Source organism: Tasmannia lanceolata, unplaced genomic scaffold (genome assembly GCF_043159265.1).
Source record: "Tasmannia lanceolata isolate RefF3 unplaced genomic scaffold, GAP_Taslan_0.1 ptg000018l, whole genome shotgun sequence".
NCBI classification, from domain to species: Eukaryota; Viridiplantae; Streptophyta; class Magnoliopsida; order Canellales; family Winteraceae; genus Tasmannia; species Tasmannia lanceolata.
This window is the reverse complement of record NW_027518695.1, coordinates 28,393,794-28,465,882: the sequence shown is the minus strand read 5'-3', so window position 1 is coordinate 28,465,882 and position 72,089 is coordinate 28,393,794. Positions and strand designations below refer to the sequence as shown.

General features: G+C 37.1%; 1 protein-coding gene and 1 long non-coding RNA gene across 5 annotated transcripts; both read right to left on the bottom strand.

The window, feature by feature from the left end:
- Window positions 1–23,466: 23,466 nt before the first annotated feature.
- On the bottom strand, window positions 23,467–35,405 carry LOC143851775 (uncharacterized). Its single transcript, XM_077361259.1, has 4 exons — window positions 35,133–35,405; window positions 25,381–25,445; window positions 25,236–25,291; window positions 23,467–25,147 (listed from the first exon to the last, which is right to left on the bottom strand). The coding sequence occupies exons 1-4, from the start codon at window positions 35,299–35,301 to the stop codon at window positions 23,764–23,766; spliced, it is 1,674 nt and encodes a 557-aa protein (XP_077217374.1). The 5' UTR covers window positions 35,302–35,405; the 3' UTR covers window positions 23,467–23,763.
- Window positions 35,406–59,347: 23,942 nt separating this feature from the next.
- On the bottom strand, window positions 59,348–62,416 carry LOC143851083 (uncharacterized). 4 transcript variants are annotated; one of them, XR_013236210.1, is made up of 6 exons: window positions 61,376–62,416; window positions 60,909–61,296; window positions 60,604–60,702; window positions 60,224–60,504; window positions 59,791–59,957; window positions 59,348–59,574 (listed from the first exon to the last, which is right to left on the bottom strand). It is a non-coding gene; the product is annotated as an uncharacterized LOC143851083 (long non-coding RNA). The 4 variants fall into 4 exon arrangements; XR_013236209.1 differs by having other exon boundaries at window positions 60,896–62,416; XR_013236208.1 differs by having other exon boundaries at window positions 60,224–60,518; window positions 60,909–62,416.
- Window positions 62,417–72,089: the final 9,673 nt, after the last annotated feature.

Genomic DNA, 72,089 nt, shown 5'->3' with positions numbered 1-72,089 from the left:
TGAATCTGATATGTCTACTCCCAGAGACCTAAGTTTAGATCCCACGTTTATCATTCGTAAGATGTGCTCGCTCACACTTTCGTTTCCATCACATTTCATGTTAATCACGGTATTCATTAAAATTCCAGTCTATGCTTTCTCATATTCAACAAAGTTTTGCACCACCACATCCAAGAAATCCTTGGCTCATACTCAGGAATACCACCCCTGATTACCTCAGACATATACCTACACATGATTAGAATACATATTCGATCGGCCATCACCCATCTTTCATACTTGGTACTCGCTTTACGAGAGCAATATTCTCATTGTTTGGGCGGATCATCTTCTCTAAGATCCAAGTCAAAATCCATGATCCCTAGAACAATCGCTTAGTGTCACTATCGATGGTAGTTGACTAGGTATAGATGAAGCGTTGATTACTATAAACTCAAATTGAAACTATGTCACCGACGCTTTTATCTAGTTTCTTTTAAGAATCCCCTCGAAGTCCTACCCACATCCATGTAATCTCTCCTTTGGGATAAGATCATAATGTGCAACGGTCCTGTCTAGAATTTTACAACAATTTCTTTAATCAATTCACTAGAAGTCCAAACTATATCTAAGTAATCAACTACATCTAAGTAATCTCTCTTTTGGGATAAGAACACAACATGCAATAGTCCTTTCCAGAACTTATCGCAATGCCAACCGATGCAAAATACAATAGCTTTCGAAAATTCAATACCTTTGGGTTGAAGAGATCTTCTAGGCTATTAGACTTTCTTCGATTGCATGTGCCGTCTTGAATTGAGCCAAGTAGGGCTTTCCTTTGGGCCAACCACTACCTATTATAATTCAAAATGCAATTTCCTAAAATGATTTGGAAAGTCATTTAGTTTCCGTGAATGGAACACTTTGGTGGTTAACCACTCACTTCAACTCTTTCCAGATCATGTGAATAGGACAATTATATCAATGCTTCCACTTTTTTAATGATAATTCATCATATAGAGTTTAATTATTGTTATTCACATGCTATAATTCATAGAAGATTTATTTTAGCAATAGTAAACCTAATAAAGCAATATTCCATGAATATCCTTGATACTCAACTCAACTCAACTAAGCCTTTGCCCCAAACTAGTTGGGGTCGGCTGATGAATCCTTTAGAAAAATTTCATGAAGAAGGTGAAAGGATCTACCCGGCTCAAATTGACTAAGTCTAATCCTGACACTAGTTGGGTTCGTCTACACGGATCATTTTCTTCCATTCTATCCTATCCAAGGTTATGTTACCTGTTATGTCTAGCCCTGAAGTCTTTCTTAACTGTTTCTACCCAAGTTGTTTTCGGTCTGCCCCTACCTCTTTTTACTCCATCAACTTGGCACAAGTCACTTCTTCTCACTGGAGCATCCAAACGCCCACGTTGGATATGTCCAAACCATCTTAAGCGGTACTCCATCCTTGATGATTCTTCAAAAATTATCTATCTATCTTTGATAAATAATTATGGGACAATTTATTGTACTATCTATAAACAAAATAATTACAACACCCCCCCTGAAATTTTTTAATAATTACTAAAATGCTCATGGACTAATCATCATGATTAATAAATCACCTTTGGGAAATTATAATAATAACTAAACTTATCTAGAGCACTTTATCATAATTATTAAAATTAGATAAATTTATAATACCAAATTATTTTCAACCTACTTAAATAATTTCTCAAAATCAATCAAAGCATAAAATCAAGGGTATTATTTCCAAAGGAACACCTTAATTATCAAAACCGAACCTTACACAAATTATAAAACATGTAAGAGTGACGAAATCAATAAATGTGTCTGTGTGTGTTCATGGCAAAACTTCCAGGTGCCATTAGCCATACTGAAAAAGACTTATACCGTACACAAAGATCCGTTTAGAATCTCTTCCTAGAGACTCAAAAGTCAGAAGACCTTTCTCCTCAAGGAGAAATATGATAAAGATGACGAATTCCCAAAAGGAAGGAATTCTCCTCCGGGACAAAGATGATACAGTTCCCCAAAAGGAAGGAAAAGAGGATTCCTTTAGAATCACTTCTTCGAGCCTCGAAAGGGAGAAGACCTTTCTCCTCTGGGAGAATAATGATAAAGATCATGGTTCATCAAAAGGAAGCAAAAGAAGATCCCTTCAGAATCTCTTCGTAGAAACTCAAGAGGGAAAAGACATTTCTTCTCTGGGAGAAAGATGATAAAGATGACGGTTCCCTAAAATGAAAGAAAAGACGATCACTTTAGCATCTCTTCCTGGAGACTCAAAAGGGAGAAGACCTTTCTCCTCAGGGAGAAATATAAAGGTCCTTTTAGAATTTCTTTCCGGAGACTTAAAATGGAGAAAACCTTTCTCCTCCGGGGAAAGATGATAAAAGATCACTGTTCCCGAAAACAAAGGAAAGGAAGATCCCTTCACAATCTCTTCCTAGACCCTAAAAAGGGAGAAGACCTTTCCCCTCCATGAGAAATAATAAAGATGACGGTTCCCCAAAAGGAAGGAAAAGAAGATCACTTTTAAATCTCTTCCTGGATCATCAAAAGGAAAACCATTTTCCTCCGGAAGAAAGATGATAAAGATCACGGTTCCCCAGAAGCAAGGAAAAGAAGATACTTTTAGAATCTATTCCTGGATCCCCAGAAAGAAAAGACCTATATCCTTAGGGAGAAAGATGATAAAGATCATGGTTCCCCAAAAGGAAGGAAAAGAAGATCCCATTCGATTCACTTCTTAGAGCCTCAAAAGAGGAAAAACATTTTGCGTCCGGAAGAATAATGATAAAGATGACGGTTCCACAAACGAAGGAAAAGAAGATCCCTTTAGAATCTCTTCCTGGAGACTCAAGAGGGAGACGATCTTTCTGCTCTGGGAGAATGATGATAGAGATGACGGTTTCCTAAAAAGAAGGAAAAGAAGATTCCTTTAGAATCTCTTCTTGGAGACTTAGAAAACCTTTTTCCTCAGGGAGAACGATGGTAAAGACGAAGATTTCTTCAAAAGGAAGGAAAAGAAGATCCCTTTAGAATCTCTACTTAGAGATTCAAAAGAGAGAAGACCTTTCTCCTCTGGGAAAAAAGATGATAAAGATGACGGTTCTCTAATGGAAGGAAAAGAAGATCCCTTTAGAATCATTTATTAGAGTCTCAAAAGGGAGAAACCATTTCTCCTATAAGAGAAAGATAATAAAGCTGACGGTTGTTCAAAAGAAAAAAAAACAAAATCCCTTTAGAATCTCTTTCTAGAGACTTAACAGGGTGAAGACTTTTCTCCTCCATGAGAAAGATGATAAAAATGATGATTCTAGAAGGAAAAGAAGATACCGTTAGAATCTCTTATTAAAGACTCAAGAGGGAGAAAGATGATAAAGATTACTGTTCCCCAAAAGGAAGGAAAAGAAGATCCCTTTAAAATCTGTAATTAGAGACTCAAGAAGGAGAATACCTTTCTCCTTTAAGAGAAAGATAATAAAGATGATGGTTCCCCAAAATGACGGAAAAGAAGAACCCTTTAGAATCTCTTCTTGGAGACTCAAAAGGTAAAAGACCTTTCGCCTCTTTTAGAAAGATGTTAAAGATGATTGAGAAGACCTTTCGCCTCCTTTATAAAGATGTTAAAGATGATGGTTCCTCAAAAAGAAGGAAAAGAAAATCCCTTCAGAATCTCTTCTCGGAGCCTCAAAAGGGAAAAGACATTTCTCCTCCGGGAGTAAGATGATAAAGATGATTGTTCCCGAAAAGGAAGGAAAACAACACCCCTTCAGAATCTCTTCCTAGAGACTCAAGAGGGAGAAGACCTTTATACTCCGAGAGAAACAGGATAAAGATGACAGTTCCTTAAAAGGAAGGAAAAGAAAATCACTTAAAAATCTCTTCTTATACGCTTAAAAGGGAGAAGATCTTTCTCCTGCAGCTCCTGCAGGAGAAAGATAATAAAAATGGCGTTGCCCCAAAAGGAAGGAAAAAATATCCCGTTATAATCTCTTCCTAGAGACTCAAGAGGGAGAAAACCTTTATTTTCCGTGAGAAAGAAGATAAAGATGATTGCTCCTTAAAAGTAAGGAAAAGAAGATCCCTTAAAAATATCTTCTAAAAGACTAAAAAGGGAGAGGACCATTCTCCTCCAGGAGAAAGATGATAAGGTTCCACAAAAGGAAGCAAGAGAGGATCCCTTTAGAATATCTTCCTACAGCCTCAAAAGGGAGAAGACCTTTCTCCTCTATAAGAAAAATGATAAAGATGACGGTTCCCCAAAAGGATGGAAAAGAAGATCTCTTTAGAATCTCTGCCCGAAGACTCAAAAGGGATGTTTTTCTCCTCAGGGAGAAAGATGATAAAGATGACGGTTCTCCAAAAGGAATGAAAATATCCCTTTAAACTCTCTTATTTGAAACTTAAGAGGGAGAAGACAGTTCTCCTCCGGGAGAAAGATGAAAATGATGACGGTTCCTTAAAAGGAAGAATAAGAAGATCCCTTGAAAATATCTTTCTTGAGACTCAAAAGGGAGAAGACCTTTCTCCTTAAGCAGAAAGGTAATAAAGATGATGGTTCCCCAAAAGGAAGGAAACGAAGATCCCTTTTGAATCTCTTCATAGAGATTTAAAAGGGTGTAGACCTCTCTCCTTCGGGAGAAAGATAATAGAGATGACGGTTCCCCAAAAGGCAGGAAAAGGACTTTCTCCTCCGGGAAAATAATGATAACGATGATGGTTTCGGAAAAGAAGATCCATTTAGAATCTCTTCTTGAAGACTCAAGAGCGAGAAGACGTTTCTCCTCTGGGAGAAAGATGATAAATATGACGGTTCCTTAAAAGAAAGGAAAAGAAGATCCCTAGGGAATCTCTTCCTAGAGACTTAGAAAATGTTTCTCCTCCAGGAGAACGATGATAAAGATGACGATTTCTTCAAAAGGAAGGAAAAGAAGATCCCTTTAGAATCTCTTTGTAGAGACATAAAAGGAAGAAGACCATTCTCCTACGGGAGAAAGATCCTAAAGATGATTGTTCCCCAAAAGGAATGAAATGAAGATCTCTTTAGAATCTCTTTCTAGAGGCGGAAAAGAAAGAAGACCTTTCTCCTCTAGGAGAAAGATGATAAAGATGACGGTTCTAAAAGAGGAATGAAATGAAGATCCCCTTAGAATCTCTTCCTTGAGCTTCGAAAGGGAGAAGACCCTTCTCCTTCGAGAGAACGGTGATAAAGATGGTTTCCCAAAATGAAGGAAAAGAACCCTTTGAAATCTCTTCATGGAGACTCAAAAGGGAGAAGGCCTTTCTTCTCCTACAGATAGATGATAAAGATGACGGTTACCAAAAGAAAGGAAAAGAATATACCTTCAGAATCTCTTCATGGAGATTCAAGAGGGAGTAGGACTTTCTCTTCAAGGAGAAAGATGATAAGCATGACGGTTTTCCAAAAGGGAAAGAAGATCCCTTTAGAATCTCTTATACGAAACTGAAAACGGAGAAGATCTTTCTCCTAATGGAGAAAGTTGATAAAGATGACGGTTGCCTAAAAGGAAGTTAAAGAAGTTCCCTTTAGAGTCTCTTCCTGCAGAAGACGTTCTCCTCAAGGAGATGATAAAGATTATAGTTCACTAAGAGGAAAGAAAAGAGGATCCCTTTTGAATATCTTCTTACAGACTTAGAAGGGAAAATACCTTTCTCCTCCGGGAGAGAGATGATATATAGTTCCCCAAAAGGAAGGAAAGAGGACCCCTTAGAATATCTTCCTTGAGCCTCAAGACCTTTCTCCCAAAGGAGAAAGATGATAAATATGACGGTTCTCTAAAAGGAAGGAAAAGAAGATCCCTTTAGAATCTCTTCAAAGAGACTTAAAAGGGATAAGACCATTCTCCTTCGGGAGAACGATGATAAAGATGACGATTTCTTCAAAAGGAAGGAGAAAAATATACCTTTAGAGTCTCTTCGTAGAGACTTATAAGGGAGAAGACCATTCTCCTACGGGAGAAAGATCACAAAGAAGACGGTTACCCAAAAGGAATGAAATGAAGACTCCTTTGGGAATCTATTCGTAGAGCCTGAAAAGGAAGAAGGCCTTTCTCCTCCGGGAGAAAGATTATAAAGACGACGGTTCCTCAAAAGGAAAGAAAAAAAGATCCCCTTATAATCTCATCGGAGAAGACATTTCTCCTCTAAGAAAACGATGATAAAGACGGTTTCCCAAAAGGAACGAAAAGAAGATTCCTTCAGAATCTCTTCATAGAGACTCAAATGGGAGAAAGCCTTTCTGCTCCAGGAAATAGATGATAAAGCTAACGGTTCCCAAAAAGGAAGGAAAAGAAGATCCCTTAAGAATCCCTTTCCTAAATAATCTAATGGAAGAAGACCTTTCTCCTTCGGGAGAAAGATGATAAAGATGACGACTCCCCAAAAGAAAGGAGAAAGAAGATAACTTCATAATCTCTTAATGGAGACTCAAGAGAGAGAAGGCCATTCTCCTCAAGGAGAAAGATGATAAGCGTGACGGTTTCTCAAAAGGAAGGGAAAGAAGATCCCTTTAGAATCTGTTATTTGAGACTCAAAAAGGAGAAGATATTTCTCCTTACGGAGAAAGCTGATAAAGATGACGGTTCCCTAAAAGAAGTAAAATAAGTTCCCTTTAGAGTCTGTTCCTACATAAGACCTTTCTCCTCAAGGAGAAGATAAAGATGATGGTTCACTAAGAAGAAGGAAAAGAAGATTCCTTTAGAATCTTTTCATAGAGACTGAAAAGGGAGAAAGATGATAAAGAAGATGGTTCCCTAAAAGAAAGGAAAAGAAGATTCCTTTAGAATCTTTTAATTGAGACTCAAGATGAAGAAGGCCTTTCTCCTCAGGGAGAAAGATAATAAGCATGATGGTTTCTCAAAAGGATGGGAAGGAAGATCATTTAGAATCTCTTATTTGAGACTCAAAAAGGAGAAGACCATTTTCTCCTAACGGAGAAAGCTGATAAAGATGACGGTTACCTAAAAGGAAGTAAAAGAAGTTCCCTTTAGAGTGTCTTCCTACAGGTGACCTTTCTCCTAAAGATGATGGTTCACTAAGAGGAAGGAAAAGAAGATCACTTTAGAATCTCTTCATAGAGACTTAAAGGGAGAAGACCATTCTTCTACAGGAGAGAGATCATAAAGAAGACAGTTTCCCAAAAAGAAGGAAAACAGGATCCCTATAGAATCTATTCCCCGAGCCACAAAAGGTAAAAGACGTTTCTCTTTCAGTAAAAAATTGATAAGAATGACGGTTTCCCAAAAGGAAGGGAAAGAAGATCCCATTAGAATCTCTTATTTGAGACTAAAAAAGGAGAAGACCTTTCTCCTAACAGAGAAAGCTGGTAAAGATGACGGGTCCTCAAAAGGAAGTAAAAGAAGTTCCCTTTAGAGTGTCTTCCTACAGAAGACCTTTCTCCTCAAGGAGAAGATAAAGATGATGGTTCGCTAAGAGGAAGGAAAAGAAGATCCTTTTAGAATCTCTTCATAGGGACTTAAAAGCGAGAAGTCCATTCGCCTACGGGAGAAAGATCATAAAGATGACAGTTACCCAAAAAGAAAGAAAAGATGATCCCTATTTATTCTCTTCCCCGAGCCTCAAAAGGTAAATGACGTTTCTCCTTCAGTAAAAAAAATGATAAAAATCATGGTTCCCCAAAAGGAAGGAAAAGAAGATCCCTTTAGAATCTCATATTTGAGACTAAAAAAGGAGAAGAACTTTCTCCTAACGAAGAAAGCTGATAAAGATGACGATTCTCTAAAAGAAAGTAAATGAAGTTCCATTTAGAGTGTCTTCCTACAGAAGACTTTTCTCCTCAAGGAGAAGATAAAGATGATGGTCCGCTAAGAGGAAGGAAAAGAGGATCCCTTTAGAATCTCTTCATAGAGACTTAAAAGGGAGAAGACCAGTCTCTTACAGGAGAAAGATCGTAAAGATGACGGTTCCCCAAAAAGAAGAAAAAGAGGATCCCTATAGAATCTCTTTCCCGAGCCTCAAAATGTAAAAGACGTTTCTCCTTCAGTAAAAAAAAGATAAAAATGATGGTTCCCCAAAAGGAAGGAAAAGCAGATCTCTTCATAATCATATCTTGTAGTCTCAAAAGGAAGGAAAGACGTTTCTCCGGGAGAGTAATGATAAAGATGACGGTTATACAAATGGGAGGAAAAGAAGATCCCTTTAGAACCTCTTCCTAGAGATTCAAGATGGAGAAGACCTTTCCTCCACGAGAAAGATGACAAAGAAGACGGTTCCCTAAAAGAAAGGAAAAGAAGATCCTTTCAGAATCTCTAAATGGAGATCCAAGAGGGAGAAGGCCTTTCTCCTCAGGGAGAAAGATGATAAGCATGACGGTTTCCCAAAAGGAAGTAAAAGAAGTTCCCTTAGAGTATCTTCCAACAGAAGACCTTTCTCCTCAAGAAGAAGATAAAGATTCCTTTAGAATCACTTCTTAGAGAATTAAAAGGGAGAAGACCATTCTCCTACGGGAGAAAGATAACAAAGATGATGGTTCTCCAAAAAGAAGGAAAAGATGATCCTTATAGAATCTCTTCCCCAAGCCTCAAAAGGTCAAAGTCGTTTCTCCTTCACTAAAAAATGATAAAAATGATGGTTTTCCAAAAGGAAGGAAAAGAAGATCCCTTTAGAATCTCTTATTTGAGACTAAAAAAGGAGAAGACATTTCTCCTAACGGAGAAAGCTGAGAAAGATGACGGTTCCCTAAAAGGAAGTAAAATAAATCCCCTTTACAATGTCTTCCTACAGAAGACCTTTTTCCTCTAGGAGAAGATAAAGATGATGGTTCGCTGAGAGGAAGGAAAAGAAGATCCCTTTAGAATCTCTTCATAGAGACTTAAAAGGGAGAAGACCATTCTCCTACGGGAGAAAGATCATAAAGATGACGGTTCGCCAAAAAGAAGGAAAAGAGGATCCCTATAGAATCTCTTCCCCGAGCCTCAGCAGGTAAAAGACCTTTCTCGTTCAGTAGAAAAATGATAAAAATGGTGGTTACCCAAAAGGAAAGAAAAAAATATCCCTTTAGAATCTCTTATTTGAGACTAAAAAAGGAGATGACCTTTCTTCTAACGGAGAAAGCTGATAAAAATAACGGTACCCAAAGAGGAAGTAAAAGAAGTTCCCTTTAGAGTGTCTTCCTAGAGAAAACCTTTCTCCTCCGGGAGAAAGATGATAAAGATGATGGTTCTACAAAAGGAAAGAAAAGAAGATCCCTTTAGAATCTCTTCCTGTATACTCAAGTGGGTGAATACATTTTCCTCTTGGAGAAACATGATAAAGATGATGGTTCCCAAAATGGAAGGAAAAGAAAATCCCTTTAGAATCTCTTCTTAGAGACTAAAGAGGGAGAAAAATTTTCTCCTCTAAGAGAAAGATGATAAAGATGGAAATTCCCCATAAGGAAGGAAAAATAAGGAAATGATAAAGATGATAAAGATGACGGTTCCACAAAAAGAATGAAATAAATATCCCCTTAGAATCTCTTCCTTGAGCTTCGAAAGGGGGAAGACCTTTCTGCGTCGAGAGAACGGTGATAAAGACGGTTTCCCAAAAGGAAGGAAAAAACCCTTTAGAATCTCTTCAAGGAGACTCAAAAGGGAGACGGCCTTTCTTCTCCTAGAGATAGATGATAAAGATGACGTTCCCCGAAATGAAGGAAAAGATGATCCCTTAAGAATCCCTTCCTAGAGACTCAAATGGGAAAGTAAGGAAAAGAAGATCCCTTAAGAATCCCTTCCTAAAGACTCAAATGGGAGAAGACCTTTCTCCTTCAGGAGAAAGATGATAAAGATGACGGTTACCCAAAAGAAAGGAAAAGAAGATCCCTTCATAATCTCTTCATGGAGATTCAAGAGGAAGAAGGCCTTTCTCCTTAGGGAGAAAGATAATAATCATGACGGTTTTCCAAAAGGGAAAGAACATGCCTTTAGAATCTCTTATATGAGACTCAGAAAGGAGAAACCTTTTTCTGTTAACTCCTTAGAATCTCTTCATGGTGACTCAAAAGGGAGATGGCATTTCTCGTCCAGAAGGAAGGAAAAGAATATCCCTTCAAAATCTCTTCCAAGAGACACAAGAGGGAGCATACATTTATCCTCCGTGAGAAAGAGGATAAAGATGGCGGTTCATCAAAAGGAAGGAAAAGAAGATCCCTTAAAAATCTCTCCTTAGATAGCTTAAAGGGACAAGACCTTTCTCCTCCGAGAGAAAAATGATAACGATAGCGTTACCCCAAAGGAAAAGAATATCCCTTCAGAATCTCTTCCTAGAGACTTAAGAGGGAGAACACATTTCTCCACCGGGAGAAAGATGATGAAGATGACGGTTCCCTAAAAAGAATGAGAAGATCTCTTTAGAACCTGTTCCTGTTCCTGGAGACTCAAGAGGGAGAAGACATTTCTCCTCCAGGAGAAAGACGACCAGGACGATGGTTCCCAAAAAGGAACAAAAAGATCCCTTTATAATCTCTTCCTAAAGACTCAAGAGGGAGCATACCTTTTTCCTTCAGGAAAAAGATGATAAAGATGAGGGTTCCCTGAAAGGAAGGAAAAGTAAATCCTTTTATAATCTCTTCTTGGAGACTCGAGAGGGAGAAGACCTTTATCCTGCTGGAGAACGATGATAAAGATCGTAGTTCCCCAAAAGGAAGGAAAAGAAGATTCCTTTAGAATCTCTTCCTGGATACTCAAAAGAGAGAAGACCTTTCTCCTCCATGAGAAAAACAATAAAGATGATGGTTCTAGTTAACTTACTAACTTCTCAAAAAGCTTAAGCTGTTGGAGAAAGGCGTTAACACTCCCCCGCACGTGTGGCCCACTTGGCAAACACGTGGCACACGTGGTCCCACTTTGGGCTGACCATCGCATGTGGATTTTTACTGTCCCGAAGGTTTTAACTCGAGACCTTTGGTTCTTATACCATGTTAACTTACCAACTTCTCCAAAAGCTTAAGCTGTTTGAGAAAGGCGTAATTTATCTTTTATACTTTAAAAGGTCCAAATGGGAAGGAAAAGAAGATCCATTTATAATCTCTACATCGAGACATAAGAGGGAGAAGACCTTTATCTTCTAGGAGAAAAGATAATAGAGATGACGGATTCCTAAAAGGAATCTCAGGAAGATCCTTTAGAATCTCTTCCTAGAGACTCAAAAGGGAGAATGCTTTTCTGCTCCGGCAGAAAGATGACAAAGATAATGGTTCCCCACAAGGAAGGAAAAGAAGATCCCTTTAGAATCTGTTATTAGAGACTCAAGAAGGAGAATACCTTTCTCCTTTGAGAGAAAGATAAGAATATCCCGCAAGAATCTCTTCATAGAGACTCAAGAGGGAGACGACCTTTATCCTCCGTGCTAAAGAGGATAAAGATGACGGTTCCTCGAAAGGAAGGACAAGAAGATCCCTTAAAAATCTCTTCTTAAAGACTTTAAGGGAGAAGACCATTCTCCTCCGTGAAAAAGATGATATGATTCCACAGAAGTAAGCAAAAGAGCATCCCTTTAGAATATCTTCCTAGAGCTTCAATAGGGAGAATACCTTTCTCCTCAATAAGTAAAATGATAAAGATGATGATTCCCCAAAAGGAGGAAAAGAAGATCCCTTTAGAATCTATTCCTGAAGACTCAAAAGGGATGTCTTTCTCTTCAGGGAGATAGATGATAAGGATGACGGTTTCCCAAAAGTAACGAAAGTATCCCTTTAAACTCTCTTATTAGAGACTCAAGAGGGAGAAGACCTTTCACCTCTTGGAGAAAGATGAAAACGATGACGGTTTCTTAAAAGGAAGGATAAGAAGATCCCTTTAGAATATCTTCCTTGAGAATCAAAAGGCAAAAGACCTTTCTCCTTAGGGAGAAAGTTAATAAAGATGATGGTTCCCCAAAAGGAAAGAAAAGATGATCCCTTTTGAATCTCTTTCCAGAGACTTAATAGGGTGAAGACCTTCCTCCTCCGGGAGAACGATAATAAAGATGACGGGTCCCCAAAAGAAAGGAAATGAAGATTTGTTTAGAATCACTTTCTAGAGCCACAAAAGGGAGAACTTTCTCCTTCGGGAGAATAATGATAATGATGATGGTACCCCACAAGGAAAGAAAAGAAGATCCATTTAGAAACTCTTTCAGAAGACAGAAGAGGGAGAAAGGTCTTTTGGGAGAAAGATGATAAATACGACGATTCTCTAAAAGGAAAGAAAAGAAGATCCCTTTCGAATCTCTTCATAGAGACTTAAAAGGGATAAGACCATTCTCCTCCGAGATAACAATGATAAAGATAACGATTTCTTCAGAAGGAAGGAAAAAAAGATACCTTAAAGGGAGAAGATCATTCTCCTACGGGAGAAAGATCATAAAGATGACGGTTACCCAAAAGGAATGAAATGAAGATCCCTTTAGAAGCTATTCCTAGAGCCTGAAAAGGAAGAAGACCATTCTCTACTGGGAGAAAGATTATAAAGAAGATCCCTTGAGAATCTCTTCAGAATCTCTTCATGGAGAGTCAAAAGGGAGAAGGCCTTTCTTCTCCAGGAAATAGATGATAAAGATGACGGTTCCCAAAAAGGAAGGAAAAGAAGATCCCTTAAGAATCCCTTTCCTAGAGACTCAAATGGGAGAAGACCTTCCCCCTTCGGGAGAAAGATGATAAAGATGATGACTCCCCAAAAGAAATGAAAAAGAAGATCCCTTCAGAAGCTCTTAATGGGGACTCAAAAGAGAGAAGGCCTTTCTCCTCAGGGAGAAAGATGATAAGCATGACAGTTTCCCAAAAGGAAGCGAAAGAACATCCCTTTAGAATCTCTTATTTGAGACTCAAAAAGGAGAAGACATTTCTCCTAACGGAGAAACCTGATAAAGAGAACCGTTCTCTAAAGGAAGTAAAAGAAGTTCCATTTAGAGTCTATTCCTACAGAAGATCTTTCTCCTTAAGGAGATAAAGATGATGGTTCACTAAGAGGAAGGAAAACAAGATCCCTTTAGAATCTCTTCATAGAGACTAAAAAGGGACAAGACAATTCTCCAATGGGAGAAAGATCATAAAGATGACGGTTCCCCAAAAAGAAGTAAAAGATGATCCCTATAGAATCTCTTCCACAAGCCTCAAAAGGTAAAAGACGTTTCTCCTTCAGTAAAAAATGATAAAAATGATGGTTTCCCAAAAGGAAGGAAAAGAAGATCACTTTAGAATCTCTTATTTGAGACTAAAAAATGACAAGATATTTCTCCTAACGGAGAAAGCTGATAAAGATGACGCTTCCCTAAAAGGAAGTAAAAGAAGTTCCTTTAAGAGTGTCTTTCTACAGAAGACCTTTCTCCTCAAGTAGAAGATAAAGATGATGGTTCACTAAGAGGAAGGAAAAGAAGATCCCTTTAGAATCTCTTCATAGAGAGTTAAAAGGGAGAAGACCATTCTCCTACGGGAGAAAGATCATAAAGATGACGGTTCCCCAAAAAGAAGGAAAAGAGGATCCCTATAGAATCTCTTCCCCGAGCCTCAAAAGGTAAAACACCTTCTTCAGTAGAAAAATGATAAAAACGATGGTTCCAAAAGGAAGGAAATGAAGATCCCTTAGAATCATTTCTTGCACTCTCAAAAGGGAGAGGACCTTTCTCCTCCGGGAGAGTAATGATAAAGATGACGGTTTCCTAAAAGAAAGGAAAAAAAGATCCCTTCAGAATCTCTTAATGGAGACTCAAGAGGGAGAAGGCCTTTCTGCTTAGGAAGAAAGATTGATAAGCATGACGGTTTCCCAAAAGAAAGGCAAAGAAGATCTCTTAAGAATCTCTTATTTAAGACTAAAAAAGGAGAAGACCTTTTTCCCTTGGGAGAAAGATAGATGATAACGATAATAGTTCCGTAAAATGAAGTAAAAGAAGATTACTTTAGAATCTATTCCTTAAGACTCAAATGGGAGAAGACCTTTCTCCTCAGGGAGAAAGACGATGGTTCTCCAAAAGGAACGAAAAAGAAGATCTCTTTGAATCTCTTCTTAGAGACTTAAAAGGGAGATGACCTTTGTCCTCCAGGAGAAATATGATAAAGATGATGATTCCTCAAAAAAAGGAAGAAGATCCATTTAGAATTTCTTCCTAGAGTGTTAAAACAGAGAAGACCTTTCTCCTCCGGGGAAAGATGAAAAAGATCACTGTTTCCCAAAACGAAGGAAAAGAAGATCCCTTCATAACTTCTTCCTGGACCCTCAAAAGGGAGAAGACCTTTTTCCTCTAGGAGAAAGACGATACAGATCACGATTCCTCCGAAGGAAGGAAAAGAAGATCCCCTTAGAATTTCTTCCTGGATCTTCAAAAGGGAGAAGACCTTTTTTCCTCCGGGAGAAAGATAATAAAGATCACGGTTCCCCAAAAAGAAGGAAAAGAAGATCCCTTTAGAATCTCTTCATGGAGCCTCAAAAGGGAGAAGACCCATCTCCTCCAGGAGAAATATGATAAAGGCGACGATTCCCTGAAAGGAACGAAAAAAAGATCCTTTAGAATCTCTTCCTCGACACAAAAGAGGGAGAAGACCTTTGTCCTCCGGAAGAAAGATGATAAAGATGGCAGTTCCCAAAAGGAAAGAAAAGAAGATCCCTTTAGAATCACTTCCTGGAGCCTCAAAAGGGAGAAGACGTCTCTCCTCCGGTTCCCCAGAAGGAAAGAAAAGAAGATCTCTTTAGAATATCTTCCTGGATCCTCAAAAGGAAGAAGACCTTTGTCCTCCGGGAGAAAGATGATAAAGATCACGGTTCCCCAGAAGGAAGGAAAGAAGATCCCTTTAGAATCTCTTCCTAGATCCTCAAAAGGGAGAAGAATAAGATCACGTCTCTCCAGAAGGAAGGAAAAGAAGATCCCTTTAGAATCTTTTCCTGGATCCTCAAAAGGGAGAACACCTTTGTCCTCCGGGAGAAGGATGATAAAGATCATGATTCCCCGGAAAGAAGGAAATGAAGATCCCTTTAGAATCTCTTCACGGAGCCTCAAAAGGGATAAGACCTATCTCCTCCGTGAGAAAGATGATAAAGACGACGGTTCCCGAGAATAAAGGAAACGAAGATCCAGTTAGAATCTCTTCCTCGATACACAAGAGGGAGAAGATCTTTGTCCTCGAGAAGAAAGATGATAAAGATGGCAGTTCCCAAAAAGAAAGAAAAGAAGATCCCTTTAGAATCACTTCTTGGAGCCTCAAAAGGGAGAAGACCTTTCTCTTCCGGGAGAATAATGATAAAGATGATGGTTCATCAAAAGGAAGGAAAGGAAGATCCCTTTAGAATCTCTTCCTAGAAACTCAAAAGCAAAAAGACCTTTCTCCTTTGGGAGACAAATGATAAAGATGGTGGTTCCTTAAAATGAAGGAAAAGAAGATCCGTTTAGGATCTCTTCCCGCAGACTCATAAGAGAGAAGACCTTTCTCCTAAGGGAGAAAGATGATGGTTCTCCAAAAGGAATGAAAAGAAGATGTCTTTTGAATCTCTTCTTAGAAACTTAAAAAGGAGAAGCCCTGTGTCCTCCGGGAGAAATATGATAAATTTGACAGTTCCCCAAAAGAAAGGAAAAGAAGAACCCTTTAGAATTTCTTCCTGGAGACTTAAAACAGAGAAGATCTTTCTCTTCCCGGGGAAAGATGATAAAGATTATTGTTCCCCAAAAGGAAGAAAAAGAAGATCCCTGTAGAATCGCATCCTGGACCTTCAAAAGGGAGAAGCCCTTTCTCCTCCAGGAGTAAAATATTAAAGATGACGGTTCCCAAGAAGGAAGGAAAGAATCCCTTCCTAAATCCTCAAGTCCTCAAAAGGGAGAAGACCTTTTTTCCTCCAGGAGAAAGATGATAAAAATCACGGTTCCCAGAAGGAAGAAAAAGATGATCACTTTATAATCTCTTCTTGGATCCTCAAAAGGGAGAAGACCTTTTTCTTTCGGGTGAAACTTAATAAAGATCATGGTTCCCCGGAAGGAATGAAAACAAGATCCCTTTAGAATCACTTGCTAGAGCCTCATAAAGGGGAAGACATTTTGCCTCCCGGAGAATAATGATAAAGATGACAGTTCCCCAAAAGGAAGGAAAGAAGATCCCTTTAGAATCTCTTCCTGAAGACTCAGGAGGGAGATGACCTTTCTGCTCTGGGAGAACGATGATAGAGATGACAGTTTCAAAAAAGAAGGAAAAGAAGATTCATTTAGAATCTCATCCTGGAGACTTAGAAAACCTTTCTCCTCCGGGAGAACAATAGTAAAGATGACTGTTTCTTCAAAAAGAAGGGAAAGAAGATCCCTTGAGAATCTTTTCTTAGAGACTCAAAAGAGAGAAAATCTTCCTCCTCTAGGAGAATGATGATAAATATGACGGTTCTCCACTGGAAGGAAACGAAGATCCATTTAGAATCTCTTATTAGAGGTTCAAATGGAAGAATCGCTTTCTCCTAGAGGAGAAAGATGATAAAGATGACAGTTGTTCAATGGAAATGAAAAGAAAATCCCTTTAGAATCTCTTCCTAGAGACTCAAGAGGGTAAAGACATTTCTCCTTCTGGAGAAAGATGATAAAGATTATAATTCTCTAGATGGAAGGAAAAGAAGAAACCTTTAGAATCTCTTATTAAAGACTCAAGAGAGAGAAAGATGATAAAGATAACGGTTCCCCAAAAGGGAGAAAAATAAGATCCCTTCATAATCTCTTCCTAGGTCTTCAAAAGGGAGAAGAGCTTACTCCATCAGAAGAAAAGGGATAAAGATGACGGTTCCCCAAAAGGAAGGAAAAGAATATCCTTTAGAATCTCCACCTGGAGGCTTAAGAGTAGGAGTGCAACTCAGGTCGGCTTGAGGCCAACCCGAACCCGACCTGACTTCCAACCCAATGAGGTTCAACCCGACCCGAGGAACCCTTTTTTCCAACCCGAACTCGAACCGACTTCAACCCGATCCAACCCGAGATTTTAAGCTTAGAAAATAAAAAATTATTAAAAATGTCAGGTTTCACTCAGGTCGGGTTGCCCATGCCCTCAACCCGAACCTGACTTGGACTCAACCCGGGTTGAGAAAACTAAACCCGAACGCGAAACCCGAACCTGACGCGAACTCAACCCAACCCGGCTTTTTTTCGGGATGAACCCGACCCGAGTTGCACCCCTACTCAAGAGGAAGAAGACGTTTATTCTCCGGGAGAATCAGGATAAAGATGATGATTCCCCAAAAGGAAAGGAAAGAAGATCCCTTAAGAGTCTCTTCTCAGATTCTTAAATGGGAGAAGACCTTTCTCGTCCCAGAGATAGATGATAAAGATTACGGTTCCCCAAGAGGAAGGAAAAGAAGATCTCTTAAAAATCTCTTTGTAGAGACTTAAAAGGGAGAACACCATTCTCCTCCGGGTGAAAGAACATAAAGATGACAGTTTCCTAAAAGGAAGGAAAAGAAGGTCCCTTCTCCTCTGGGAGAAAGAACATAAAGATGACGGTTTCCTAAAAGGAAGGAAAAGAAGGTCCCTCTACAATCTCTTCCTGGAGATTCAAAAGGAAGAACACCTTTCTGCTATGGGAAAAATATGATAAAGATGAAGGCTCTCTAAAAAGAAGCAAAAGAATATCCCTTTAGAATCTCTCATTGAAACCCAATAGGGAGAATATCCCATTAAACTCACTTCTTGGATACTAAAGAGGGAGAAGAGCTTTCTCCTTCGGGAGAAAGATGATAAAGATGATGGTTCCCCAAAAGGAAAGAAAAGAAAATCCCATTAGGATCTCTTCCTCTATACTCAAGAGAGTGAATACCTTTCTCCTCTGGGAGAAAGATGATAAAGATGATAGTTCCCAAAATGGAAGGAAAAGAAAATCCCTTTAGAATCTCTTCCTAGAGACGAAGGAGGGAGAAAAAATTTCTCCTCTGAGAGAAAGATGATAAAGATGGAAATTTCCCAGAAGGAAGGAAAAGAAGATCCCTGTAGAATCTCTTCCTGGAGACTCAATAGAGAGAAGACCTTTATCCTTTTTGGGAGAACAATGATAAAGAAGATTCCCCAAAACGAAGGAAAAGAACCCTTCATAATATCTTCAAAAGGGACAAGGCCTTTCTTCTCCGGGAGATAGATGATAAAGATGACGATTCCTCAAAAGGAAGGAAAAGATCCCTTTAGAATCCTTTCCTAATGACTCAAAAGGGAGAATACCTTTCTCCTTCAGGAAAAAGATGATAAAAATGACGGTTCCCAAAAAGGAAGGAAAACATCTCTTTAAAATCTCTTCTTAAAGACTCAAGAGGGTGAAGGCCTTTGTCCTTGAGGAGAAAGATGATAAACACTATGATTCCCCAAATGGAAGCAAAAGAAGATCCCTTTAGAATCTCTTATTGGAGACTCAAGAAGCAAAAGACCTTCCTCCTTGAGGAGAAAGATGATAAATATGATGGTTCCCCAAGAGGGAGGAAGAGAAGATTCCTTTTGAATCTTTTCTTAGAAACATATAAGGTAGAAGACCTTTCTCATGTGGAAGAAAGATGATAGGGTTCCCAAAAAGGAAGGAATAGGGGATCCCTTTAGAATCTCTTCTTAAAGCTTCGAAAGGGAGAAGTACTTTCTCCTCAGGGAGAAAGACGATAAAGTTGACGGTTCCCCAAAAGGAAGGAAAAGAAGATCCTTTTAAAATCTCTTCCTCGAGGCTTAAAAGGGAGAAGGCATTTCTCCTATAGGAGAAAGATGATAACAATGACGGTTCCGAAAAGGACCAAAAAGGAGAAAGATAATAAAGATGAAGGTTCCCCAAAAGGAATGAAAAGATCCGTTTAGAATCTCTTATTGGAGACTCACAAGGAAGAAGATGATAAAGATGATGGTTCCCCAAACGAAAGGAAAGGAAGATCCCTTTTGAATCTTTTCTTAAAGACTTAAAAGGGAGAAGATCTTTCTCCTCCGGGAGAAAGATAACTAAGATGGCAGTTCCCCAAAAGGAAGGAAAAGAAGATCCCTTTAGAATCACTTCCTGGAGCCTCAAAAGGGAGAAGACCTTTGTTCACTAGGAAAAATATGATAAAGATGACGGTTCCCCAAAAAGAAGGAAAGAAGATCCCTTTAGAATCTCTTCCTGGAGCTTCACAAGGGGAAGACCTTTCTCCTTCACAAAAAAATGATAAAGATGACGGTTATCCAAAAGGAAAAGAAGATCCGTTTTCAATCTCTTCCTCAAAACTCAAGAGGGAGAGGACCTTTATCCTCCGGGAGAAAGAGGATAAAGATGACGGTTCCCCAAAAGGAATGAAAAGAAGATTCCCTTTAGAATCTCTTCTTAGAAACTTAGAAAACCTTTCTCGTCCGGAAGAAAGATGATAAAGATGAAAGTTTCTTCAAAAGGAAGGAAAAGAAGATCCCTTTAGAATCTCTTAGTAGAGACTTAAAAGGGAGAATACCATTCTCCACCAGAAGAAGGATCATAAAGTTGATGGTTCCCCAAAAGGAATGAAAAGAAAATACCTTTAGAATCTCTTCCTAGAGACTCAAAAGGGAGGAGACCTTTCTCCTCCGAGAGAGATGATGAAGATGACTGGTTTCCAAAAAAAAGGAAAATATCCCCTTTAGAATCTCTTATCGGAGATTCAAAAGATAGAAACCCTTTCTCCTCCAGGAGAAAGATGATAAAGATGATGGTTCCCAAAAAGGACGGGAAATAATAGCCCTTTGGAATCTCTTCTTGGATATTCAAGTGGGAGAAGACATTTCTTCTCTGGGAGAAAGATGACGGTTCCCCAAAAGAAACGAAAATAAGATCCCTTTAGAATCTCTTACTGGAGACTCAAGAGGGAGAAGACCTTTCTCCTCCGGGAGAAAAACCATAAAGATGATGGCTTTCTCCAAAAGGAAGGTGTTAAATATAGAAGATCAAATAATACCATCTCCATCAGCTCAAGCTTTTGGAGTAACTGGTCGTTTCGCATGGTATCAGAGCCAATGGTCCTGAGTTCAGACCTCCTAGATAGCAAAAATCCACATGCAATTGCCAACCCAGCCGAAAAGTGGGGCCACATGTGCCACGTGTAGGTCAACCCGTGAAAGAGGGGCTACACATGAGGAGGAGTGTTAAAGTATAAAAGATTAATTAACACCATCTCCATCAGCTTAAGCTTTTGGAGTAACTAGTCGTTTCACATAAGGAAGAGAAGATCCCTTTAGAATCTCTTCCTAGAGACTCAACAGGGAGGGAGAAGACCTTTCTCTTTCGGGAGAAATATGATAAAGATGACGGTTCCCCAAAAGAAAGGGAGTGGATTTTCTCAATGAAAACAAGAAAAAATGAATAAATATCTTACATTAGAGATTCTCAAATAGAACAAGGAAAAATGAAAAAAATATCTTATATTTTCTGAAATGTAAGATATTTTCAATTAACTAATCATTCAACTGCGAGCACAGCAATTTCCAACACCAACCAATGAAGATATCAACATGCCAAGCTAGCTCCCACACATGTGCCAACTAGCAATAAGTAGAGATGCAATCATAAAATAGATATAAAAGGAAACAGGGGGAAATAATCTAGCTATAAGTGATTGAAATCTTAAATTAGGTAGAAATACATAGGGAAAAATGAGCTTGGGAAGCTTCTGTTGTCAAAAAATGACTACATAAACATTTGGAATGGTGCCAAAAAATGAGACTCATGGAAGATTGTACAAGCACATTAAAAGAGAGGACTCCCAACATATTCACAAAAACATATGGTAATATTCGTTAGCAAATGGTCACGACCTCCCAATTGTAAAAATTAAGAGCTAGCATGTAAATGAGTAACTACAAGTCAAACTTGAAAACATAAAGAAAAAATTGAAGAACGAATTTGAAAAACTTTTTTCTTTAAGCGGGTCAAGAATCAGGTTTAGAGCCTCAGATTCTCTCATTTACACTCTTATCCTAGTAAGGAGCCGTTTGTTTTGGATTTTAAGAATTGATTTTGCGTCCAGAACTGACATTTTGGGTCCAATAATCAGTTTTGGACTCAAAATCGATTCTCAAAAACCCAAAACAAATAGGGCCACTGAATTTTGAAAAAGGATTTCTAAGACTGATTATTGAACTCAAGAGTTCATTTAATTTCAAGTCTACTAATCAGTTTTGGACTCTCAATCAGTTCTCAAAATCCGAAACAAATAGGGCCGCAATGGCACAAAATTAATTGATTAGTTCAAAGTGCATAGTAATGCACTGCAGAATAATGTATACTTGCATATAAAAGATGTGCAGGAAAGAACATGTGATGTATGATAAATAACAACTAAATATGTAATATTTGACTAAGCCGCTCTTGAACTGAAACAAGAAATTATCTTAAGAAGAAGTGTTCACAAGCTGTTGACTGAGAAATGCATGCAGGTAGAACTGACGAATGGATTGCTTAATATATTAATAAAGGTTGCACAGATCAGATAACAAAGAAAAGGGATTTAAATAGAACATTTAGAAATAGGATCATGTCAGATAATAAGAGAGGAAAGAAGCTCTAAACTCCACTACTTGATTTCTCAAGCTTAAAGCAAGAAGGATCTGGTGCTCTAAATTCTAAACACTACCATGTGATTTGTAATGCATCATAATAAATGGTTTCTGTTGCTTAGAGCTATAAAAACAAATTATTAATATTCAAAAGAGAGAGAGAGAGAGAGAACTACAGAAATATTATGTCACATACATTCATACCTAAGGTTTCAATGATCATGTGACAAAGAAAAAGGATTTATAAAGAGCATTTAGATCGTAGGAGCGTTTCGCACGGTATCAGAGCCAATGGTCCTGAGTTCAAATCTCCCGGATAGCAAAAATCCACATGCAATTGCCAATCCCAACTGAAAAGAGGGGCCACATGTAGGTCGACCCGAGAAAGAGGGGATACACGTGATAAAAGATTAAATAACACCATCTCCATCAGCTTAAGCTTTTGGAGTAACTGGTCATTTCACAGAAGGAAAAAAAGATCCCTTTAGAATCTATTCCTAGAGACTCAATAGGGAGAACACCTTTCTCCTTCGGCAGAAATATGATAAAGATGACGGTTCCCCAAAAGAAAGGGAGTGAATTTTCTCAACGAAAACAAGAAAAAATGAATAAATATCTTACATTTGAGATTCTCCAAAAGAACGAGAAAAAATGAAAAAAAAATATCTTACATTTTCTGAAATGTAAGATATTTTCAATTAACTAATCATTCAACTGCGAGCACAACATTATCCAATACCAACCAATGTAGATATCAACATGCCAAGCTAGCTCCCACACATGTGCCAACTAGCAATAAGTAGAGATGCAATCATAAAATATATATAAAGGGAAACAGGGGAAAAATAATCTAGCTATATGTGATTGAAATCTGAAATTAGGTAGAAATACATAGGGAAAAATGAGCTTGGGAAGCTTCTGTTGTCAAAAAATAATTGCATAAACATTTGGAATGGTGCCCAAAAATGATACTCATGGAAGATTGTACAAGCACATTAAAAGAGAGGACTCCCAACATATTCACAGAAACATATGGTAATATTCGTTAGCAAATGGTCATGATCTCCCAATTGTAAAAATTAAGAGCTAGCATGTAAACGAGTAACAACAAGTAACACTTGAAAACATAAAGAAACAACTGAAGAACAAATTTGAAATTTTTTTCTTTAAGCGGGTCAAGAATCAGGTTTAGAGCCTCAGATTCTCTCATTTACACTCTTATCCTAGTAAGGACAGCTTTGTTTTGGATTTTGAGAATTGATTTTGAGTCCAGAACTGACATTTTGGATCCAATAATCAGTGTTGGACTCAAAATCGTTTCTCAAAAACCCAAAACAAATAGGGCCACTGGATTTTGAAAAAGGATTTCTAAAACTGATTATTGGACTCAAAATTTAATTTCAAGTCTACTAATCAGTTTTGGACTCTAAGTCAGTTCTCAAAATCCGAAACAAATAGGGCCGAATTAATTAATTAGTTATACCTGCATAGTAATGCATTGCAGAATAACAACTAAATATGTAATAGTTGACTAAGCCGCTTTTGAACTGAAACAGCAAATTATCTTAAGATGCAGTGTTCACAAGTTGTTGACTGAGAAATGCATGCAGGTAGAAGTGAAGAATGGATCACTTTTGCAAGATCATATAACAAAGAAAAGGGATTTACGTAGAACATTTAGACATAGGATCATGTCAGATAATAAGAGAGGAAAGAAGCTCTAAACACCACCACTTAATTTCTCAAGCTTAAAGCAAAAAGGATCTGGTGCTCTAAATTCTAAACACTACCACGTGATTTGTAAGCATCATAATAAATGGTTTCTGTTACTTAGAGCTATAAAAACAAATTATTAAAATTCAAGAGAGAGAGAGAGAGCTACAGAAATATTATGTGACATACATTCATACCTAAGGTTTCAATGATCATATGACAAAGAAAAAGGATTTATAAAAAACATTTAGAACGTAGGATCATGTAAAATAATAAGAGGAATGATGCTCTAAACACCACCAGTTGATTTCTCAAGCTTAGAGGCAGAAGGATCTGATGCTCTAAACACTATGAATCAATCATTACAACTGCTCTAAAAATTCCTACAATGGTTCAGTGAGACCTATCCAACTAAAGTTCCGTACTTCCGAAGCAAACAGGATAACCTTCACTCCTATAATTAAGCACTTAGACTCCTACAATTAAGCATGACAGACTCCACTAGATAGACTCCTATCCGGCTAAAGTTTACCCCACCCTACTTTCAAAGAAAACAGTCCCCTACTTCTACCATACGTCCTTCCACTTGGGTCTCTTCACCCCACTAAAAGGCAATGGAGTTGCTACTTTTGGATTATGAAGGCTTTGAATGGGTTTCTTCATCCCACTGAAAGGCAAACGATTCTGAATGGGTTTCTTCATCCCACTAAAAGGCAAACGATCCTGGCCAATTGCCTTTTCAGTTTTCACCACTCCATTCTTTGGCAATGGAGCAGTTACTTTTAGATTCTCAAGGCTTTGAATGGGTTTCTTCATCCCACTGAAAGGCAAACGAACCTGGCCAATTGCCTTTTCAGTTTTCACTACTCCATTCTTTGGCAATGGAGCAGCTACTTTAGGATTCTCACGGATTTGAATGGGTTTCTTCATCCCACTGAAAGGCAAACGAACCTGGCCAATTGCCTTTTCAGTTTTCACCACTCCATTCTTTGCCAATGCAGCTATTTTTCGATTCTCAAGGCTTTGAATGGGTCTCTTCATCCCATTGGAAGGCAAACGAACATGGAGAATTGCCTTTTCAGTTTTCACCACTCCATTCTTTGGCAATGAAGCAGCTACTTTTGGATTCTCAAGGCCTTGAATGGGTCTCTTCATCCCACTGAAAGGCAAACGAACCTGGCCAATTGCCTTTCCAGTTTTCACCACTCCATTCTTTGGCAATGGAGCAGCTACTTTTGGATTCTCACAGATTTGGATGGGTTTCTTCATCACACTGAAAGGCAAACGAACCTGGCTAATTGCCTTTTCAGTTTTCACTACTCCATTCTTTGGCAATGGAGCAGCTACTTTAGGATTCTCACGGATTTGAATGGGTTTCTTCATCCTACTGAAAGGCAAACGAACCTGGCCAATTGCCTTTTCAGTTTTCACCACTCCATTATTTGCCAATGCAGCTACCTTTCGATTCTCAAGGCTTTGAATGGGTCTCTTCATCCCATTGGAAGGCAAACGAACATGGAGAATTGCCCTCTCAGTTTTCACCACTCCATTCTTTGGCAATGAAGCAGCTACTTTTGGATTCTCAAGGCCTTGAATGGGTCTCTTCATCCCACTGAAAGGCAAACGAACCTGGCAAATTGCCTTTTCAGTTTTCACCACTCCATTCTTTGGCAATGGAGCAGCTACTTTTGGATTCTTAAGGCTTTGAATGGGTTTCTTCATCCCACTGAAAGGCAAACAATTCTGGCCAATTGCCTTTTTACTTTTCACCACTCCATTCTTTGGTAATGGAGTAGCTACTTTTGGATTGGGTTCCAGATTTGGTGTCACTAATTTGTACCTTGGAGGATCATTAGATGCTTTCATTGTCTTCCTGATCATGTTTAATATTGCCATCCTTTCCTTGGCAGATTTCGCAGGTGCAGGAAGTGGACGACATCTCGCAGTGCAACTGAAAGGCAAAGGAGATTTTGTCATTGAATTGTTCATGGGAAATTGAAGAAATAATAATAATTCAATGTTTAAAGAACTTAAAATACCGTGATGTTTGTCCCTTTAGTGAGTTTTGAAGTCTTAGGCTCCTCGCTGCCATGACCTGCACGATTTAAGACTCAAGATGTCATGAAGTTACATGAACAACAATATCATCCATTCACGTAGGACAAAGAGTGAGGCATAACATACCCGAAGTTCAAATTTTCTATGGAGAATATCAGGATCATCTTCTTCATCATGCTTTTGGTTGCATCCTGTAACACAATACCCCAGAAAGCACATCCATAAATTTCATATTTATAATTCAAGAGAAAGCATAAAACTCGAATAAAAGCATTCAAACATTTTAAAATCAGAGAGAGAATTTGAATGGAAGTTACATAGGAATAAGAAAGAGCGTTAGTAAACATGTGCAATCAGTTGAATTTAAGATAAAATCAGAAACTGCATACGGCATCAGTGCAACAGAGTTTCAAGATTCTCTCCAAAGAGATGAGAACGATTGCTCATGCATAAGAAATTACTATGCAGAAAAAGGTAAAAAGGGAAAAGATTAGGGAGAATTCAAAGATTATGTAATAGCTTACAGAGTTGAGGATTCAAATTTTGCTTGTGAACATGATGCCAAAGAGGATGAGTCTCTTGTGAACTATGATGAGACAAACGTCTATTGTGAGAAGGCTCAAGAAGCTGAAAGGAAGAGAAACAAGAACCAATCAAGCTGTCAAGGAAGAAGTTGAATGTGAAGATCAGGGAGAAATTTGGATTGATCAAGAGGAAATTAATTGCAAAGATCACGATCAAGTGGAAGAGGTGAAAGTATGTGGTGAATCAGCTCAAAGGGAAAATGAAGATACCAGAACAAAATTTGAATCTGAGGAATGTGAAGCAGCTGCCCATATCGAGCCTAACAAAGCCTCGGAACAAGAAAATGAGGAAATGAGTGCAGCTATCTGTGCTTGAAATGTCCAAGCTCAAGAAAATGAGGAATTGAGCAATGGCCCAAGTTCCACCAGCAGGGAGGGAATCTGTAGATGATAGTACAGTGGGGATTGAAGATAATTCTTAGATTGAAATGTGCTACATGGAAAGTCTAAGGAAGTGGAAGGTTTTGGGAGTAGAGAACTTTAACATATGAAGCTCTGGCAGCTGCTGAAAATTCTGCTGCAGCTTCTCCTTTTAAGCTTGAGATGGGTCTAGATAACCAAAACTTTGAGGATTGCAGAGAACTTTCCAGGTTGAAAGCATTTGCTAGAACAAGTTCACAGAAAATTAGTGCGTTGGCATATCAAGTTTCTATCCTAAAATGTAGTGCACATTCCCCATACAAGCAGATTGTAGATCGTTTCACTGGATAAGCATGAAGAAGGAGAAAGTAAGGGAGAAAAGTCTTCTAACATAGCATCTAATGGTGAAGCCGATTCTTCAGCCAAATCAAGGGTTAGAAGGCTGGGTTTGGAGTGGTTTGATTTCCTCCTGCCGTATATTGTATTTTTGTTTTTCTTGTATTTATTCCTTCTGTAATGTTTGTGCCTTTGTGGACCATCTTGGTTCCCTTTAATTCAATATATCACTATTTCAAACAAAAAAAAAACATAGCTTCTAACGAGTTCTGCAACTTGGATACTGATTTGTTTTCAGGACACGATGTAGAAGAGAAAGTGGAAAATTTGGTTTACAAAAATATAGTAGTTGTTGGTTTAACAATGGTAGATGTGTCACCTGTTGAGAGTCATCGCGGACTCTCCACAGTGAAGGAGAGGATGGGTCGGCACGGACGCGGGCCGAGGCGGGCCCACATGGATCTTTCCTATTCTAAACTAGGACTTGTCAAGTTGGTAGTTAGAGTTGATTCTAAATTGGGTTTTGGAAACGAGTAGCTTTAGGATGTTGGATTGTTTTAGGAAACATAATTAGTTACTAATTTTGTTTTGGAAAAGGGTAGTATATAGAAATAGGGAAGTGGTTTAATAGGTTAGTTTCTTATTAGTGTCATGAAATATTCACGAAGATCTGTCATGCAATATCACAACTCGATGAAGAGTCCAAGATTTCAGAGACGGGGATGCAGAGGATTATAATCCGACGATTGAAACCTGAGTACAGTGGTACGGTAAGATAGCGGAGTATCTTGCTACATTCGAAGGGTTGGAGTACAATAGGTTTGTGAAGTTTAGAAATGAACTTAGCATGACTTGCAGAGAGTCAGCAGTGAAGGGGAGTGATAAAAGTTATCGTTGACTCTCCATGGCGCCGGAGGGGATGGGTCGGTGCGGACGGGGCGCGGGCGGACGCGGGCCCACATGGATCTTTCCTAGTCTAAATTAGGATTTGTCAATTTGGTAGTTAGAGTTAGATTCTAATTTGGGTTTTGGAAAGTGGTAGCTTTAGGAGATTGGATTGTCTTAGGAAACATAATTAGTTACTTATTGTGTTTTAGAAAAGGCTAATAAATAGAAATACGAAAGTTTTTTAATAGGTTAGTTTCTAATTAGTGTTTCAAATAGTGTTTTTTGAGGGGGAGTGTTGATGTAGGTTCCATGGATGGAGTGGTGTATTGATGTCTTGTGTTGTCTTGTTGTTGTCGTGTTATAGTTTTGTTGTTGTCTTGTGGGTAGTTGTTCCACATGAAGTTCCTTGTTGGTGCTCCTTTGTTGGTGGTTGTTCTTCCTATTATGTTTTGTCATGGTCTTCGGGTTAGTGTAGTATCGTCCTCCTTGTTGAAGTGTTGTGAGGTTTCCTTAGTTGATTCATTGGTTGGTTGGTTAGTTTCTTTTTTGCATTGTTAGTTGTTGGTTCTTCATGTTGCTAGTTGTTTCCTTCTGCTTAGCGTTTGTTGGTGTGTTGTTGGTGACTTAAGTTGATGTTCTTTCACCATGCTTCGCGTTCTTGGTTAGTTGCTCCTTCTATTTGTTGTTGGTTGGTTGGTTGGTTGGTTTAGTTGGTTGTTTGGTTGGTTTTTTGGTTGGTTTTTTGGTTGTTTGATTGGTTGGCTGGGTTGGTTGTGGTTGAGGTTGGTTGGGTTGATCGTGGTTGAGATCATTGCTGTTGTGGTTGGTTGGTTCTTCGCGCTTGGTGTTATTGGTGGACTCGCTTTGCGAGTCCTGTTTGTTGATGCTTCTACATGTGTGTAGTTGCCTTGCATAATTTTGCGCATTCATTGTTGCCGTAGAGGTTTGCGTTGCAATCCACTTTATTGGTTCTTCTATATAGTGTGTGTAGTTGCTTTGCGCAGTTTTACGCATTCGTTGTCATTGTAGTGGTTTGCGTTGCAATCCACTTTGTTATTGTGGCTATAAGCCGGGTAGTTAGCGTTGCTCTCGGCCTTGTTTTTTTTTTTTGTAGCTATATGCCCAGTCATTAGCGTTACTTTCAGCCTTGTTGTTGTTGGTGGCTATATACCAGGTCGTTAGCATTGCTTTCGGCCTTGTTGCTAGTAGTGGCTATATGCCCGGTCATTTGCGTTGAATTCGGCCTTATTGTTGTTTCTCCCAGGCGACGTGTTGTGTGTGGCCTTCTTTGGTTGGTTGTTTCTCAAGCGACGTGCTGTGTGGCCATCATTGGTTGGTTGTTGTTGTGGGCTGATTTTCTATCGCCCTGTTGTTGGTTGGTTGTTGGTCCTGGTTGGGCTTCTTCTTCGATATGATGTTCTCTTGATCTCTACTCGTGGTGCTTCGTCGTTGTTCGTGTGCGCGCCTTTGGTGTGCTTATTTTATTCTATGGATCGTTGTTGTTTCCTTGCCGAGGCCCTTTCGTTCGATCGTTATTGGTGTAGATTTGATAGCCGTGCTCTGATTCAGGGGGAGGCTCTGTGTTGATCGCTCTGACGGTAATGCTAATTTAGGGGGAGCTCGTTATTTTTTTGGCCGTTGAACTCGCTGTTGTACTAGTTGTGGCCATGGTCCTTTTTTGTTATGTTTTTTACTATGTATTCACCACACCAGCTTGACGGGGTGTGTTGTACCAAGCTGGCTATGTCTATGGGATTATTGTTTTTCTGTTGTATGGGTATTATAGTTGTTTGTTTTAGTTTTCTTTGTAGGAATCTGGAGTGTGGAGTTATACCGTATATACACTCCAGCTTGAGGGGAAGTGTTGAAGGGTATCTTAGTCATTATGTGTAGTGTGAGGGGTATTGTAGCCTTTGTACCATGTTTCCCTACTTTGGACCTATATATACATCATATTAATGGGTGGACTCCTAAGTGGAGAATCTCACCATCTTCACCCTCACACTTCTTCTTCCCCTCTAAACCCTAGCCACATTTCTAACATATATAAAAGGAGAGTGCAAAACGTGAAACAATATGTGAGTGAGAAAAAAAACATGAATAGAGTATTGAAGAGAAGTGGTGTACGGTTTGAGTCTTGGAATAGTATATTTAAGAGAACTCTCTCTCTTCCTCCCTCCTTTTGTGATTTGTGTTATTTGGGTTTTGCTTCTTTTGCTTTTGATCTTGTTTTCAAAAAACTTTGTGCTTTGATCATTGTTTTATATGGAACATAAAGAAAGTGAAAATGTTGACATTACAGAATGTTTCAGAGAAGTGGCAATTGGAAATTCAAATATAGACCAGTTCTCCGCATTTGTTGATCCAGCATAGTATCAAAACGAACACAAAAAAGAATTTGATTTCTGCACAAGTTACTATTTTAAATAGTCCAGAGACTGCTAAAATACTAGAACGATACAAAATAGAAGATGGGGATGCATGTAGGTTGTTGAGAAGATTTCTCGCAATCAAAGAATCCTGGGTTGACAATGTAAAATTCAGAACTCATTGGAAAACCGTAATTTGAAAGATAAAAGTGGATGTGATCAGCAGTGGTTCAATGAAATGTCCATTTCCACAGTAAAAGCTGAGAAAAGGCCAGCAGAGTTGAAATCAAGCCACTGAGACCAATCAAGAGTTTGAAACATTTTTTTCTCATAGGTCGAGAGCATGAAATATTGGCCGATAGTGACAGATATGAGGCAGAACACTCCAATTCTGAAAACGGAGCAGTTGAGCAACCATAAGGTCGGGTAATTGGCGACACCCATGTTGAGAAGGCAACCCTAGACAACTTGCATAGCAGTAGAAAGAGAGAGGAGGAGAGGGTTCACTTTTTCAACCATTGGTTGAAGGATTGAAATGGTTTGGCAGATAGGTGCTGCACTATATTAGAACAAAGGGTTCATTATTTTGATGACATGTTGATTTCAGATGGATTTTTTTTTCTTACATCACTGCAAAACTATTCATCAATATGGACGATCATTTTGTTGAAGACACAAGTGGAAGTGATTCAAGGGTCTAGCATGCATTGTCAACTTCATTTTTAAATATAGATAACACAAAATGATTGATTTTATATCGCAGGACATGCTCCTACTTTTAATTCCACAAAGAAAATGTCCAATCAAGTGAAAGCAATGACAGGTAGAATCAACCAACAATGACAGGTAGAATCAACCAACATATTGCCATGTTGTGCAACAATTTTACTTTACACAAGTTCAATTTTTGGAAAATCTACTAATCAAGGTTTTAAATTTCAGTTTCAGTTATGGTTTCGGTCACCACAGAAATGGGACCTTTTAAGTTTCGGTTGGACATTTTGGTGGAAATCCTGTAAAATCACCGAAACGTAGGCAAACAATTGCAAATGATAGAGTTTTAAAATGAAACTTCAGGAAATGCTACAATAAACACAAATACAAACTTAGCACATAAGAAATACAGATATAGATAATGTTTTAATAATATAAAATACCAAAAGACATGTATTGTTGAGCAAGTCCGTTCAGTTTTGGTATCATTTCGATGGGGATGGGGATGGAAACATATCAGTCGTTTGTTTCATTGGAAATTTAAAAACATGTTACTAAATCCAACCAAGTAAAACAATGCCAAACATAATCACCAAAACCAACCTATGTTGTGTAAGGATTCAGCTTTAGATAAGTTTTGTGAGTAACGTGGTTCCAGAACCATCAAAATGAGTTAACTAGAGCCAGCCACGACTATTTTAACTATATAAAAAAAAGTTTCAAAAGCAAAGAAGCCTTTGAAAACCTTTAGGATTCAATCAATTTAAACAAAGAGATATGTGTTTTCGGAAACATGCATGTCAGATTTAAAAGGGCAGAAATAGTGTCGACCCAAGAAAAATTAATTGGAAGAAAATTTTCAGATCCAAGAAAAATTAAAAGGAAGAACCATTCAAGAAGTTGAATGTGAAGATGAAAAAGGGAGGGCAAAACAGACAAATATGGCAAAAAAACAACAACATGCAAATGAAAAAAAAAAAAACTTACCGAGGCATGTGGAAAAGGGTATTATATAGAAATAGGAAAGTGGTTTAATAGGTTAGTTTCTAATTAGTGTTTCGATAGTGTTTTTTTGGAAAGTAGAGGGGATTGTATAGCATGGTTAGTTTCAATACGTGTTTGAGTGCCTTTGCTTATATGCAGAGAGAGAGAGAGAGAGAGAACATGAATGAAATAATGAAGTGAGAGTAAACATGAAAAAGTGGAAAAAAGAGAGGAGTGTGAAACGTGAACTCTTTGTTATTAAGAAGTTGTGTATGGTTGCTGCCATCAACAGTATTCAAGAGAAATTTTCCCTCTCTCTCTTCCCTCTTCTCCTTTTGTTGTGATCTTTTGTGTTGTGGGTTTAGTGCTTCTGCTTGATCTTTGTTTTAACAAGTGGTATCAAAGCTTTTGTGCTTTGATCTTGATTTTCTACATCAGCAAGCAAAGGTGAAACAGCTAGAGAAGTTGCACCAGTGATCATTGGACAGATTTTAGAATAGGAACATATTGGAAAAGAAAGGTTACTATTGTGTGTGGCTGTGTGTTCTGAAAAGGTCACGGTCCTAACGGACATGGGTAATGGGAAGTGTTAATGGGCTTTTTAGTCTTTAAAAGTAGTTTTGATTTAGAAAGTGTGGTTTCTAATTAGTTTAAATGGGTTGGGCAAATCGAAAAGGAAACATGGTAATATGGTAGTTTATATTATTTTTATTTTACGGTTAGTTTTAAATGTAACTGTTGAAGGGTATTATAGTCATGGTTTTAAATTTCGATCGGATTTTGTCGGGACCGAAACGAAATTGCACCGAAACGGAAATTCCCGAAATGTACCAAATTTCAGTCGAAATTTCGGTGAAATAATAGATAAAATAATATTATTTTAATCCTTTACCAAATTTCAACCGAAATTTCGGTTTTGGGAAAGACCGAAATTTCGCCCCAAACCGAAATTTAAAACCTGCGCAGCTGCGCTAGGAGTTATCTGCACATTAGTGGCTTATAAAGCCACCGATTGGTTCGTATGGCGGGTCCACCTTTGCGGGGTCCAAAAAAGCGACCAATTGGTGGCTTTATAAGCCACTAATGCGCAGGTAACTCCCTGCGCAGCTGCGCACGAACACTTTTCTCTCTCTCTCTCTCTCTCTCTCTCTCTCTCTCTCTATATATATATATATATATATATATATATATATATATATATATATATTATATGGGAGCTCCCTAAGGAAACTCCATATTCACTCTTCTTCTTCTTCCTTATCAATAATAACATGGTATAAGAGCTGATCCAATAAACAAAATTCAAAAAAGGAAGGAAACCTAGCCGCATCTCTCCACCTCTCCCGCATCTCTCTCCTTGTCGTAAAATCTTGCTAAGGAAACCTTGCCGTAAAACTCTCGCGCGCGTGCATCCCTTTCATTCACATACAAAGGGACTGCTCCTAGCATAAGCGGTAAAGAAGGAGGTAGACTCAAACAAAGTGACGTCGGTGGAAACAAATATCGGCGAAGTCGAGGACGGTAACTCCGATCACTTTTCTGGGTACGAAAGTAGCACAGAAAGACACAACGCTCCGCCTGAGGATCCAATTTATCTAGCCCTGGGGTAAGGGTGTGAACAAAAGCAAACACAGCCAAAGACTCTTGAAACAGTATGTGAGTGAGAGAAAAAGTGTGAATAGAGTATTGAAGAGAAGTGGTGTACGGTTTGAGTCTTGGAATAGTATATTCGAGGGAACTCTCTCTCTCTCTCTCTCTCTCTCTCTCTCTCTCCCTTTGTGATTTGTGTTATTTGGGTTTTGCTTCTTTTGCTTTTGATCTTGTTTTCAACAAGTAATATCAAAGCTTTGTGCTTAGATCTATGCTTTCCACAGAACATAAAGAAAGTGAAAATGTTGAGGTTACGAAATGTTTCAAAGAAGTGGCAATTGCAAATTCAAATATAGACCAGTTCCTCTCAGCTGGATCAATGTTTCAAAGAAGTGCCAATTGCAAATTCAAATATAGATCAGTTCCACGCATTTGTTGATCAAGCATAGTATCAAAATGGACACAAAAAGAATTTGATTTCTGCACAAGTTACTAATTTAAATAGTCCAGAGACTGCTAAAATACTAGAACGATACAAAATAGAAGACGGTGATGCATGTAGGTTGTTGAGATGATTTCTCACACTTAAAGAATCCTGGGTTGACAATGTAAAATTCAGAACTCATTGGAAAATTGTAATTTAGAAGATAAAAGTGGATGTGAACAGCAATGGTTCAATGAAATGTCCATTTCCACAGTAAAATCTGAGAAAAGGCCAGCAGAGTTGAAATCAAGACACATACCAATTGAGAGTTTGAAACATTTTTTCTCATAGGTCGAGAGCTTGAAATATTGGCCAATAGTGACTGATATGAAAGAGAACACTCCAATTCTGAAGAGGGAGCAGTTGAGCAACCACAAGGTCGGGTAATCAGCGACACCCATGTTGAGAAGGCAACCCAAGACAACTTGCATAGCAGTAGAAAGAGAGAGGAGGAGAGCGTTCACTTATTCAACCATTGGTTGAAGGATTGAAAAGGTTTGGCAGATAGGTGCTGCACTATATTAGAACAAAGGGTTCATTATTTTGATGACATGTTGATTTTAGATGGATTTGTTTTCTTACATCACTGCAAAACTGTTCATCAATATGGAAGTGATTTTGTTGAAGATACAAGTGGAAGTGATTCAAGGGTCTAGCATGCATTGCCAACTTCATTTTTAAATATGGATAACACAAAATGATTGATTTTATATCGCAGGACAATGAAGTGAAAGCAATGACAGGTAGAATCAACCAACACATTGCCATGTTGTGCAACAATTGTACTTTAGACAAGTTCAATTTTTGGAATTTCTTAAATTTCAGTTTCAGTTATGGTATCGGTCATCACGAAAATGGGACCTTTTCAGTTTCGGTCGGACATTTCGGTGGAAATCCGCAGGCAAACAATTGAAAATGATAGAATTTTAACATGAAACTTCAGGAAATGCTACAATAAACACAAATACAAACTTACCACATAAGACAAATATCTATACATAATGTTTTAATAACATAAAATCCCAAAAGACATGTGTTGTCACGCAAGTCCGATAATTCAATACATACCATCTGTAATTCATATAAATATTTATACATAGTACAAACACCGCATTTCACATGCAATTCATAATGAGTCAACTAGAGCCAGCCACGACTATTTTAACTATATATAAAAAAAAAAGATTCAAAAGCAAAGAAACCTTTGAAAACCTTTAGGATTCAATCAATTGAAATTGCAATATTCTATCAAATTCAAACAGAGCAACAAAAATTTGGGTTCAATAAACAGAAAATTGGGTTCAATAAACAGAGAGATAAGCATGCATGTCAGATTTAAAACAAATGTCTATACTCTATAGCAAGAATTGTCAAGAAGATGAAAAGGGCAGAAACAGAGTCGACCCAAGAAAAATTAAGTGGAAGAAAAGTTTCAGTTCCAAGAAAAATTAATTGGAAGAACCATTGAAGAACTTGAACGTGAAGATGAAAAAGACAAGAAAAAGGGGGGGAAACAGACAAAAATGGCAAAAAAAAAAAACATGCAAATGAAAAAAAAAAAAAACTTACCGAGGCGTGTGCAAAACCATTCTTTATCATCCTCAACGGATCGATCCGGGTTTGTTAAGTCGACGAACATTGGTGCAGAGAAATTTTCATAAAACTCGTCGAACTCAAATTCGTAAGTTTCATTTGGATTAAAGTGACAGAACTCTTCGTCATAGTGATCAAACTCCATTTCTGTCTGAGAGAGACAGATAGCAAGAAAGATAGATTAGAGAGAGAGAGAGAGAGAGAGAGAAGAGATTGCAAGAAAGAGGGATTAGAGAGAGAAACAGAAGAGATTAGAGAGAGAAAGAGAGGAGATTAGAGAGAGAAAGAGCAAGAGCAAGAGCAAGAAAGAGAGATTAGAGAGCGCGGAGAGCTGAGAGAGAGGGAGAATTAAGAATCGATTGAGAGTCGGTGTCTTTCTTTCCTCTCTCGCTGAAGGAATTTATTTATATCTCTTTATTTCTATTGGTAAGTGATATATTCACCCCCCCTTTTTTTACTTGGGGACATCCCAGTCTAGTGTATTTATGACTGTTCTTTTACACTAGAGAGGGCTGTCCCAAGTAACAAAAAAGGGTCGAATTTACCCTTTACCATATTATTAAAATCTACTGATAATAGCACTACTGTGCTTGAATAATTGCACGAACTAAGCTTGTCTTTTCTCTTTCAATTATGTTCTTTTTACTGTTATAAGATGTTTCAATAATAAAAGACAAGATAAGTTTCTGCCCTTATCAAAACATTGTAGTGCGAAAATCAATAGGCATATTAAAGGTTGGCGGCTATCTTTCTTTTGACATTTCATGTTTTCTCTACTTCACACAAATAAAATCAAGACCGTTGATCTTGTTGATCCTCGTGAGCTGACCCACGTGACATCTAGTCCTATGCAGGCCTGTTTGGATTGCAGGAAAAACATTTCTCAAGAAATTTTTTCCTAGGAAATATTTTTTTGTTTCCACAGATTATGGGGAAATGATAAATTTTGAGTATAATCATTATAACTTTAAAGGTTCCTCCTGTGAACAAACGTTGAATTGTGGTTGTTCATGTCACTTTTATTTCTATGTAATAAAACAATGGAAAAGCAAAATGTTTTTCTTTTCCAAACTTTTCTTGAAATTTCATGGAATCAAAACAAGGAGCAGAGGAGGCCTGATGTGTCAAGGAGATATGATCATCCCACATAAGTGGAAACAATGGCGGTGGACCGGAACTGTGATCATAGTAGGGGTGCAACTTGGGTCGGGTTCAACCCAATTTTGAGTCGGGTTCGGTTGGCATTTCCTCGGGTTGGGTTGGGTTGGGTTAGGGATGGCTTTTCCAAACCCGATTTAATTTCAAGTTGGGTTAGGGATGATGCCTTGGCAGCCCGACTCGACCCGCACCCGACCTTTGTCCTCTAATTTTATCTTGATTTTCTTTTTGTTATTATATTTTTCTATCTGGCACGAACTAAACTTGTCTTTTCTTTTTTAACTACTTGCAGTCCTGTGCGATGCACGGGGCAACGAAAAATTATGTTCTTGAAATAATTTTTACTATAACTTAAGAGCAAAACAGCCCGGAATAGAATACCAGATGTTAAGGTGTAGAATTCCTTTTTTATAGGTGTAGATTGCGAAACATTAGTATAGAATTCCGTTTATAGATATAGATGAGAGATTTTAGCATCTATTTTCTCTTTAAGAGAAATGGAGTACACTAAAGAGGGAATATAGAACGATTTGTTTTTCTAGAAAGAACTTTTGGAATTCCAAAAGTGTAAAACGGTGTGCAACATCCCCTTAAAGCGTTTTTAAATTTCAGAATGCAGTGGGGGTGCCACCTGGCGCCACTCCAGCTTACCACATTCAGCTATATATATATAGGAAATTAAAACGGAAAACATTAAAAAAAGTGCCTAAATTCAAACCATAAGGTACGACACAACTGATTATGGGTGTAGATGGTTTTCATTAGGAAAGGAATTGGGAATTGTGTAACTAATATTAAAAAAGGGAAAATGATCAAAAAATGGGATTTTTAACTGAAAATCTCAAAAAAGGGTTGAGTTGGCTAAATTCTTCGAAAGGGGTGAAACGCATCCCAAGGCATGTTTTAAGACAAAAATGCCCTTGAGTTGCTTGTCCCTCCAAGAAGGTAAGAAACGGATCCCAATGCATTTCACCTAACCTCTACCTTTTTACCTTCTTCTTCCCCATGCCAACTGATGAAACTCCATTGCCTGTTGTAAAACTCCATTGAAATTACATTGCAGACCGATGAAATTCCCCTTGAGAATATCTAGATTTTATTGGATCTCTTTATTTTCTCTGGCTATGAAACCTAAGGTTCTCTAGTAGTCCATTGTCATACATTTGCTTAGGTTTCACATGTTCCTTACAATGCTATGGTGTATTGTCATAATCTTGTTTTGTTTGTTAGGGTTTTGTTATGGTTTTGTTAGGCATTTGTTATTGTCATCATCCTCTTTACAATGCTATGATATATTTTCATCATCTCCCTATCTCTCTATTGCCCTCTATGTTTCTATTTAGAGTAAACCCGGATGAAACTCATGTCTATACAATTAGAAGCACTATTTAAATGTGTAGAAGCAATATTTTGTTCTCGGAACCACTATTGATATGTGGGAACCAGTATTTAGTCCTCTCAACCACTAAGTAGTGGTTCCAATGATTTGAATAGTGGTTCTGAATGTGGAAATACAGTGAGGACCCTATGTAGAAGATCATAACCACTATTTAAACACTGAGGTAATCTATTTATACCGTCCTAACCACCATGTAGACCTCCAAATCACTATATAGTGGTTCCGACAGTATAAATAGTGAGAATAAAAGGTTATGCAATCAAAACCACTATAAAAAGTGACAATCAGTGTATAAATAGGGGATTAAACACTCAGAACCAGTAATTATACGTAGGAACCACTATTTACCACTATATAGTAGTTCTGAGGTATAAATAGTGGTTCTGAGGTATAAATAAAGGTTCACACATTCTACTGGTATTTCATTTGATGTCAAAGTTGCAATGAATTTATGAACAATGGGTTAAATAGTTGTCTAAACACTCAGATCTTATGATGGTTCATAGTTTAGATGGCCTAATACTTGTTCATAGAGTTTAAATTGTGAGATTGAAAAAGTTATTCACTCAAAACCACTATAAAAAGTGAGAATGGGTGTATTTATAGGATTTTAAACACTCAAAACCACTAATTATACCTAGGAACCACTGCTTACCACTATGTAGTGATTTCGAGGTATAAATAGTGGTTCCAAGGTATAAATAGTGGTTCCATAGTAGAAATATTGCTTCACACAATCTAATGGTATTTCATTGGGTGTCAAAGTCGCAATGAATTTATGAACAATGGGTTAAATAGTTGTCTAAACACTCAGATCTTATGGTGGTTCATAGTTTAGATGGCCTAATACTTGTTCTGAGAGTTTAAATTGTGAGATTGAAAAAGTTATGCACTCAAAACACTATAAAAAGTGAGAATGAGTGTATTTATAGGGTTTTAAACACTCAGAACCACTAATTATAACCTAGGAACCACTATTTACCACTATGTAGTGGTTCCGAGGTATAAATAGTGGTTTCGAGGTATAAATATTGGTCCATACATTCTGATAGTATTTTATTGGGTCTCAAAGTTGTCATGAATTTATACACAGTGGTTTAAACACTAAGAACCACATTGAGATGAAAGGAACGACAATTAAATCCTTGCAAGCACTAATTGTGGTTTCAAGATTCATGTGAACCACAATTACAGTCAAAACCACTATAAAAAGTAAGAATGAGTGTATACATAGTGGTTTAAACACTCAGAACTACTAATTATACAGTGAGAACAACTATTTATACCTCGAAACCACTATTTACTACTAAGTAGTGGTTCCGAGGTATAAATAGTGGTTCCAAGGTATAAATAATGGTTCATAGATTCTAATAGTATTTCATTTGATCCATTATCCTTTTTGGAGTGCTTTTGGATCTCAATTTCTGATTTCAGGTCACAATCTATTTTGAGTCGAGTGGGACCATCCATCAAAGTGTCCTAAGTCCGACTTATATTGTACATAGTTAGCGTTTAGAGTTAGAGATCAAGAGAAAGTGAAAAGAAACTCGAGAAGATGGACAATTTTTATCCAAACAAAAATACAGAACATAAAATGATGTTTGAAGTTTTGAGTTTGTTTTCCATAGGCTGATCCTCGCCCTTGAATCTATAGAGGTTTCCATAATACGAATTTTCTCTATGGATTGGACGGCTAGGATCACCTCCTATGGAAATGATTTTTTGGGCACAACCTATTTGCATTGTGGCCCATCTAATGGACGTTTTGGATCATCCTATGGTGTGACCCGTACAATACTTTTTGAAAAATGCAGGAGTATACGGGTTTACACCTTATAAAAACTCTTTCTCATGAAGAAACAAATAGGTCTTCCCTACCACCAAGTCAAAAGCCAAGCGTATTTATGTAGTTGAACACAATTTCTAGAATGTACAGCCCACACCATAGGATGATCCAAACTGCCCAATTGATGGGCCGCAACATAAATAGGCTGTGCCCCAAAAATTATTTCCATAGATGATCCCAACCGTTCGATCTATAGAAGTTTCCATAATCTGAGTCCCTCTTTAGATGGGATGGTTAGAATCATCCTATGGAAATGATTTTTAGGGCTCAATCTATTTACGTTCTGGCCCATCAATTGGGCAGTTTGGATCATCCTATGGTATGGGCTGTGTAGTCCATTTAGAAAAATATGGGTTGAATTCATCCTAGAAGGGGGCTGTACAATGGAGTTTTACGAAAGGCAATGGACTTTCAACACTTGGCGTGGGAAAGAAGAAGGTTAAAAAGGTGAATAGGGTTTGTGAAATGCATTGGGATCTGTTTCTCAAAAAAGGTGAAGGGAAAAGCAAGTAAAGGTCATTCTTGTCTTAAAACATGCCTTGGGATGCGTTTCATCCCTTCCTGAGAATTTAGCCAACTCAACCATTTTTTGAGATTTTCAGTTAAAAATCCCATTTTTTCTCATTTTCCCTAAAAAAAAAGGTAAAACACATATTTAAAAAAAATCAGGAATATCAAATCGAGGAAAATTTGGAAATATGATCCGTCAGTTTTCCTATTTCTATAGCCATTCTACTTCTGTAAAATATTTTGGTTTGCCATTCTCTGATTTATTGCAAATTTATTAGCTATCAATAGCAGCCCTAAAAGGAATAAAATTGTTTTGTTTTCCATTCTCTGCTTTTTTATAGATTTATTAGCGCTTAATAGCAGCCTTAAAAGAAACAAAATCATTTGGTTTTCCAATCTCTGATTTATTGCAGATGTATTAGCTATTATTAGCATACCTAAATGAAACAAATTCCTTTCTATACACATATGTTCGGTGTATATTACCCTTTCTCTTAAAAGAGACTATACACAGAAGTTGCGTGTATAGGAGGGGGACACGTGGCAACACCACATTGAACCACATTCAGCTTTACTTATATACTAGTTGCAGTCTCGTGCGATGCACGGGTCGACGAAAAAATTATGATCTTGAAATATTTTTCCTTATACTGCAAAACAACCCAAAATAGTTCTTATAAGACATTAAAACAGTAAAAACTAAAGTCCAAAATAGAATGACATTCTCGAAATAGAAAGAATTTAAACAAATTAGAAATTATTTTATATCTACCAATATAATTAAATGAAAATAAGGAAATAAAATCTTTTGAAGAATCTTTAGAAGAATAAGAAAATATGTAAAAAAGATAAAGCATAAACATTAGGCAAAAGAAATAGAGAGATTGTGGAAGAAACAAACCTCGCTTGATAACTTCGAGTCTGCCAAAATATATGGTGGAAAATGTGTTGTCTTCGTCGATCCTAGATTGGACTTGGTCCAACACAACATGCATAGTACAGCATACACATGACTGAAAAATATTCATCAAGACAAATGCCAAAAACAACTAAAAGCAAAAATATGGGTGTGGAAGAAAAAGAAAAGTAACTCACAGATCTTACCACCCTGAAAGTATTTACTTTTCGTATGAGGGAACCTACAGATGGAGGAGAAGAGAACATGAGAATAGATTGAGATTGCAAGCAACACCTTCAATTGAGAAAAATGGCAAGACGGATTGGAGATGATCATGAGAAGCATGCTCAATTGAGAAGGCAATCAGAAACCAATCAATAATCACATAAGAATAAAAATGAAAAGCCAATCAATAATCACAAAAGGCCCAATCCATAATGACATGGGAAAAGATTGATTTAAGGGTTTAAATGCATATGGAAAGGAACCCAAAGGTTGTAGCAAAACTATAGTGTTTGGAAACAAATCTCCAATAATACCTATTAAAGGAGATCCGTTTCTATCAATAATTCAATATGACAGAGGACACCGATTCTCATTTGCAGAATGTTTTGCATATAATAGCAAGTGATCTTTCCTATTCCCATCATATGCTATAATTCAGGAGATTTCGTGGAGAAATTTTAAAAATTTTAAAAATTGATTTACAGATAGGGAGTACCAGCGGAGCCCACCATTTACGCCTCAGCATTTGATTTTGTGGGGCCACCATCTACCTGAACCCATGCATATAGCAAGGGCACCATTTTACACCTCGGACAAGTAGCTTGGGTGGGCCTCTAATTTATATCTCATGTTTCGATGGGGTGGGGCCACATTTTACACCTTATGTTTTGATGCCATGGCCCCATCGATATGAGGCTTGCATAATCCGGATATCCTTCTTCTAATGGCCTATGAGTTGTATAAGACATAGCGTGAAAATCTCTCCGTTCAATTTTTTCTAATAATCCATATCTCCTTCATCCAATAGCCTATGACTTATATATGACATAACATGAAAATCTCTCCGTTCAATTGTTTCTAACCATTAGATAGGAACTCTATTACAACCTTATCTTTTTCCAAAATTCGGTGACTTTAAAATAATAAGAAAAAAGATTGGATTTAGAGATAGACGAAATTCTCTCTTTATGTCCTATTTTGTAGGTGTGAATAATAAGCAAAGAGATTATTTAGTGAGAGAGAGGGAATTCTCTCTCTATGCGCCAATTCTGTAGGGGTGAAAGTTTTATATAGGAAACGAAGCGTCAGAATAGGAAACACATGGTACTCATGGTATTGATATAATCTATTTAGAAGGGCATTGAAACGAATCGTTCGGTCTTCAATAAATTCAGGAAAATTAAGGATACGAGAGAGATGATAGGATGGTGATGCATTTTTATAGGGGAAGATATAATTAGATTAGATATTGATGGGCAAGTAGCAAATGATGTCATGCCATATTTCGGTTGATCATTAGATCAATTTATTCATATATTTCGGTTGATCATTAGATCAATTTATTCATATGCAGCCTATTAACCTTATATTTTGAATGAGAAATCTATCCTAAATTATCTAATGAAGATTTACACCCACTTTCCATGGTTCCGAAATCTGAATAAAAAAGTAACCCATACAAAATCTGAACATCAGCTTCAGAGGTCACCCAAAAAAAATGAAGGAACAAACAATGCTTTATCTAACAAAGAAACATACTAATAGCAAGAATATAGGATCAAACCACCAGCAGTGAGATTCTCACCCTTTCCGCAAGAACTCTAATCTCATAAGCAATCATATAAACCGATCCCATTGGCGAAGCAGAATGAGTCTGAACTCGAATCTCATAAGCAATCATATAAACCGATCCCATTGGCGAAGCAGAATGAGTCTCCAAACACAATTGCCGAATCCCATTTTCTTCTTGGCTGAATTATGGGCAAAGGAGTCTCCAATATAGGTGCAGATATAGATGCGTCTGCATCACATCCACCTATAATTTTGTCGCCCTTCATGTTTATTACGGAAGACAAAAAAAAAATAGATATCAAATTTAGTCATTTTCTTTTAAAGAGATTTATAATTTTAAAAAATGTAGATAATCCAAAGTCCAAACCATTCATTATTTAGCCCCAACTTAAATACCTCCAGTAGAAAAATTCACCAGAACCCAAACAGAATGAGTAACTAAACCTATTTTTAATTTCTTCCAAGAAAAAAATTCAGATGAAAATAAATAAAAAATTAAACCAAGAAAACACTGACCTTCAGAGAATCGAGTGAGAAAGAGTGCTAACATCCATGGCGACAGAAACGCCTCTGCAACCAATATGAAGCGGCTGATAGAATGGATTCCTCTACCGATGTTATTGGCTATTACTTTTTATATACCAGTTTCCAAATCTAATAAAAAATTATTTAAAGAGGAAAATATTAGAGAGGGAGAGAGAGACTTGAAAGCTGGCTTTGCTCAGGAAGATTTATCATTTTGTGCAGATTGTTTTGGTCATTTTGCGAAAGTTTTTTGGGATTTTGGATTTCTGTGCGATTTTAAAGATAGAAGTGAAACGCAATTTGAAAGGTTTCCAAGGAAAATGGGAAAAATCAACTTCCTTCCTTTTAGAGAAAGTTAATAAAAAGTGAATTCAAGAGAGTCCCATAAATACGGAATATGAAGGTTGCGTGTACGTTTTTTTTTTTTTTTGAGAGGAGGTGAAACGGTGTGAGAAAATCTTTGCTAATATACCGGTTGTAGAGGGGTGCCACGTGGCGACACCGGCTTACTTATACGACATTAGATTTGCCGCGTAATTTTGAGATTATATTTCTAATTTTGGGAGGATTTGTAGCGCCAATTCGATATCTCTTAAAGAATATCTCCTCTAATTAAGGCTTTAAATAAATTTCTCTAAAGAATATCTCCTCTAATTAAGGCTTGAAATAAATTTCCTTTATTAGAGAATCAGAGGAGAAACGTAATTTGGGGAGACGTACAGGGGATATAGAAAGCATATTTACAAAGCTTGTTTCTAATACGTATTGTTTCCAAAATTTATGGCATTAATTTGTTGATAGAAGAATACGTGACGTGTGAAACGGTGACATGTCAAACGGTGTGCAACATCCCATTAAATCGTTTTTCAATTTCGGAATGCAATGGGGGTGCACGTGGCGCAACCTCAGCTTGCAACATTCAGCTTTACATATACTAGTAATACCCGACGTGCGATGCACGACACTGCCAAAAAAGGGCTATGATACCAAGAAAAATATTAGTTAAAAATATGTAGAAACAATATTTTTAACCACGACACGGCCAAAAAAAGGAGTATGATACCCGAAGTGTAATGCACCACACGGCAAAAAAAGAGAGAATATGATAACAAAAAAAAATTAGTTAAATATATGTAGAAACAATAAGCAAAAAAGTATGCATAACCATATACCAAGTAATGAAAAAATGCAAAAGAAAGAGTTTTCTAATTACTTTTTCTGGAAAAAAAATATGCACGATACGGTGGAAAAAAAGTATATGATACAAAATTTCGTAATTAATTTTTGTGTTAAAAAAAATAAAAATATGCACGACACGGCAAAAAAAGAGTATATGATACAGAATTTCGTAATTAATTTTTGTGTAAAAAAAATAAAAATATGCACGACACGGCCAAAAAAAAGTATATGATACGAAAAAATGTTATTTAAAAAATATGTAGAAAAAAGTAAAAATGTAGCTAAAAATAAATATAAAAAAAGTATCATATACTTTTTCTAAAATATATGCTTTTTATATTTTTCTAAAAATATTTTCTAATGCTTTTTAACAAAGGAGGGAGGTAGGATTGAAATTATGTCGGTTTAATGGGTGCCTTTGTTAAAAAGCATGAAGGAAGGGGTAGGATTTAAAATATGTGGGTTGAATGGGTGCTATTGTTAAAAAGCATAAAGGAGGGGGTAGGATTGAAAATATGTGGGTTGAATGGGTGCTTTTGTTAAAAAGCATAAAGGAGGGGTAGGATTGAAAATATGTGTGTTGAATGGGTGTCTTTGTTAGAAAAAGTCAAAAAAAGTGAGGTGTAAATTCCATAGATTTTTCAAAAAATTCAAACAAGCTTGGGCTTTTCCATCCAGCTTATTATAGTAGATATATATATATATATATATATATATATATATATATATATATATATATATATATATATATATATATAGAGGAAAATGATTGTGAGCTTGAGCTCACATGTGGGCCCACATTGTTAGGATGATCCAAAGCATTCATTTGAAAGGCCCTTACATAGATAGGGTGTGTAGAAAGAATCAGCTCCATAGGATCATCCTAACCCATCCAAAAGTGGAGGGCAAAATGGACAAACACCGTTTGCCACAAATCTACCCATTTTTCCCTCCGCTTTTGGAGGGGTTAGGATGACCCAATGGAACTGATTTTTGGTACACACCCTATCTATGATGGGGCCTTGCAAATGAATGGTTTGGATCACCACAAAAAATGTGGGACCCATGTGTTTGGGCCCTCAAGCTCATATAAGCTATATGAGCTTCAAGCTCACAATCATTTTCCTCATATATATATATATATATATATATATATATATATATATATAATAATTAGATTAGGTTCTTTTTAGACAAGATATGTTTATATATATATATATATATATATATATATATATATATATAATAATTAGATTAGGTTCTTTTTAGACAAGATATGTTTCTGCACTTATCAAAACATGGCAGATCCAAAATCAATGGCATATTAAAGCAATTAAAGAAAACAAAAGGTTGGCTATCTTTCTTTGACGTTTCATGTTTGAGTAATGATAGATGCAAGGGCCCTCTTTATGCAAGGACTGGAGAAGGGCCCTTGAATAGATCCACATCATTTTTAAATTCAGTTGAGAAACTGAATTCGGTTGCACTTAATGACGTGGGTGTATTCTAGGGCCCTTCTTTAGCCCTTGCATAAAGAGGGCCCTTGCATCTATCATTCCTCTTCATGTTTTCTCTGCTTCACAAAAAATAAACCCTATGATGTCTTTACCGTTGATCTTGTTGATCATCATGAGCCGACCCACGTGGCATGTTCCATCAATAAGAAAAGATAATCAACTGTTTGAATTTTCATGGTAGGTCTGTTTAGATTGGAGGAAAAACATTTCTCAAGGAATTTTTTTCCTAGAAATTTTTTTCCACAAATTAGAGGGAAATGATAAATTTTGAGGATAATCATTATTACTTGAATTGTGGTTGTTCAAGTCATTTTTATTGATATGTAATAAAACAATGGACAAAATATTTTTATTTTCCAAACTTTTCTTGAAATTTCAAGGAATCAAAACAGGGAGCAGAGGAGGCTTGATGTGTCAAGGAGATACGTCATCCCATCAAAGTGGAATCAATGGCAATGGACCAGAACTGTGACCATAGTTCTGATCAACGGATTCGATCACATCCACATGGAGACCTCGAAAGTAAAGTTAGGGAATGTCCAGAAATATCGATCTTTTGGCATTTTTCTAAATGAAATTTACATGAATTCATTATTAAGCGCAGCTGATAAAAAGATATGGATCGTCCGTATATGGACTCCGGCATGGATGTGCTCATGTGCCATAATAAATAGAGATCGACTAGTACGTTTTCTTAAAAATATAAAGCTAGATTGCTAGGTACAGGATTTAAATAAAAAGAATGTATAGATTTCTTTGATAAGTACTCACTATTCACTAGAATAATCATTATTCGAGTATTAATTTCCTCCTTAGCTATCATTTATAACTTAACAATTCTATCAATTAGAAGCTAAAATAATATTGTTAAACAGTGAGTAGATGAAGAAATTTATATGGACCAACCTTAAGTCTTTATAGATCAAGATCAAGAACACAGTGTATAAATTAATAAATTTTCTTTATGGTCTATAACAAGATTCCAAGCAATGACACGAAATTTAGATAGTTTGAAGTAAGGCAACAAGAAACTCTTACCTAATAAATTTGAGATGAAGAATTGAGAAGAGCTACTGTAGCACTAGAAATTATAGAATACATAGAAACCTTGATGATTTTTTAACACAAAGACACTATGTAGGGAAAAAATTTACAAAACCTTAGTCAATTTAAGTCTGGCTAAATATCTACACCTTATGATTCAAATAAGTCGGGGGTAAAACCGGACCACCATTGATATGCTTACATGTGGCAAGACCTGCGGAGATGGGACAAGACCGCTCGAATAGCCAAGAGCCGAGTACCGACGACACTCCACCTCGCGGAGCAAAGAGACACCTATCATCTGAATAGAAGGCATTTGCCCGAGAAGGGCCCTCGATGCCAAGACCCGTGACCGAGTGCCGCCACGTGATACCGTTACCGTCTTGTCCGAGAGGAGAGACCTCGGGCAACTTGCCTCTAGTAGCATCTGGTCGAGTGCCACTACACGACAGGACAAAGGCTTGATGACAGACGAGGCATCGATACCCTCAGTTGAGTAGAAGCCCCCCCCCCCCCGAGGATCATATGACATTATCGCTTGCTGACTCGTTTCGTCCACCATAGAAGATCAAGCAACGTCCCATCACTTTCCAGTGCTATTTCTGTCAGCAATTGTACAAGATCCCAACATCTACCATCCCCAACATGTCACCTTCTGAGATGGCACACCTCACATGTCACATCACGTCATCTACTTGTAGCTTCTGGCTTACCGTACTACACCAGTGCCAGTGCCTGAACTGCCGTTCACCATGACGTCCATCGTTACCACATCTCACCCAGGAACACGGAACCTCAGGCTATAAAAGGAGAACCCTCCACTCCACCCGAGGAGCATACTTCAATTCCACTCAAAAGTGCACAAACCAAATTGTCACCATGCTGGTAACCATCATAGACCACCCAGGTGTGTATATTCATTTGGACTACCCTATACCCCCACGAACACGCAAGGCTCAACTTCTAACAATTCACTAATTTGCATGTGCTTTGAAGGGCTCACCACCATTGGTTCTTCCATAAGCTTGTGGCCAATCAGCATGTGTAAGTGAATTGGCTGCTATGTATGTGCTTTGAAGGGATCACCACCATTGGTTCTTCTCTATGCTTGTGGCCAATCCGCATGTGTAAGTGAACTCTTGAGTTTGCTTTGGTCTATGTGACTAGTATCAATTTTGATCAACCAACAATTTGAGTCTATGAGTGAGTCACCATGTGTAGTTCACCTCCAAGCCTCCATTTAGCTACTACTATTGATTTTGATAAAACCTAGCTAAAGAACAAAACTAGCAAAACCATTAGCATCATATAATCATTTTGAGTTTGCAAATCATCAAAACATGGATAAGGTTGAGCCCTTAGGCTTACAACCTTCCCCTTTTTGATGAAGACAAACCAAATTAATTATGAGGTGGAAGCTCACCCTTAGAGATTGAAAAATGTAAATCTAGCTCGCCCTAAATCTATGCTTATAATAAACATTGCAAATAATGATATGAAGCATGTTTAACAAGTTTATAACATTGATGCACAATAAGCATAGAATATGCATGCTTTGTGATCACAAAAGGGACACATAAGCCTGATATGAGAATTATGTGCAAAGGTAGTCCAAATATCATGAACAATATGTAAAACATAATTGATTTACTCTTACTTGTCCCCCTTTTGTCACATCAAAAAGATGGAGAAAGAATATAACCATTTAAGTAGTTCTCCCCCCAAGTTTTTTTTTTTTTTTTAACTCTGAAATCTTTTCTCCCCCTAAGTAACTAATTATATGTTGTAAGCATATTCAAGTAGAGCATATAGATACATGGTCCTTATGTGAAATATAGCCAAGAGATTAGATTTCTTAATTAGAGGTGATGGTACTCTCTCTCTCTTAACTAGTAAGAAGGCTAATGGCACCAATTGAGTAGCTTTTAGTGTTAGGGTTTGATATCTTGACCATGCAGTCAATACCAAGCAACGTGTATATATAAGTAATATGTATATATAATTCAATTTTAGAATTTATTTACTTGGTTGGCACTCCAAATATTGAGACCACTTCTTATATCACAAAAACTTTCTTCATTAAGTGGTTTAGTAAAAATTTCTGCCAGTTAATCATTTGTGTTTGTATATTCATTTGAAATGTCCCCTTTTAATGAATGATCTCTAAGGAAATGGTGTCTTATCTCTATATATTTAGTCCTAAAGTGTTGAATTAGATTCTTGGTTAAATTGATTGCACTTGTGTTATCACAATTAATCGGAACACATTCAAACTTTATACCATAGTTCTCTAAGGTATTCCTCATCCAAAGGATTTGTGCACAATAAGCCCCAGCTGCAATATATTCAGCTTCAGTGGTAGATAGGGCAACTGAATTTTGCTTCTTACTAAACCAAGACACAAGGGATCTACCTAAGAACTGACAAGTGCTACTTGCGCTCTTCCTATCAACTCTACATTTGGCAAAGTCGGAATATGAATACCCTACAAGGTTAAATTCCTTAGAGTTTTCAAATCACAAACGTACAGTAGGAGTTCCCTAAGATATTTCAATATTATTTTAACAGCGCATAAATGGGATTCCTTAGGATCAGACTTAAACTTAGCACACAAGCAAACACTATTTCAATATGGGTAGGCTAGCAGTCAAGTAATGTAGGCTCTCTATCATGTCCCTATATTTCTTTTGATCAATGAATGGGTCAAGATCATCCTTGCTTAGTTTGGTGGATGTGCTCATAGGTGTAGGCTTTGTTTGAGAGCTATCCATCACAAACTTCTTAAGCAATTCCTTAGTGTATTTCTCTTGATTAATGAATTTGTAGTCTTAGGAAATACTTGAGTTCTCCTATCATACTCATTTCAAATTTACTTTGCATGTATTGGGCAAACTCCTTTCACATACTCTCATTGGTTGATCCAAAGATGGTATCATCATCATATATTTGCACAATGGGTATGTCATCTCCTTGTCTTTTGACGAAAGATTTTTGTCAACCTTGCCCTTATCAAAACCTTTGTCCAAAAGGAAAGACTAAGCCTATCATGCCATGCTCTAGGAGCTTGCTTTAGTCCATATAAAGCTTTGTCCAACTTATAGACATGGTTAGGGTATTTAAAATCCTCAAAACCGGGAGGTTGTTCAACATAAACGTCCTCCATGATATTCCCATTTAGGAATGCACTCTTGGCATCCATTTGATATAACAAGAAACCTCTATGACAAGCAAATGCAAGAACTAAGCTTACCAAATTATTAAAGGCTATTGATAATAGCACTACTGTGCTTGGATAATATCACGAACGAAGCTTGTCTTTTCTTTTTTAATTAGGTTCTTTTTAGACCAGATAAGTTTCTGCACTTATCAAAACATGGTAGATTCAAAATCAATGGAATTTTAAAGCAATTAAAGAAAACGTTTTCGGTCGGCTATCTTTCTTTGATGTCTCATGTTTTCTCTGCTTCATAAAAATAAACCCTATGATTTCTTTTTGGTAACTGGAATCAAGACCGTTGATCTTGTTGATCATGATGAGCCGACCCACGTGGCACGTTCCATCAATAAGAAAAAACTAATCAAGTGTTTAAATTTTCATGGCAGGCCTATTTGGATTGCAGGAAAAACATTTTTGAAGGAATTTTTCCCTAGGAATTTTTTTCCACAAATTAGAGGGAAATGATAAATTTTGAGGATAATCATTATAACTTGAATTGTGGTTGTTCAAGTCATTTTTATTGATATGTAATAAAGTAGTGGAAAAGCAAAATGTTTTTCTTTTCCAAACTTTTCTTGAAATTTGATGGAATCAAAACAAGGAGCAAAGGAGGCTTGATTTGTCAAGGAGATATCCTCATCCCAACAAAGTGGAATCAATGTCAATGGACCAGAACTGTGATCATAGTAGGGGTGCAACTTGGGTCGGGCTCAACCCGAACCCAAGGGGTTCAACCCAATTTTGAGTCGGGTTCGGTTGGCATTTCCTCGGGTTGGGTTGGTTTAGGGATGACTTTTTCCAACCCGATTTATTTCAGGTTGGGTTAAGGTTGATTCCTTGGCAACCCGACTCGACCCACACCCGACCTCCGTCCTCTAATTTTATCTTGATTTTCATTTTGTTATTTTATTTTTCTATTTGGCCCAAAGTGAATCCGAACCAACCCGACCCGATTTCGGGTAGATCAGTTGGGTTAGGGTTGAGAGATTTAGAGGCAGGTTGGGTTAGGGTTGACCGTCCTCAACCTGAGGCTCGGGTTGGGTTAGGGTTGAGGGAATGCTATCTCAGGTTGGGTTAGGGTTGGCCTCAACCCGATCCAACCCGACTCGAGTTGCACCCCTATATCATAGTTCTAATCAACGGATTTGATTACGTCCACATGGAGACCCAGAGAGTAAATGTTAGGGAATGTCAAGAAACCACCATCTTTTTTCATTTTTCTAAATGAAATTTACATGTATCCATTATTAAGTGTAGCAAATAGAAAGATCCGGATCGTCCGTATAGTGGACTCCACCATGGTTGTGCCCATGTGCCATAATAAACGGAGATCGACTTGTACGTAAGACATTAATTACTTAAAAATATAAAGCTAGAATGATAGCCAGAGGATTTAAATAAAAACAATGTATAAATTTCTTTGATAAGTATTCACTATTCAGTAGAATAATTATTATTCTAGTATTAATTTCCTCCTAAGCTATCATTTATAACTTACAATTCTATTAATTAGATGCTACAACAATATTGTTAAGTAGTTAGTAGATGAAGAAATTTATATGGACCAATCTGAAGTCTTTATAGTTCAAGATAAAGAACACGGTGTATAGATTAATAAATTTTCTTTATGGTCTAAAACAAGATCCCAAGCAATGACATGTAAATTTATATAGTTTGAAGGCAACAAGAAACTCTTATCTAATAAATTTGAGATGAGGAATTGAGAAGAGCTAATGTAGCCCTAGCAATTATAATACATAGAAACCTTGATGATTTTTTAACACAATGACACTATGTAGGGAAATTTTTTAAAAACTTTAGTCAATTTAAGTCTGGCTAAATATCTACACCTTATGATTCAAATATGTTTGCGGTAAAACCGGACCACCGATGATACACTGACTTGTGGCAAGACTTGCAGAGATTGGACAAGACCACTCGGACAACCAAGAGCCGAGTGCCACCGACCACTCCACCTCACGGAGCAAAGAGATGCCTATCATCCGAATAGAAGGCATTTGCCCGAGAAGGGCCCTCGATGCCAAATAGTAAGTTCGTTTTTTTACTAAAAATAGTATGGTTTCAAATATATATGGTGTGTGTGTGTGTGTGTGTGTGAATATGGTTTCAAATCTAAAAATATTTTACTAAAAATAGTAAATTCAGATTTTACTAAAAATAGTAAGTTCGTTTTTTTACTAAAAATAGTAAATATGATTTTTACTAAAAGTAGTATGTGTATAAATATTTATATTATTTACAATCTAAAATTTATATCTTGATATATGTGCATAAGTGTAGAGTTTAAAATTTGGAGTTTTTAACTCTAATATACATGCATATAGACATCTATGTGAAAATTCATGGTTTGTTAGTATTTGTGTACGAAAACAAATATATTAAATTTTGAATATTCACACATACTGATATAAGCATGTGTGCATGAAAATAAATTCATTTTTATTCAACAGTATTTGTAAGTGGTTCATGACAATGACTTGTACATAACTGTTGTTAAATGATATGTATTTTCCTATTATGTTTTGCCATATTAGTAGCATGCAATAAATTTAATAATGATGCTATGCCGACAAATAATGACGCGCTAATGCTCACAAATGATGGAATACTATGATTCCTTGTTAAAGGAAAATACTTTGGAAGCAAGAAAATTGCTAATGAATATCTTAAGGATATTGAAAATGGATGACATGGCAAAAAACTGATAATAAATAAATGAAATAAAAGGCATTGGGAAATATGATTTGATGGATTGGGCGGAGGTATGAGTCGTACATGAATAATGAAATTTCGCGCTGGTCATGGGTTTTTAGCGCACCCCATGGTGGCAAATGCATCCTTTTAGACCGTGATGTCAAGAGGCAGACTGGCCAGTAAACACATTGTAAAAAGTTCCCATGCCCACTACCTGTAGACGAGGGCAGTAGAACGTATTGGGGGGCAACAAGCTAAGGGAGCTTGATTGTCTTGCATGAGTCGTCTCAACTCATGCATTACAAATAATAATCACAAACATAAGTTTCTTACTTGTAAAACATTGTTTGCCTTGCTAGAATAACTATTTGACATTGTTTAAATGCCATAGCATGATCCCAATTAATGTTTCAGGCTTTCTTTAGAGATGATTATTATTATGTGCTCACCTAATGAATTAAGTTGTATGTTTTAAATTTAAAAATTGTTTAAGTGTGAATGTTTATTACCGAATGAATATACTTAGTCTGTTGAACTAACCATATATAAATTTATATAGATCAAACGGTTAAGATCTCCTATCGAGATGATTTTTGGGGTACAACATATTTAAGTTGGGGCTCAACAAATGAATGTTTTAGATCAGGGTCCTTCTATTATGGGTGATGTATTTTAAAAATAAAGTTCTTGCAAGAATGTTCTTTATGGGACATAAACTCTAGGTTGTTTAAGACACCTATACATGTAGGGATTTGCTAGGGACCATCGCAGTGTTGCGTGAGAGAGCAACCACCTCATATGAATTATATGTATAAAACAAAATCTGTTGAAAAGTGAGCATGTGTCTGCTCTCCCATGTACACATGGTTTTAAATTTCGGTTTCGGCTAAAATTTTAGAGTTATCCGAAACTTTAAATTTCGGTTTCGGCTAAAATTTTAGAGTTATCCGAAACCAAAATTTTAGCCGAAATCCCGAAATTTAGGGCTAAATTTGGTATTGATGCACAAAATCCTGGATTTTAGGGACGAAATTAAATTAGTTAACACAATAAAAATTTATTATTTTAATAGAAATTTCGAACTAAATTTTATAAATTTCAGGAATTTCGGTTTCCGCACCTTTTCGTTTCGGTCCTCACTGAAATCCGAAATTTCGGATTTCGGTCAAATTGAAAACCATGCTCATGCAACAGCGGTTCCACTAAATGCCTTACGAGATGGTCCCGAGCAAATCCCATATATGTATATTTTCAATAGATTATCTCACGTACCCAATAATTAAATTAAATTAAATTAATTAGTGTATTTTACTATAAATCTTACTAAAAGATGGCTTTATTTACTTTGAATATGTTAATGCATGACAACTCTACATATGATTGCATTTTAATGATTTTTTCTTCTCCAAAACGAGAAAAGAGTATCAGAAGTTTCCTACGAGAGAAAGGCCTCTCAGCAAGAGCTTGATGACCAGTGAGATTATTTATTATTATTTTCTTATCATTTTCTCCATTTCAAGTTAGAATAATAAATAAAATAAATTTACTACTCTCCTTCCTTGATATTTTTGTATTTGGTTGGATTTATATCCACCGTTTTCTTTTTGATCTTTTGTAACTGACCATCTCGGTCCCCTTTTCTAATGAATTCTTCGTCATTCAAAAAAAAAAATTATAAATTATAACATCGTGACAGCAGGTAGAACAATTGGGTGTCTTTTATGGGAACATATATGTATATCTCTACAGTGTATATATGCTGGCAAGATATATATACGGTGTATGTGTGTGTTTAATATTGAGTAGATTTACCTCAGTATCTGCCAGTGTTTTGAATGGGGTTTTAAAATCTGTGAACCAGCTAACATGTCAGTTGTTAAAGGCAGGTGCAAGCATATACGGCACTTGTACGTTTTGACACGTGTAGGGATGAGTTTCACGTGGGAACACACAACGGGGTGTCATTATAAAAGGTAAGGGGTGTGTTCCATTTGATCAATGTGATTGAAAGGTGAGACTCGTTGTATTGGACGGGTCAGATTAACGATCAGACCAGTTTTGTTGGATTTCCTGACATGCCAAATTGGCTTGTTATGTTTTGCCATATTAGTAGCATGCAATTAATTTAATAATGATGCTATGCCAACAAATAATGAGGTGCTAATCCTCACAAATGATGGTATACTACGATTCCATGTTAAAGGAAAATACTTTGGAAGCAAAAAAATTGCTAATGAATATCTAAAGGATATTAAAAATGGATAACATGGCAGAAAAACTGGTAGTAAATAAATGAAATAAAAGGCATTGAGAAATATGATTTGATGGATTGGGCGGAGGTATGAGTCGTACATGAATAATGAAATTTCGCGCCGGCCATGGGTTTCTAGCGCACCCCATGGTGGCAAATGCAACATCTCTGACCGTGATGTCAAGAGGCAGAGTGGCTAGTAGGCAACATTGTAAAAAGTTGGTATGATGGATGTACAAGCCTTGATATTTAATCCAACAGCAGCTTCTTAACAAGTCAGCTGCTGTTGGATCAAATATCAAGGATGGGATGATGAGTACCCTCTTTTATTGAATCTAGTCAATATTTTACTTCCACAGTTAACCTATTGTAGTCCTAACATTTTGTTCTTTATATGTCTCGGTAAACCTTCGACCAAGAGTGTAGGATGCCTACCATAGATCATTTATAATAAAATTACTAATAAACTAGATCTAAATGGTTGATAATATTCCTACATCATTTCCAATAAGTAGTGTAGCAACAACATACAAGCTTAAGTCATATTCTTATTTGCCCCTTTCTATACAAGCTTCATCAACATTTCGTGAGAAGCCAAATATTTTGATTGCCTCCTGAAAATATATGTTGTAACTACAGGAAGCTTCTTTTAAGTCCTATATCAACCTCAATAACTTGTATATTTTCTTATTATCATGATTAACAGACTAAAAATCTTTTTAACTGAAATCTTAGCCTCCTCTTCAAGAAAAATCTTGCCCCTATTGAAATTATTCATTTTTAGAAGAAAAAAATCCACCAAAAATGAGTTAACCAAAAGTTGAAAAACTTATATTTATGTTTGTTAGTTTGAGGCTTGTAATTCAAAGAATTTTGATCCATTAGATGTTCAAGTCTACAATTTTGATCCATTAGATGTTTGGTGTTTAGGCCTAAAGAATAAAGAGTTGAAAACCGAATGGCGGGTAACCCGCGGGCACCAACGCCTGACCCAGACCCAACCGCGGGTCACGAGTACGGGTTGGGTGGGGGTATTTTTTTTCGCGGGTATTGAAATTGGTACCCGTACCCCTGCGGGCCGGGTGTACCCGCGGGTACGGGTCCCATTTTTTCGGGTCTAATTAAGATCTTGTTTTTTGTTCCATCTCCCACAAATGGACCACTGAGATTATTTATTATTATTTTCTTATTATTTTCTCCATTTCAAGTTAGAATAATGAATAAAATAAATTTATTATCCTCCCTCCTTGATATTTTTGTATTTGGTTGGATTTATATCCACCGTTTCCTTTTTTATCTTTTGTAATTGACCATCTCGGTCCCCTTTTTTAATGAATTCTTCATCATTCAAAAAAAATATTATAAATTATAACATCGTGACAGCAGGTAGAACAATTGGGTGTCTTTTATGGGAACGTATATGTATATCTCTACAGTGTATATATGCTGGTAAGATATATATACGGTGTATGTGCGTGTTTAATATTGAGTGGATTTACCCGAGTGTTGGCCAGTGGTTTGAATGGGGTTTTAAAATCTGTGAACCAGCTCAGGAATAAGGACATGTGAAATAGCCACATGTCAGTTGTTAAAGGCAGGTGCAAGCCTAAACGACACTTGTACTTTTTAACACGTGTAGGGAGATCCTTGAGTTTCACGTGGGAACACACAGACGGGGGTGTCAGTATAAAAGGTAAGGGGTGTGTTCCATCTGATCAATGTGATTGAAAGGTGAGGCTCGTTGTATTGGACGGTTAACATTCACGATCAGACCAGTGTTGGAAGGGCTTGATGGGTGCAACTCGGGTTGGGTTGGGTCGGGTTGAGGCCAACCCCGAGCCTTGGGTTGGGGCCAACCCTAACCCAACCTGCCTCCTAATCGGGTCAGGTCGGGTCGGGTTCATCTCGGGCCAAATAGAAAAATACAGGGGAAAAAAGCATAACCCTAGAAAAACGTGAGAAAACTAGAGGACAGAGGCTAGGTTTGCGTTGGATTGGGTTGCCAACTCCTCAACCCTAACCCAACCAGAATTTAAATCGGGTTCGCTTTTCCCAATTTGAACCCGTCGGGTTCGGGTTGAGCCCGACCCAAGTTGCACCCCTAATTTCCTGACAGGCCAAATTCACTTCATTGTATGTATGGCTAGGATCATCCGATCAGGGCATGCATGTCTCCCATCTACAGAGGTACCCACCAGATGTGTGGCCTAGATCGATGATCAAACTACTTGTGTCAATTTAATAAAATGGATTCAAGCTGCATTTCTTACTATCAATTTTTGGGTCCCACAGGGGGACATCTAGTGTAATTGAGACCGTTGATCTTGTGGACGATCATGACGTGACCTACATGATTCATATTGAATGCCACACGGACATCCTATCCGTAAGATAACTAACTGTACAAATCAACGGTTGGACTTTTCTTTGCGGAAGCCCTAAACAAGCCATTATGGATCAAGGGGCTAGGATCGTCCAATCAAGCTGGCTAAAGGGACATGGGGCACGCTTGTGGACGTTGATCTGACCAGCTAATCCGATTACACCAGCATTCCTTACTTGGGCCCCAGAGAGTGGTTGTTATAAAAGAGAGTAACTTTAGCATATTTCTTGCTCGGGATTTGCTAGGCAATTTCGCAGAAAGCCATTTCGCTGCTCACTTCTGCATGAGAGAACAGCCACATAGGCTTTAGTAGATTTTGTCTTATTCATTTAATTAATCAGAGCTGGCTATTCTCTAATGCAAAGGTCAGGTGCGAAATGGTTTCATTTCCCGAGAAATTGCCTAGCAAATAATTGCATGCATTAATACTCCTTAATAATTTAAAGAAAATTGCACCACTTAAATTCGAAAAGATTTTGAAATTCCCACGTCCCAACTAAAGCCATGTTTAACAGTCATGAAAATTATTTCCATGGAATATTAATTTATACAGTGGTGGGAGAGGGGGCAAGGGAGTAGGGGGTGGAGATCCTCTCCCTCCCACTCTCTCTTTTCTCTCACCCCTTGAAAAATTAATATTCCTTGAAAAAAAAATTCGTAGTTGCCAAACATGGCCTTTTTTTCCAGTTAGGCTAATAATCTCAACCATTCATCGAAAAGTGAATGGGCCGATTTCCAGGAAATCCACTCTGAATTTTTGTAAAATTCGTTTCAGATTGTGGCAGCCAAGTTTGAACCCCCCAACCAATTATTGGACTCAAAATGAAACGTTATTTTGGGTACAATAATCTGGTTGGTGCTGACAATCGGTTTTCACAATCTGAAACGAACAGGGTCTTTTGATTATAACAACCGATTGTGAGTGCTAAACTGATTATTGGACTCAAAATCACATTTGAACAAGGATACTGCTTCGGACAACATTCACCCGACGAAGCAGGTAGTCCTCCAGGGTTTTAATTTTGGTTTGGCAAACAAGCAGGGTATTCGGCTGACGTGGCACCCCAAAACTAACTAAAATCCATGGGTTAACCCGGCTTTTAGGCAACCAAAGGAACTTTTGCTGGCGGTTCTAACGGCGGATAAAAGTGTAAAATACAACTCAACTAAGCCTTCGTCCCAAACTAGTAGGGGTCGGCTAATGAATCCCTTAGAAAATTTTCATGAAGTCGGATAAAAGTGTGAAATAATTTTTAAAATAATATTTTTTAAAAATATTTTAAATTAAGAAAAATCCCAAAACTTAGGTACAAAAAACCTGTGTGTTCTATGTCAATCATAACATACACTAGAAGAGCTTTTCTCAGCTCTAAAAATTCCGTAAGGGCCCGTTTGGATACCTCATGCATTTGTATTTTGATTTGGATTTGAGTTTTGGATACAAAATACATTATTCATCTTCATGATCATGTTTTAAGACACAGACAGAGAGAGATGGAGGTAGGGATGTCTCATCGCTGCTGCCGGAGCAACATTGAGGAGCACACGGTGAAGGAAGTTGCTACAAATATTTATTTACAAATAATGTCTAGCAGAAAAGATTTGAAAATCAGATTTTTTGGCACTGTTGTAGATGATTTGGAAATCTAAGGATCTGATCCAGCTCAAAATATCAACTAAATCCAAATCTAAATCTTGTGGGTATCCAAACATGGCCTAAGCTAAATGTACACATCATAACATCTAAGGAACTGTTGGAACCATGTTGAAAGAGCTCTTATTTAATGAAACCAAGCAAACTAAAATATATCATCGTACTACAAAACATTATCTAATTTTAGAGGTTAAGTTCAATGCAAACTACAGTAAGGATCCACATTATGATCTACGCAAGGAAGACAAGAACACTGTAGAGGATTTAAAAGTTTGTTGCATGAGTAACACCCCACTTTTCCACTTTGCTCCCCATTTTTTGCTTCCTGAGATGCAACAAAGTTTAAAATCATTCTTCTCATTTCTGACAAAGAGTTGTTATTCCAATTGGTAGAAAATCTATATATCCTACCAAGTGTTGGTAAAAATACACTGGAATTTCAGATTATAATAATAAACAACACAAATAAAGCAATAATCCACATGTAACCAAACCAAAAATAATAGAAAGAATCAAACAGTAAAGAGAGAGAATGACTTACGGTTGAGTTGAGGCACTGATCTAAACCTTAAGGAAAATATTGTCCCTGCATTTGACGAATCAACAGTGCAAATGGATTCTCTAGCATATGCCTCCATGATACAACTCGTCCGCTCTAAGGGGACGTGCACTTAAACAGCCCGGAACCCTTGAGAACATGCCTCACGTCTGTGGAATAAATTGGGAAGAAGAAAAAACTTAGAAGCATGAGTGTATGTACGAATATTTATAGGAATTCAAGATAATACTTAAGATACACTTCTCTTTAATTGTAACTTTTAATATATATATATATATATATATATATATATATATATATATATATATATATATATATATATATATATTGACTTTTTGCATAAAGTAAATAAATAAATTTTGAATTTTTAAATTAAAGAAAAAGGTCAACACTAAGTAAAATAAAGATAGATCACCAAATTTTGGACTTGACGATGAACCTCTTCAACATCAATGCCAAAACCTCTCAGATCTCCTTGTAGTTGAACCACCTATAAAAATGGGGAAATGTTATCAGCACTACTGTATTTTGATGAGGGCACTCCTCACTTTAGGATCTAACCTATGGAAATGATTTTTTGGGCCACAACGTATTTAGGCTGTGGCCCATCTAATGGACGGTTTGGATCATCCTATGGTGCGAACCATACTGTAGTTTTAATAAAGTGAGGAGTGCCCTCATCAAAATACAGTAGTGCTGATAACATTTCCCTAAAAAAATGGTTACAAGAATTTCTAGAAATGTTGATGCTCTGCGTGAAACAGAAAAAAATATCAATTATAATCAGCTACTAACCAATCACACTTCATCTCTTGTAGCAGCATTAAGCACATCACACTCAATTATGTTATTATCCACACGAACAATTGTTGAAGATAAATTTCTCTTGGTAGCCTGAAAAACCATAAGGCCTTTGATCTAAGAAAAGGTATAATGCATGAGTGATGCAGGGAAAGTGCGACGGGGCGTTGCTCAAGTGTGTAGAGACATGCTCTAATGAGTTTTGATGCAGATGTAACAAAGAAATCATAATCTTGTGGGAGATTCCTTAAGTTCTCAAGTGGATGTGCATAAAGAGGAATTTGACCTTGAAATCTTACTGTGATCAACACAACTCAGCAAACCAATTCTGGATGTAATCTGGTCAGTCATAAACTGGTTTAAATTGGCATGTATAAACTGCCTTTTGCTATGATAAAATCCATCTGTCTGCCAGTGAGTGAGGCTTTAGAGCGGCTTCGGATCCCTCTAAGATTCACCATGCAAACTATTTGTCTGTACCTCACTAACAGAGAATAGGATAACAATTTGCTTGATGTCAAAATTCATTTATATGAAACAAACAACACCTATTCGGTTCACCTTCTTTCCAAGAAGCGCTTCCCAACAAAACACGTAGTTCATAAATGGAAGGAAAGAAAAGTTTAATGCTACCAAAATTTTGAAGGTTTCAAATGTCGTTAAAACCTTGGAAGTAATTATCTTCACCTGTAAAACAGCCAACAACCACAAAAATTATAATGTAATAAGAAAAAAAAGGAAAACATATGAAAATGTTGAAAGTTACCTTCTTATGTTCCCGTTTGAAGGGAACAAATCTTCTCTATGGTTCTGGCACATTTGAAAATGGGTGCTTTTTGTAGAGTGGGGAGAGAGAGAGAGAGGGACAACCACTTCTTTCAACAAGAACCATTTCATTCATAAACCCAATTTTCAAAATTAATATTAAAATTAGTAACGATATCGATAAATAAATTAGTATTTTTCGAGGCTATTGGATACCTCCTGACATCATCTGATTCCCATTAATTTGTAAATATATAATGACAAAAAAATTTCTATTATTCTAATATATTAATGATTGATAATGACAGGAGATGATGAGAATGAAATTGCAAGAATTGAGGCTAATCTTGGAGTTCGCTTTCAAATGAGATTGGCGTTTTTCTATTTTTCTCAGGAGTAATTGTAAGTAGTGAAAACAGTTTTAGGTAGTGCTATGTCTAGTTGAGGAGAGAGTGACATAAGGTTGGTGTTTTTCTGTTTTTCTCAAAAGTATTTGTAAGTAGACAGTGTAGGAAACTGTTGTAGTTGGTATTATATGATCGAGAATCATGAAAAGTCAGTGACGTTAATGAATTCTGTGTTGCTCTGTCTCTTGTCTATTTCTATTTGAGTTTTCTTTTTTGGAATGTATGAAAAATAGGAAAACCATGCAAATTGATTCATTAAAAGAAGAGGGTAAAATTTCTAAAATATTGCAAAATGTGATCAGGAAGAAGAGTTTTAAAAATGGAAAAAGTCATCTACAAAACTTCAAAATCTCAATTTTATTCAATTAATTAACAAATATTAACGAGAAATTGGGGAAACCAATATTTAATCTTGAAAAATGAATAAATAACTTGCAATATTTATCCACTTTGAACAATAACTTCTATATATTTCCCTGCTAAATGACAAAATGTTAAAAAGAAAAAGAAAAACAATATATATGGTGCTCCGACAAACCCTAACAATGAGTGGATTTTCTCAAATAAAACAAGAAAATGAATTGTTAGATGCATTTCATGTACTTAAGAGTATTTTGGCCATTGTACTTAACACACACACACACACACACACACACACACATATATATATATATATATATATATATATATATATACATATATATATATATATATATATATATATATAGAGAGAGAGAGAGAGAGAGAGAGAGAGAGAGAGAGAGAGACATATTAGTGAGGGGGGCTCGGGGAGAGCTCTCACTCCAACTCACATTCATCTCAATCTCATTTTCAACATGAATAAATATCTTACATTTTTTCAAATGTGAAATATTTTCAATTAATTAATCAGTCAACTGAAGGCAGAACATAATACCAACCAAGGTAGACATCAACATACCAAGCTAGCACCCAAACATGTAGCAACTAGCAATAACTAGAGATGCAATCAGAAAAATAGATATAAAGGGAAATAAGGGAAAAATAATTGTTGAACTCAAAATTTTACAAAAAAAAAAGAAAATGAAAGGGATAAAGGTAAAATGCCTTGGTAAAAAAAGAAAAAAGAAATGGTGGTTACAGATTACGTTTTTCCTAAAATAAAAGGGATAAATGATGAGGTTTCGTAACTTCCCATAAAAGAGGGATGTTGAAATCGTGGAACGAACGGTAAGGGTGAGCTGATCGTTGGTAACAGCTCTAATAAGAGAAAGTGAAGATCGTGAAATTGAAGATAAGCGATGAGTTAGCATTAGCCAACGACACCAAGAAGCTCTATAAATAGAGGAAAGATACTTTTGAGAGGGACCGGATCATTTGGAGAGAAAACGACGCAAAAGGAAGAGAAGAACCAACCAAAAAAAAAGAAGAAAAAGGCAAAAAGGTAAACAAAACAAGACTTCTCAAACTAGCAATTTTCTTTTCCCTATTTACCGACTTTCTCCGAGAAGCAGATAAGTACTTTTGAGTCTCTCCTCGGAGATTTAAAAGGAAGAAGACCTTTTCTTACGGGAGAAATATGATGAAGATGTTAATCTTAAGATCTTAAATTAATGTGCAAATAGATCCGTGCAAATAAACTAGAATACAAAAGAAAGATTGTGAGACTTACCTCGGTCGGCCATGGCGGTGATCGATCGGGCTAGGTCTTCTACTGCCTCTCTGGTCCGCCTGGTGGGAGAAATCTCCCTATGGTCAGTTTAGATGGAAGCAGAGACGAGCCCCTCTATTTATAGAAAAAGACCTATCGTTCCACCCACAATAAATCCTAATTGGCTTAATCTATTTAACCAACAGATGTAGTTGAATCTAGGGCTACATTAATCATCCATGTCTCAATAAGGATGAGATGCACTGATTACCTTAAAATACCCTTCACTGATCACTGTGGAAACAGGTAACTCCAGTAATTTCATATTTAATCTCATTCTTCAATCTAGACTGTCGATCTTAGATCAATGATTGACAATATAAGATCCTACGTTCTCCCACTTGGCAAGCATTGAACATAAGACTAGCCTTGATACATATCTAGACTGGAAGACTTCTTGGCCAAATAAGATTAATGTGATGACATCTCAAAAACAGGATCACATCTCACAAGATTCTAACAACGAACCATAGAGGTCAATACTGCATCAAACGGTATACGACCAAGTATGATCACAATTACTAGAAATCTCGTTCACAAATGATTGCCGACAAGCATGGAACGTGTAGTATGGAAATACCGTACTTTATGTGATCATTTTACGCTAAATCCAATATTGGTCAACCTTTGTGCTTTTCTCCTGAAGCTCTCATGTGAATAATAACCGTCGTACTTAACTGTAAAACTTAAGGCACTTTTGCTTCTTACCTGAAGCCCTTATGTGACTATTACCATCATGCTCAAGAATTAATGCTTCTTACATGGAGTCGACTACTACGGTCATGCTTAAGTATGAAACTTAAGGCTTTCATTGTAGGAATATTTCCACAATTATTCTAGGAATATTTCCACAATTACCCAAATGATAACACATTCCTTGACCGATATCAGAATTTTTTATTAAATCAATCCGGCTGCGCTCTAAGTAACTTTAAGAGCTGCCTACGTACCCAGAATTGGGATCAAGCCTGCACGTAGTTCTTGTTATTCTTTACAATATGTCAAAATTAAAATGTGCTCTCACTAACCAAGTACATTAAAGGATTAATCAACTGAAAATGGTCTCTGTACTTCGATAAATTATTTTTGACCAATTTTTATTAGCTCTAAGAAAACTTTCTCCATTTACTACTTGAAAAGTGACTTCATCTTTAATTTGAAGCCTCGGGCTTGTGAACATCCACTGCTTTTTTCTTCTTTTCTAGCCAAGCTGGATATTGGCGACACTCTATCTTCTTATGTCCCTTCTTCCTGTAATGGAATCATTTAATAACATGGCTATTCTTAGTCTTGGGATCATGTACCAGCTTTGACGTGTTCAGCTAGAAAGGTTCCTTAAAGTTTGGCTTCTACCTTTGAAAAGTGAACTCTTTAGCTTTCTAATGTTGTATCACGTAAGCACTTTTAGTTCTTTCTTTCTTCAAACGATCCTCGTCTTGGACACATACGGAGATCAGCTCATTCAGCTCCCACTTTTCCCTAAATGCATTATACGTGGTCTTTACTTGTCCAAATTTTAACGGAAGTAAATTCAAGGCCAAGGTACTATAAATGAATCTGATATGTCTACTCCCAGAGACCTAAGTTTAGATCCCACGTTTATCATTCGTAAGATGTGCTCGCTCACACTTTCGTTTCCATCACATTTCATGTTAATCACGGTATTCATTAAAATTCCAGTCTATGCTTTCTCATATTCAACAAAGTTTTGCACCACCACATCCAAGAAATCCTTGGCTCATACTCAGGAATACCACCCCTGATTACCTCAGACATATACCTACACATGATTAGAATACATATTCGATCGGCCATCACCCATCTTTCATACTTGGTACTCGCTTTACGAGAGCAATATTCTCATTGTTTGGGCGGATCATCTTCTCTAAGATCAAAGTCAAAATCCATGATCCCTAGAACAATCGCTTAGTGTCACTATCGATGGTAGTTGACTAGGTATAGATGAAGCGTTGATTACTATAAAAGTCAAATTGAAACTGCGTCACCGATGCTTTTATCTAGTTTCTTTTAAGAATCCCCTCGAAGTCCTACCCACATCCATGTAATCTCTCCTTTGGGATAAGATCATAATGTGCAACGGTCCTGTCTAGAATTTTACAACAATTTCTTTAATCAATTCACTAGAAGTCCAAACTATATCTAAGTAATCAACTACATCTAAGCAATCTCTCCTTTGGGATAAGAACACAACATGCAATAGTCCTTTCCAGAACTTATCGCAATGCCAACCGATGCAAAATACAATAGCTTTCGAAAATATCAATACCTTTGGGTTGAAGAGATCTTCTAGGCTATTAGACTTTCTTCGATTGCATGTGCCGTCTTGAATTGAGCCAAGTAGGGCTTTCCTTTGGGCCAACCACTACCTATTATAATTCAAAATGCAATTTCCTAAAATGATTTGGAAAGTCATTTAGTTTCCGTGAATGGAACACTTTGGTGGTTAACCACTCACTTCAACTCTTTCCAGATCATGTGAATAGGACAATTATCAATGCTTCCACTTTTTTAATGATAATTCATCATATAGAGTTTAATTATTGTTATTCACATGCTATAATTCATAGAAGATTTATTTTAGCAATAGTAAACTTAATAAAGCAATATTCCATGAATATCCTTGATACTCAACTCAACTCAACTAAGCCTTTGCCCCAAACTAGTTGGGGTCGGCTGATGAATCCTTTAGAAAAATTTCATGAAGAAGGTGAAAGGATCTACCCGGCTCAAATTGACTAAGTCTAATCCTGACACTAGTTGGGTTCGTCTACATGGATCATTTTCTTCCATTCTATCCTATCCAAGGTTATGTTATCTGTTATGTCTAGCCCTGAAGTCTTTCTTAACTGTTTCTACCCAAGTTGTTTTCGGTCTGCCCCTACCTCTTTTTACTCCATCAACTTGGCACAAGTCACTTCTCACTGGAGCATCCAAACGCCCACGTTGGATATGTCCAAACCATCTTAAGCGGTACTCCATCCTTGATGATTCTTCAAAATTATCTATCTATCTTTGATAAATAATTATGGGACAATTTATTGTACTATCTATAAACAAAATAATTACAACACCCCCCCTGAAATTTTTTAATAATTACTAAAATGCTCATGGACTAATCATCATGATTAATAAATCACCTTTGGGCAATTATAATAATAACTAAACTTATCTAGAGCACTTTATCATAATTATTAAAATTAGATAAATTTATAATACCAAATTATTTTCAACCTACTTAAATAATTTCTCAAAATCAATCAAAGCATAAAATCAAGGGTATTATTTCCAAAGGAACACCTTAATTATCAAAACCGAACCTTACACAAATTATAAAACATGTAAGAGTGACGAAATCAATAAATGTGTCTGTGTGTGTTCATGGCAAAACTTCCAGGTGCCATTAGCCATACTGAAAAAGACTTATACCGTACACAAAGATCCGTTTAGAATCTCTTCCTAGAGACTCAAAAGTCAGAAGACCTTTCTCCTCAAGGAGAAATGTGATAAAGATGACGAATTCCCAAAAGGAAGGAATTCTTTTCCGGGACAAAGATGATACAGTTCCCCAAAAGGAAGGAAAAGAGGATTCCTTTAGAATCACTTCTTCGAGCCTCGAAAGGGAGAAGACCTTTCTCCTCTGGGAGAATAATGATAAAGATCATGGTTCATCAGAAGGAAGCAAAAGAAGATCCCTTCAGAATCTCTTCGTAGAAACTCAAGAGGGAAAAGACATTTCTTCTCTGGGAGAAAGATGATAAAGATGACGGTTCCCTAAAATGAAAGAAAAGACGATCACTTTAGCATCTCTTCCTGGAGACTCAAAAGGGAGATGACCTTTCTCCTCAGGGAGAAATATAAAGGTCCTTTTAGAATTTCTTTCCGGAGACTTAAAATGGAGAAAACCTTTCTCCTCCGGGGAAAGATGATAAAAGATCACTGTTCCCGAAAACAAAGGAAAGGAAGATCCCTTCACAATCTCTCCTAGACCCTAAAAAGGGAGAAGACCTTTCCCCTCCATGAGAAATAATAAAGATGACGGTTCCCCAAAAGGAAGGAAAAGAAGATCACTTTTAAATCTCTTCCTGGATCATCAAAAGGAAAACCATTTTCCTCCGGAAGAAAGATGATAAAGATCACGGTTCCCCAGAAGCAAGGAAAAGAAGATACTTTTAGAATCTATTCCTGGATCCCCAGAAAGAAAAGACCTATATCCTTAGGGAGAAAGATGATAAAGATCATGGTTCCCCAAAAGGAAGGAAAAGAAGATCCCATTCGATTCACTTCTTAGAGCCTCAAAAGAGGAAAAACATTTTGCGTCCGGAAGAATAATGATAAAGATGACGGTTCCACAAACGAAGGAAAAGAAGATCCCTTTAGAATCTCTTCCTGAAGACTCAAGAGGGAGACGATCTTTCTGCTCTGGGAGAATGATGATAGAGATGACGGTTTCCTAAAAAGAAGGAAAAGAAGATTCCTTTAGAATCTCTTCTTGGAGACTTAGAAAACCTTTTTCCTCAGGGAGAACGATGGTAAAGACGAAGATTTCTTCAAAAGGAAGGAAAAGAAGATCCCTTTAGAATCTCTACTTAGAGATTCAAAAGAGAGAAGACCTTTCTCCTCTGGGAAAAAGATGATAAAGATGACGGTTCTCTAATGGAAGGAAAAGAAGATCCCTTTAGAATCATTTATTAGAGTCTCAAAAGGGAGAAACCATTTCTCCTATAAGAGAAAGATAATAAAGCTGACGGTTGTTCAAAAGAAAAAAAAACAAAATCCCTTTAGAATCTCTTTCTAGAGACTTAACAGGGTGAAGACTTTTCTCCTCCATGAGAAAGATGATAAAAATGATGATTCTAGAAGGAAAAGAAGATACCGTTAGAATCTCTTATTAAAGACTCAAGAGGGAGAAAGATGATAAAGATTATTGTTCCCCAAAAGGAAGGAAAAGAAGATCCCTTTAAAATCTGTAATTAGAGACTCAAGAAGGAGAATACCTTTCTCCTTTAAGAGAAAGATAATAAAGATGATGGTTCCCCAAAATGACGGAAAAGAAGAACCCTTTAGAATCTCTTCTTGGAGACTCAAAAGGTAAAAGACCTTTCGCCTCTTTTAGAAAGATGTTAAAGATGATTGAGAAGACCTTTCGCCTCCTTTATAAAGATGTTAAAGATGATAGTTCCTCAAAAAGAAGGAAAAGAAAATCCCTTCAGAATCTCTTCTCGGAGCCTCAAAAGGGAAAAGACATTTCTCCTCCGGGAGTAAGATGATAAAGATGATTGTTCCCGAAAAGGAAGGAAAACAACACCCCTTCAGAATCTCTTCCTAGAGACTCAAGAGGGAGAAGACCTTTATACTCCGAGAGAAATAGGATAAAGATGACAGTTCCTTAAAAGGAAGGAAAAGAAAATCACTTAAAAATCTCTTCTTATACGCTTAAAAGGGAGAAGATCTTTCTCCTGCAGGAGAAAGATAATAAAAATGGCGTTGCCCCAAAAAGAAGGAAAAAATATCCCGTTATAATCTCTTCCTAGAGACTCAAGAGGGAGAAAACCTTTATTTTCCGTGAGAAAGAAGATAAAGATGATTGCTCCTTAAAAGCAAGGAAAAGAAAATCCCTTAAAAATATCTTCTTAAAGACTAAAAAGGGAGAGGACCATTCTCCTCCAGGAGAAAGATGATACGGTTCCACAAAAGGAAGCAAGAGAGGATCCCTTTAGAATATCTTCCTAGAGCCTCAAAAGGGAGAAGACCTTTCTCCTCTATAAGAAAAATAATAAAGATGACGGTTCCCCAAAAGGATGGAAAAGAAGATCTCTTTAGAATCTCTTCCCGAAGACTCAAAAGGGATGTTTTTCTCCTCAGGGAGAAAGATGATAAAGATGACGGTTCTCCAAAAGGAATGAAAATATCCCTTTAAACTCTCTTATTTGAAACTTAAGAGGGAGAAGACAGTTCTCCTCCGGGAGAAAGATGAAAATGATGACGGTTCCTTAAAAGGAAGAATAAGAAGATCCCTTGAGAATATCATTCTTGAGACTCAAAAGGGAGAAGACCTTTCTCCTTAAGCAGAAAGGTAATAAAGATGATGGTTCCCCAAAAGGAAGGAAACGAAGATCCCTTTTGAATCTCTTCATAGAGATTTAAAAGGGTGTAGACCTCTCTCCTTCGGGAGAGATAATAGAGATGACGGTTCCCCAAAAGGCAGGAAAAGGACTTTCTCCTCCGGGAAAATAATGATAATGATGATGGTTTCGGAAAAGAAGATCCATTTAGAATCTCTTCTTGAAGACTCAAGAGCGAGAAGACCTTTCTCCTCTGGGAGAAAGATGATAAATATGACGGTTCCTTAAAAGAAAGGAAAAGAAGATCCCTAGGGAATCTCTTCCTAGAGACTTAGAAAATGTTTCTCCTCCAGGAGAACGATGATAAAGATGACGATTTCTTCAAAAGGAAGGAAAAGAAGATCCCTTTAGAATCTCTTTGTAGAGACATAAAAGGAAGAAGACCATTCTCCTACGGGAGAAAGATCCTAAAGATGATTGTTCCCCAAAAGGAATGAAATGAAGATCTCTTTAGAATCTCTTTCTAGAGGCGGAAAAGAAAGAAGACCTTTCTCCTCTAGGAGAAAGACGATAAAGATGACGGTTCTAAAAGAGGAATGAAATGAAGATCCCCTTAGAATCTCTTCCTTGAGCTTCGAAAGGGAGAAGACCCTTCTCCTTCGAGAGAACGGTGATAAAGATGGTTTCCCAAAAGGAAGGAAAAGAACCCTTTGAAATCTCTTCATGGAGACTCAAAAGGGAGAAGGCCTTTCTTCTCCTACAGATAGATGATAAAGATGACGGTTACCAAAAGAAAGGAAAAGAATATACCTTCAGAATCTCTCCATGGAGATTCAAGAGGGAGTAGGACTTTCTCTTCAAGGAGAAAGATGATAAGCATGACGGTTTTCCAAAAGGGAAAGAAGATCCCTTTAGAATCTCTTATACGAAACTGAAAACGGAGAAGATCTTTCTCCTAATGGAGAAAGTTGATAAAGATGACGGTTGCCTAAAAGGAAGTTAAAGAAGTTCCCTTTAGAGTCTCTTCCTGCAGAAGACGTTCTCCTCAAGGAGATGATAAAGATTATAGTTCACTAAGAGGAAAGAAAAGAGGATCCCTTTTGAATATCTTCTTACAGACTTAGAAGGGAGAATACCTTTCTCCTCCGGGAGAGAGATGATATATAGTTCCCCAAAAGGAAGGAAAGAGGACCCCTTAGAATATCTTCCTTGAGCCTCAAGACCTTTCTCCCAAAGGAGAAAGATGATAAATATGACGGTTCTCTAAAAGGAAGGAAAAGAAGATCCCTTTAGAATCTCTTCAAAGAGACTTAAAAGGGATAGGACCATTCTCCTTCAGGAGAACGATGATAAAGATGACGATTTCTTCAAAAGGAAGGAGAAAAATATACCTTTAGAGTCTCTTCGTAGAGACTTATAAGGGAGAAGACCATTCTCCTACGGGAGAAAGATCACAAAGAAGACGGTTACCCAAAAGGAATGAAATGAAGATTCCTTTGGGAATCTATTCGTAGAGCCTGAAAAGGAAGAAGGCCTTTCTCCTCCGGGAGAAAGATTATAAAGACGACGGTTCCTCAAAAGGAAAGAAAAAAAGATCCCCTTATAATCTCATCGGAGAAGACATTTCTCCTCCAAGAAAACGATGATAAAGACGGTTTCCCAAAAGGAACGAAAAGAAGATTCCTTCAGAATCTCTTCATAGAGACTAAAATGGGAGAAAGCCTTTCTGCTCCAGGAAATAGATGATAAAGCTAACGGTTCCCAAAAAGGAAGGAAAAGAAGATCCCTTAAGAATCCCTTTCCTAAATACTCTAATGGAAGAAGACCTTTCTCCTTCGGGAGAAAGATGATAAAGATGACGACTCCCCAAAAGAAAGGAGAAAGAAGATGACTTCATAATCTCTTAATGGAGACTCAAGAGAGAGAAGGCCATTCTCCTCAGGGAGAAAGATGATAAGCGTGACGGTTTCTCAAAAGGAAGGGAAAGAAGATCCCTTTAGAATCTGTTATTTGAGACTAAAAAAGGAGAAGATATTTCTCCTTACGGAGAAAGCTGATAAAGATGACGGTTCCCTAAAAGAAGTAAAATAAGTTCCCTTTAGAGTCTGTTCCTACATAAGACCTTTCTCCTCAAGGAGAAGATAAAGATGATGGTTCACTAAGAGGAAGGAAAAGAAGATTCCTTTAGAATCTTTTCATAGAGACTGAAAATGGAGAAAGATGATAAAGAAGATGGTTCCCTAAAAGAAAGGAAAAGAAGATTCCTTTAGAATCTTTTAATTGAGACTCAAGATGAAGAAGGCCTTTCTCCTCAGGGAGAAAGATAATAAGATGACGGTTATACAAATGGGAGGAAAAGAAGATCCCTTTAGAACCTCTTCCTGGAGATTCAAGATGGAGAAGACCTTTCCTCCACGAGAAAGATGACAAAGAAGACGGTTTCCTAAAAGAAAGGAAAAGAAGATCCTTTCAGAATCTCTAAATGGAGATCCAAGAGGGAGAAGGCCTTTCTCCTCAGGGAGAAAGATGATAAGC

Coding starts and splice junctions, on each gene's coding strand:
- LOC143851775 (XM_077361259.1), bottom strand. CDS start 35,301: ATGGAGTTTGATCACTATGACGAAGAGTTCTGTCACTTTAATCCAAAT. Junction 25,446..35,132: donor ATGGTTTTGCACACGCCTCG/GTAAGTTTTTTT, acceptor ATTGTGTTACAG/GATGCAACCAAAAGCATGAT. Junction 25,292..25,380: donor ATAGAAAATTTGAACTTCGG/GTATGTTATGCC, acceptor TAAATCGTGCAG/GTCATGGCAGCGAGGAGCCT.